The 72,089-nt window shown below is 36.4% G+C and overlaps 1 protein-coding gene across 2 annotated transcripts; it reads right to left on the bottom strand.

Moving 5' to 3' along the window:
* Window positions 1-1,304: 1,304 nt before the first annotated feature.
* On the bottom strand, window positions 1,305-42,517 carry PSPC1 (paraspeckle component 1). 2 transcript variants are annotated; one of them, XM_085309080.1, is made up of 9 exons: window positions 42,009-42,515; window positions 39,833-40,134; window positions 37,159-37,254; window positions 35,939-36,135; window positions 30,808-30,892; window positions 29,678-29,786; window positions 9,159-9,216; window positions 5,137-5,306; window positions 1,305-1,780 (listed from the first exon to the last, which is right to left on the bottom strand). In XM_085309080.1, the coding sequence occupies exons 1-9, from the start codon at window positions 42,378-42,380 to the stop codon at window positions 1,595-1,597; spliced, it is 1,575 nt and encodes a 524-aa protein (XP_085165206.1). In that variant the 5' UTR covers window positions 42,381-42,515; the 3' UTR covers window positions 1,305-1,594. The 2 variants fall into 2 exon arrangements, with proteins under 2 accessions (XP_085165206.1, XP_085165207.1); XM_085309081.1 differs by lacking the exons at window positions 1,305-1,780; window positions 5,137-5,306; window positions 9,159-9,216 and adding an exon at window positions 22,715-22,957 and having other exon boundaries at window positions 42,009-42,517.
* Window positions 42,518-72,089: the final 29,572 nt, after the last annotated feature.

A 72,089-nucleotide genomic window follows, 5' to 3' on the forward strand; every position in this document is an offset into this window, starting at 1 on the left:
AAAGGCAGGTGAGGATCTACACATGCAGTAATTCTACCAAAACAATCTGTCATTACCAAGTCATACAACGCTGACATTTCAAATATTGTACTTCCAAAATGCCAGCTACGCCCCTATTTTTCCTGTTACCCATTATTCACAATTAAATTCAACAAAACCACCACAAATGTATATTAAAAACACATATAATCTCTGCAGTTTGCATCCCATGCTTTAAGCTATATACATATTGTTCTTATATAATTAGGGCACATTGTTGTATTAAATCTGTTCTGAACCAGTTTAGTATCACAACTCATGCTGACAAATTTTAATAATTTGTTTGTAAAAACATGAGTGAACTGACAAGAAACAAAACACTAATATTTTGAAACTATTTCGTGCAGAAAAAAACAATACTAACCAATAACATTCTTACTTTCTTACCAGCAGAGGATTCACACTAATAGGCCTTTTCCATCATCTTCCATCATTAACAAAATTTGAATCATAGTAAGCTTCCTAATAGCTTTACAATTAGTTTTATCACATCATTCAACTAGCAATTCTAGCCTGAGTTACTGTGTTAGAAACGAGTGTTCAAATTTATCATTCTACAAACCATTTATCAAGAACACTTAYGCTCATTTCCTTCTAAATACACATTAATACTCTATTAGAAGCAAACAATTATTTTAACTGGAAAATACACATTTGCCTTTAAACTGAACAGCTGACCACTGATAACAGACTTGTTTCTATACAAACCAAGTATGGGGAAAAATACACTTCTGATAATGCATTATGCAGCAGAAGGTTTTAAAACCAGCTAGCATAAATATTTCCTCCCTTGCGATGGCAAGATCCCTTAACAATCAGTAGAACACACTGATGTCACAACAGATTTTTCTTCTGTAGAAGTATAYTGCATATAATTTACTTAAATTCATTCATTCAGTTATGAATAAAACATACATACAGATTCCTTTTCAAATAATCTGAATACTGGACATACTCTGCTTACAAGCTTCTTGTGACTAAGTTTGCGAAGGGAGATTGAGATACAGGGACACAATACCCCTAAGACAGCACTTTGTATGAAATTTGATGCTCTTCAAAAGTCAAAGAAAATGTAAGAAGCTGCAATGTAAATTGTTCATAATAGGTACTGCAACGTGCAGTTCTAGCTGAACAGATTCACTATTAAGAATGGAATTTTCTTGACACATAGTAGAAGCTACATATTAAGAATGAAAATGACAGCATTTACAATTCAGCATAAAATTATTCTAAGCCCAGTATTAGTAATAACATTTCCAAAATCCTTTCAAGTGATTTTTATATTTTATTGTAATCAGATAACTGCATGTTTTACAGCATAGTCACACATTGTATTTTGCTAGAGTCACAAACACATTGCCTTACATAATGATCTGCATCATTTCTGCTCTATGCTACAAAGCCTATGACTGAATACAAAAAGGTTTTTACAAAAGAAACTGTTTTAAAGACTACAATAACAATAAAACCGTTTCCAGATAACAGCTAAAATTATAAAGGCATACCACCGTATATTTTTACTGGAATTTCTAAACAGTAGGGAATGAAATAAGTTTTAGTATCTGCGACGCTTGTTAGGTCCTTCAAAGTTGCCCCCAGGGTTTCCTCTACCAAAGCCACCAGGTCCACCACTCACGGCACCTACACCACTCATTGGCGGCTGAGGAGTTTCAGAGCCCGTTCTACTAACCAGAGGTGAACCCATCTGTGATGGACCTCCTTGAGGGAATCTCTCATTATGCTAATTAAGTCCATTTGGAACATGCCAAATATAAGTTATAACAAAAAACCACAAGTGATGTTGTCATGAAGTTCAGCAGATAGTCCAGCAGAATCAGGATCACACATAAAGGGAAGAAAGGAGCAATTCAATTAGTTATTAATAAAAAAGAGCRGAAAATTAAAGACTGCTAATGTTATGCTCCAACTTTGCAAAACAAATTAAAAACTTAAGAATTAAACCAACTCTGATGTTGAATGTAACTTCATCCCTTCAAGCACATCTGAACACAAAGCAATACTTATTCTGTACGTAACAGAAGARACAGAAACAATTTTATACCCAAGTCCTCTTCTGCCTTACATCTCTGCTACAATGCTTTGCCATTTACTGAATTAGATAYAGAAAAAATGTCAAGTTAGAAAATAATTAATCTGTACCTGTTGTATTCCTAGAGCCTGCAGAGTTTTTTAATAGTAATACAACTTAAAACTTAAATACCCAAGCTCTGTAGATAAAGCATTTCAGTCCATATTATCTGTAATCAACCTTTCGGACAGCATTTTAGGAATATTTAACTAGACTTTTAAAATCCAGTTCAAATGAATATAAATCAGTGATAAAATAATTGGACTACGCTTAGCTTAAAAAATACCTTGATAAATACCTAAAGCTTAACCTGAAACATCTATATAAGAAGAAAAATTCAGATAATGTTCCACATTTCTGATTTTCCTTAGTTGCCTACATAGATTTCACTATAACGGTTTAAGACTCAAAACAGCAAATACTCAAATGAGTACTTATTGTTCGGTATTTCTGCAAATATTTAAAAACTCACATGATGAAATCTAAAACCTCAACATAACATAAGCTATTAAAGGCACATGTAGAGTGCACACAGGTAATCAAGTATTCCATCATTCAACTGTTCAGAACAGCTGTATTTTCAAAAGGAATTATTTCTGTACAGGGACCTACATTAATTGCCTAGGTATTCAAAGTTCAACCAGAATAGCAAAGACTACCACTTTATTTAAATGCTGGAATCAGAGATTTCTTCTGAAAGTATAATTCCACTCAGAGTAGTAGAGCTCGACAGTTCTAAAGTCTGCTAATACATTTTTTTCTTATAAATGTCAATTTATTTTAAAGCAGCATTTTATTACATCTATATAGATTAAATAAGTATATGCAATTTAGACCATGGGTGTATATATACACACTGTTAAAAAGTTAACAGTGTCTGTGGAAATGTATTGTTTAGTTTTTAAATAGTTCAACAGCAACGTAAAGATCTATCACTCCAAACTACCTTAAAAATTGCAGCACGGTGGATAGTTAAGAACTGTCTGGCTCATACCAGCTTGCTAGCAATGGATATGAACAAATTTCAACAATTAGTTATTTACATACTCCTAATAACGTTTACAGTTTAACTTCTGGACAAAGGACAACTATTTTCACCAAGGATCTCACTTTCCAGCTAAAAGAAAATTGCAGTCAACTATTTACAACAAAGTATTAAAAATACTATTCCTAAAAATTCAAAGATACTCTGTCTTAAGAGATAGTAGTGGGGAAAAATAGAAAAAGATTGCCTCGATTTTTTTTGAAGGCCATAAGCGTGGAGTACTTTTTATAAGAGACATGACCATAATTTAATAGCAAAAATAAAACTAACACTAGTTATATAGGCCTGCTCCCCAAAAAAAAAAAAAAAAGTTAAAGTGAAAAAATTAAAAAAGCATCTATTTTATTCGTCCTTCAGTGACATGCAGGAAGAAAATGAAAATTGAATTATTTGTGGTCTTTTTGGACATTATCATCACTCTATCCAGCCATTTGGAAATGTCAGTAAATTTCCTACATTTCCACATCTGAAATGACTTTTTGTAGAAAAACAACAGTATGAGATTTAAGATTCCATGTTCTCTCCTCACACCTATTCAAAAGAGAATGTTCCAGGGGAGACCAGAGAACAAAAAAATTAAATTCTCCAACCTTCAGTCTTGTAAAATTTCACCAGCCATTTTCCCTACATTTTTTTTTCTAAAAAGAAAAAAAAAAAACTAAYAATAAATACCTTGGAGAGGGCAAATTTAGAATAATGCAGTAACACGTTTCTAGCAGAAAGCATCTCTGACAACAGTACTTCCTTCCTGGCCCCTTTGTGAGAAATGATTCAACTGATAAAATGAGTTCCTTCCTATGACATGAAATCCTCTCTTTTAACTGACAAAGATCAGATTTGGTAAGGATTTTGCTCTCGGTCAAAATCTGTTTCCCACAAGGAACAAAGGATTTCACCAACACTTCATAATATGGGCCAGTCACTGACTGATTCTGTTCTTTTTTTGGTGGAATATACAAAAGAAATTTAATCTATAAAATGCTACAGTGTTCCAGAAAAACTAACTGGATCACTGTTTACTCCACATACTTCTTTATATCACGCTATCACCAGAACATCCCAGATATCTACTTACACAAGAATACTGAAAATATGTAAACATCAGGTATTAAAAATGATATAGTTGTTTCTCTACATAAGACATTACAGCTAGGAAAAATGAATGGCTATGAGAACAGAGTGAAAATAGCTAATGCTTTGACTGCAGACAAATGGCATGACTGCTCTTGATAAGTAAGTTCYGAATGTTAACAGCACATTCCTATCCGTCCTTGGCAACTAGGCAATATTCCTTCTTCATATGTCRATACAGCAATTATCCCTAACAGTTCTTGGTATACTTATTCTCTAGGAGTGTAATTACTGTCATGATCTCTACTGGTGTGTTCAACACACTGTTAGAAAAGAAATACATGAATAGTAAAGTCACTTCAAAAAAAAATCAGTAGTTTACACAAAGATATCTTCACACTACACATAGCTTCTAACATTTAACTGATCACCCAATTAAGGGAGAAAAAAGGCTAGCATACACAATTTAATTTCATAAAAGAAAAAAATACAGCAAATACCTAAATTTAAAGGTTACTTTGGTATACTGTTCTTTCTGCATTTCACAGAAGTGATTTCCTGCCATCAGTAAGAGTTTTGCACGACAAATAACACTTGCAAAATTTTACCAGAAACATTGTACCTTCTATCTTTTTTGAAGAGTCTGGTTACTGACCAAAGAACTCATCTTGTTCTGGAGGGGGCTAGATTTTCACTGTTTTCTTTTAATATCAATTAAAGATTTCCCTTCTTTGTTGCAAATGATTTCATGAACAAACAAATCTTACCAATTACTTTTAACAGACTCAAAATATACAACATGCTCTTACTCAGTGTGAAAATATCTTTGGTAACAAAAATGTGCCATGAGACATGATAGCTATTCAAAGTAATTAAATTTGTGATACATTACCACTGCTCCATTATCTGGCATCATTGGTGTTCCCATATTTGCAGCTCCTTCTGGTCCCATGGAAGGACCAGGACCCATTGCAGGGCCAGGTAAAGTTCCTCTGTTGTTCATATTCATACCCATCATTGGAGGAGGGCCTTGGTTACCAGCAGGTGCTGGGCTAAACGCATCTATGCAAAACAATCTATACTTAGAGCTGTCCTATCTGAATTTTACAAGAATAAACAAACAATTTACAATATTTAAAAAGCCAAATGTACAAGACTTCCAATACTTGAAATATAAAAAACTTTTTTCTTTGAGACTGTACATTTACCTCAATCATCTGCTTTTAAACAGATTTGCATTAATCCCTTTATTTTGTCTTATATAATCTGCCTTCTCTATTCGAAAATCATGAATTTTGCAGCTAAATATAGCCATACTGTTTTTGCACAAGAATTTAAGTATTCATATAATATATATATATATACACACACACACAAACACATATACATGGTACATATCACAAACTAGAAAATGTCAATTGAATTTGCAATAATTCATAGTTACAAGGCAAGCTGGCTCTGTCAAGATTTTATCATCATATTAAGTACCGAATAACTGTTCTACCAGTATCACATTAGGTGTATATTGTGTTACAGGATATTAGTCTAATATCTAAAAGCAACAACAAAAGTGGACTCAACTTTACAATACATGATTTGTAACATGGCAGAAAAATCTAGCATTTAAATCTGATTTATGATRGTAAAAATATCAGAAGTAAAGTTTTATTGTAATTGAAAGAGACATTCAAAAAATATAGCCTCCTCCAAAATTCTGATTCGCAGTAAGAGATAGAAAAACTCAAAATCCTTTGAGGAGCTTGTTAAGCTACAATATTTAGTAGGGTACCTCTTCTGCCAAGAAATATCACTTGGCCAGTGTCCACAAATATACTCAACAGATAAGTAAAACCGCACTTGTAACATTTTATAATGCTGTTTTAAGAAAGAAAAGGTTCAATTACATAAATCATATTARTGTCTGTTATTATGACATGTCATCAACTTAAGACTGGTGGTGATGCACTATTTTTCCACATTGATAATCCATCCTATTCAACCAAGAATATCCATCCAAAATTTCATAATCGAACAAAATGTGCCTTGGGAAACTAGCCCGTGTTACATYACGGCAACACCTGAGCCCAATCAGGAAATAAGACATGTTGCCAGACTAAAACTTATTCATCATTTTCATTCCAAAATCAACCTCTCATCAGAAGCACAACTTTTCCAGTAACGAGYATTAAAAAAGCATCATTGTAAACAGGTCAGTTAGCTCAAATACAGTTCTGTGACTACCCGCATGTATGCAAAACTGCTTCTATAACCTGCACTGAGCACAAGTATCACAGCAGTCAGTGAACCACTGCATTCAAGACACTGCTGCTAAAATTGCTGATTAGCTAAGTTAGTGCCAACTGCAAGTTGTCTGGCAAAAATAATTCATGCAGCACAGTGCCATGCATTAAGTGCTACAACTTTATTAGATGAGACGGAAAAGTTCTATGATTTTCAAAAAGCAAAAATTGTTCAAGTTTTGCCCTGAGATGCTTCTCTAAGACCTCTCCCTACAACACTGAGCCAGGGTCAAGTCATGTGTAGATTAGGTGCTTCTTACATACCCATAAGCATGATTAGTACATGGTGCAGGTTCTGCAATCCAAGAGAAAACTACTGTTGAGTATGTGACAGAACTGGTTTTTACCGTCATCCATTTAAGAACTAAATATGGAAGGAAAGGGAGAGGAGTACAGAAGTGCCATCAAAGAGAAACTTTTGTTTTCAGAGGCTAAAAGTACCCAGCATGACTATTACGATGGCAGTGGTAAGTGTGGGTACTGAAATTAATTAAAGCCAGTCCACGCTCTACTATCTACAGTATGTTTACCAGGATGTTAACTAAACTTGGCACAGCCCAGTTGGCCACATATAATTCATGTCTAATTATCCTTCAACTGTGACAAAGTTACATACACTCTAAATACTCAAGTTGCACATGTGAAGATCTGACAGAGCTGGTAATAAGCCACAGTCAATCCTTAAAAAAGAATTCCCATAAAGTCATTCTTCTCCATATTAGAGAAACTGGATCAGCACTGCAGATCCAGTCAAATGCTATCATGTGGCTCATGTATTCTCTCAGAACTTGTTTGCTGCAGAAGACAACGCATAGGTGAGTGTTCTTGCACAAGTCAGCTCTACACTAATTAAATGCAGCACAAAGGTATCTTGCTTTCCAGTAACCCTATCATGCAGATTTTTCAACTACTGAAGACATTCCAGTTCCCCACTGTCCCAGATAAAACTTGCAAGTAGCACACATAAAAGTCAGCTAAAAATTAATTACAGTCCCACGAGTAATAGCAAGAAAGATATGTTAGGACCAACAATTAAAGGATTAAAAATCTACTACCACATCAGTGCTTTTTATTGGGCTTAAAAAAGAAAACTCTACAGTAAACCAACCTAAAATTCACAAACTGTGGAAAAAGCACTATCTTTACTTATTTGCTATTGTATTTTCCCCTTCTGAAAAAGCATTTAACTGTTACTATAACCTCTTTTGAAATTACACATTTATTTCTAAAAGCAGTTACTTTTAGTAAGTTTAAATCAAAAGTCATAGCCAAAACCTTATAAAACAAAACTATGACGGACCTAAATATTAAGCATTAAAATCTGGTGAGAAAAGTGAAGGGCAGCAAACTGTTATACATACACATGCATCTAGAAAGATTTAGAATCTATATGTAAAAAGTATACGTAACTGATCTGGAAAATTCTCATTAGAAGTGTCCACAATATCAGTATTTTAAGTTTCCTAATTAAGTGAAATTTTCAAGTAGAGCATATGAAAACAATAAGCAAAAATACAGCTACAAAGTAGAAATTTTCAAAGTCTATGCTTCAGAATACTATTTCTAGACTACTTGGTCTTTACAATGTCTTCCTTTAAAATTATTTTTAAAGTTTTCAAAAATATTTTCTTAAAGAAAAAAATAAATTTTGCACAATTGTAAATATGTTGCTGTTGGTGAAAGCAAAGTGAATAAAGTATTTAAAACCTGGACTGAACAAATACATTAACGTATAAATTCACATTAGCAAAGCTAAGTCACAGCATTTAATGAACTTCACGTATACTTTCAAATTCAGAATACACAAGATTGATAGTAACTTCTCTTTAAGTCTACAATTTTGTTTTATAAACATTAGGAAGCTTCCTAATGACATATATTGGTWGTTAACATCGTTTAAAAAGATTAAGAAATATTCCAAGTCCAGTATTGTTTAAAAGCAGATATTCCGGTTAAACAAAAAATTGCTAATTGTATCAGTCTGCATATATGGAGCAAGAGCTAATTATTAAGAATATACTTTTTGAGACTTCAGAGCACCAGTTTATAGCAGTGATAACACTATAAACCACGCAAGTCAAATAAGAATATTTGCAAGTATACACTTGCATAAATTAAGACATCAATCTCATTATTAATCTTTTGTTGAGTATGTCAACAAGAACTGATCTATTTTAAGTTCCAAATTATTTCACTGCATGCAATTAGTCATGAGTTTTCTGATCAGTTAGCCTCCCCAAAGTAACTCCGAACACTTCTTAAACAAGATCTAGCTATCAGATCAGATGATACACAGATATCTGATCTGATATCTGATTTATCTATCAGATAAATTCAAGAGTATCCCCTTTTCTTGCCTTTTTATTTATCTTAATTCATGCATCATTTTTTCTCTCAAACATATTCAAAGTAAAATACAAACAGATACTCACTGAAAAAAAAAAATCAGCTACTTGGAAGCAAAATGAGTGACATCTTGTATTTCCTAATACAAAACTGTTTATTCCTTTTAACCAGTACTTGTCATAAATTAATAGTACCTATGAGTAACATGTACAGTCCCAAAGAAAGGAAATTTTACATTATAGAAGCCTTTTTTCCTTCAGATCCCTACCTCCCATGTTTATTCCTCCACGAGGGCCCATATCACCCATTCTCATTTCCTGTTCTCTCTGAAAGTAAACATAGTTTTCATGGTCAACCTATCATTCTTAGAACTTAAACATTCCCATTTACTCCATGAAAATAAAGATTTGCAAGTTTTGAAAGTTTCCATTGATTACAAAAGTGTACAAGGAAGAAAGTTAAATACATTCTCCTGCTTTTATAAAATGGAATATAGTAATAAGTTCAACAGAACAATGTTGTGCATTTCCGCACAATGCTAAAGGAGGATAATATCACAGGTTTCATTTATCAGATGCAGTCATCTCAAACTTCCAAACAGTAATGCGATCAACTGCACATAAATTCACCTTCACTATTTTCATTAACAAAAAGCAGTATATGTATTAAAGTGAAAATAAAGATGTCTTATTACCATGTTGCCTAATAGTCGTGGTTCAATACAGTCCATCTGGCTTAATGACTCAAAAATGCTTGTTTRTTTGAAACCAAGCTTGGATTGGTTATACTACTGCATATAAAGTCAATCTGCCAGTTCAACTTGTATGTTCAAAGAATTTTGACAATGAACTCAGTGGTGGCACATTTTTTTCATAAATTGCTTATACATTGCTATTGTCATGCTAGATCAGATACTGACCCTCTTCTTGCAGTAAGCATAAAAATGCAGTATCAAAYTATGTAACATACATTTATGATAAATAGAAAAATAAAATGACAGGCCAAATTGATCCTGATTCAACTGATTCTCAACTAGCCACCAGAAAAAAAAATCTGATATTACTGATCATGAACCACGGCCTGCAACAAAATAATACTCAAAACTAAAAGCAGAACCAGAGTGGCAAAAATCATTTAGGGGAGAAAAAAAGTATACCTATCACAGACAATTAAAATTCTAGACAATTTAATATTACTGCTTACATCAAGAGGATGAAATAGAATTTCATAGTTCAAAATGAAAAACAATCAATTTTGTACCAAAAAACAAGTAACATTTTTCACTAAGACTCTCCCACAAGAATGACAAAGTATATTGCACATTTGAGTGAACACACATGCATCTTGACAATAAGCATATGTGAAAAGAAAAAAATTACCTGATTTTCAGAAAACCATTCCACTTACAATTTACGAGTATAAATTCAGACGCCCTTTGAAACAAATTCCATTATCCTGAGCAACCGAATCAGTCTTGCTAAAAGTAACTTTTAAACTGAAATATTAACCACAGCAAAATGCATTCACAGTATTTCTGCAGTTGCACAAAGGTCCTTTTTCATTCAATCATGTTTTGGATGACAAATCTGAGTCTTCTACCTGCACATATTTAAAGCAGCAATCACCAATACTTGACAGAAGAGAGTCAGTAGTTTTGTAAAAACATCCTGGTACAGGAAGTTGTCATAACTTATATGACAAAAGGTTCTCGGGTCAACAGTTTTGTTTCTGGTAAATTGTATTATCCTAGAGTAAGTGTATTTAACATAAGAATTAATGGTTAAACACCATTTTGGATGAAATGCTGTTTAATGAAGAGAAAAAAAGTTAGGGCTCATAACTAAAAGACAGAACCATGTTTTACAGTCCAGCTGTGAAAGTCAATTGATTAGCATCTTAAGAAGGACCTCCTCTTTCCATTGTATAACCCAACCTTAAACCTTTATATCCTACAGAACCATGCAATTTTATCAAATTATTGAGAGCAATGTCTACAAGCATTTAAGTAATATCAGTATCCCTGCAAGTGGCAATCATATTCATAAACTGATACCAGCTAGTTAGTCACAAAAATCAGTATACAACTTGGTTTCAATACAACTGCTATTATACCTCAGCCCTGACATTAGGAAATAGAAGGAAAAAACATAGTATTTCATTGCTAATGCCAGTCCTTAGCCCAGCATGGCAGAGTGACACCATGGCTACCTATTTATATCCATCACGTGGATATGCAAGCATCTGTGTGCGTACAGACAAATTACCTCAGAGAAGCCACAAAGAGACAACAGATTCTTTAGCTGCAACTGAATGTATCAGATTTTGAATTTCTACCCATAATCTAATTTGGGACACTTCCAATTCTTGCAACACAAAACAAGAATTTAAGCATCTCAGATTCTATTGCACAGTAGTATGAAATATGCTACATAGAGCAGCGCTTAGTAGGAAATCTGGTGAAGAATATAGAGCTACAGAACTGTACTAATTACTAGAACTTAACTAGTCTTCTTTCTGAAAAATAGAAGCATTGGTAAGCTTTAATATACCCTTAATTTCTCAGCGCAAGAAATGCTACAAGTCTTAAGTTAACAGTAAGTACAACAAATGTTGAGGTAAAGAGGGGTAAGAAAGGCATGGAGGACTGTAGCAATTTTACTTCTTTTCCCCTCTAGTTTAATCTTTGTAACAATAAACCCAAAGTAAGTATTTGCCCCTTGGCATTTACACCTTTGGTGTTAACTTATTACCACATAAACAACGTTTCAGCTTTAGACTCAAGATCCACTAAAATGACTTATGATCTCTGCTGTCTATTAAACTGTCAACACATCTCTTCCTATTGTTGTATTTTCACAATTTATAGCATTCTACTGAATTTTTGGCATGGAGAAAGTCATCCATAAAATTAACACTGAATTAGCACATAWAAGATAAATCCCCTATCAGAGGAAATACTTAGCTTCAAATATCAACTGATAGCAAACATTATGAACGTAATTAAACACTTTACATAGTAACTCTAAAACTATATTTAGACAAGATCATTTACAAAACCTCATTTTTGAAGGAGCCCAGTGTTGACAAAAACTCAGTCCCACCCCACACAAATAATGACCTAGACAACTTTTTACTATGTGTGTATAAACAAATCACTGCAGTTAAGTCCACCATTCTATGGCATTTGTCTAAAATACAACCCAGAAGGAAATAGCAATAGGCTGCTTTGCTCCTGCTGCCAAGCCACAGCTGGCTGATACTCTGGTCTACCTGAAGGCTCCCTTCTCTGACACTCAAACTCTTTGTGAAACAGAATGATGAGAACTAGACCATTTTCTCGGGGCTTCTTTTGTATATGATTGCCCATTCTTCTTYTGAGTAGTAGCCTGCTTCAGCCCTTTTTCTGAAGCCACCCATAAAGTACTCATAACAGGGAGTTAAAATTGAGCAGTTAGAGAAAGGAGGGTTAAACTGTTACTAGAGAAATAGGTAGGGAGGTGTAAGAACCTCTGAAGTTGCACAGTGTCTCTCAAATTGGAAGAGAACAAGAAAAATGGATAATACACCATTACAAGGGGAAAGTAAATCATGAAGGAGAAAGGGTGTGTAATAAAGTGTAATACAAGCTTTAGGGAAGCAACCCTAGAAACAACAACAGGATCAAAGGAAAGCTGGCACTACTGTCACAGGACAACTCTTCAAACGACTCAAAAGTTATTTCCTAATGGCTTCTCTTTTGCATGATTCTGATAGAATGCTTTAGAATTCACTACCAACAAACCTCAAAAGGGTCTKATTCATCTGAATGATTTGTATTTAGAGAATATGATACAATTGCAACTACAGGGTTGTACTTGCTAGTTATTTTAGATGTACGTATTAAAAATAAGTGAATTTCCTCACATTTTCAATTCCTTTAATGCCAACCACAGAAGCTGTATCTACATGAAAATATAGAGCATTCCTAGTTTTTAAATTACATACACATTGTACATTTTATATCTTGGATTCTGCCTTTTTTACAAGCATTGTAAACGAGATTTGTTGAGCACTCAATATGTATCATGCACAGCAACGTTCTTACACTTCAATCACCGATATCAGTAGTCTAAGCAAACAGAAAACTGCCAGGATGAATCTTCTATTTTTTWAAAAAAAATATTAATACAGTCTTATATCCCACTCTCCATAACATCATGAAATTTACCAGTTTTGAAAAGGAACCTGGATGAGAGGCAGGAGAGCTTTCATCAGATGCCATTCCTCTTTCACATTGAAAATGAAAACATAAGTAGTTACAGAACTGACAACTTTTTTGTTCTTTAATTGACATTACTGTCATTGTTTTGACAAACTGATGTTACTCCCCCCCCCCCCCCGGGAACATGCCTTGTAATTTCAGCACTCCAAAGAAATGTAAAACCTTCTCTCCAAATGACACAGCATTCATCATAACAAAGCTGACAAAAAAGTTATATGAAATGGAATATGTATAACTGAATAACTTAAAACATGAAAAAGATATTAATAGAACTATTAAATATCTGTTCATATCAGAAGTCAGATCACATAGCTCCCTTCAAGTGTCTGGGGCCAAGAAATGCAATTCCTGATTCACGTAAGGCTATCCTTCACGTTTCATCTAAGAAATGGTGACCAAAATAATATGATACAGCATCAAAAAAAGCTTTATTGAACACAGCATTTCCCATATCAACTCAAATGCATGCATTAAAAAACAGTAACTTCATAAATAAGCACACAGTTATCAAAGTCGTGTTCACCACAAAATATGAATTCGCTACTCATTTTCTTACCTGTTTTCATTATGTGCCACCTGAACTTGCTCTCTAGCAAACTTCTTATTTGACAGAATATGTAAGACATTTCTGTACCTCTTACTAAAATGTATAATTTTCTTCTAAGACTAGTTTACTTCATTAAGTCTTTCTAGGTAAGAAAAACTATTTTCAAAGGTCTTTGTAGGAAGCATAACTAATTTTGGTATAGCTTTCTTTAATCCTCTCCATCATGGACTGACAGAACAGAATTAATAACTATCAGTTACTGCTTTACACAAAATCGTAACTTACTGAAAGAGGGCTACATTTTAAAGATACTAATCACTGAAACTGTTAGAATAACTGGTAAGGTAAACATTAAAGTAAAAAAATCCTTTCACCCTCAGCTTTACTCATAGATTAGGACCCGTATATGTATCTCTAAAGCTGCAGTAACCAAAAATAGTTCCCATTTATCCCAGAGGCAGTAACTTTAAAAAGCTGTAAATTAAAAATATTGATGTAATTCCAACATGCAAGATTTCTATGCCTCACCCTGAGCAACCTGACCTAAAGCCAGAGCTAGCCTCTCCAAGTTGAGAGCTGTACTAGTTGATTACCGAAATCCCTTCCAATCTAAGCTACTCTACAATTTGTGAACCAAATGACTGTTTCCATACAGGAGTTTGAAAAATAGTTCTCCTTTATCGTACAAAATTAAGTATCCAAACACATTGAATTAAGGAACTGCTACAATATATGTGAAGCTATACAGTCCTGTTTTCATGTAGGAAGAATACAAGAATTTTCTTTAGGTTTAGTAAGTTGTCAATRGGACTCGGTCTTTGAGAAAAACATTCTAACGAGGCTACAGCAGATAGTTTAAGCCAATTTCCTCCTTGATGATTCRAGTTATGAACAGAATTGATGAAGCTGACTCATTGATTATATTACACTGCTAAAAACACCAAAATTATAAGAACCTAATCAACAAAAATAGTAATATGCATTGTAGTAAATAGATATATATTCCAGTATGTTTTTATATATATCATGTGTGTATACTATAAATTTTATAAATATATATAAATATATACACACTATTTGCATTTATATGTCTACACATACAAAGATGCTTTTAGCATTTATCAGAAAAGCATTCCTAATTATAGTTACAATAGTAATTATAGCTGTTGACTAAAAATAATTTTTCTATAAGAGAAATCATAATTAATTCAGTGCATTTCTTACATAAATAATCCCATCATTTCAATAATATTCTAAAGTAAAGTAATTATTAAAATTGGGCAATTTATTTAAAAAATAGTGCCAATTTAAACACCTAATTCCTGTTTTTGTGTGGGGTTTTTTTTGTTTTTTCATTTTTACATTTTATCCCCTAACTAAGCCTTCATTTATGAAAAATTTCAATGTTGCATGTCTTAGCCAAACAAAAAGCAAAGGACAATCAAACAAGAAAGGTCTTCAACTTTTGTGAAATCTTCCCTCACTTTCCATCTACACCTTTCGTAGAGTCCTCTGTTGCTGAGAGAAGACCTCAACATCTAAATCCCACAGAAAAGACAAAAGGAGTTAACATAGGCCAAAAAACAACTCTTCTTCAAGCTGAAGCTATTCCTTAAAAACATACACAGAATCATTTTACTTAAAACAGACTGTATTGTAAAGCTGTTTATTAGAAAGAGATTGCAAAAGAAAATTAAGTTTGTGTTAGTAACATGTAAGACAACTAATATTGTATCATATTAAAAATGTCAGTCTTAACATGCCTTGTAACATACTAGTAAATTTTATAAAGAATTAACAAAAAACTGAATAGGACACTACTCAATTGTACAACTTCACTAACTAAATAGCTAACACTCAAAGTTAGTCATCTGTAGCAGCTAAAGTCTTATTAATGCAATCTGATTAGAAATACAGAAAATACTCAAGAATGAACAATCCTTATAGAGCTATTACCTCAAAGATACTGCTGTAAGCCATCTTAAAAAAAAAAAAAAAAAAAGACTAGCTTTAATATGACTTGTAGGATTTTAAGTTGTCATAAAAATCTAATCCAATACAGAACAGCTAAGTTTATTAATACAGCATACTTGCTCTTCTTGTGTCTTGGCCAAGAAAAAATAAATACTTTCCAAATATAACTTTTCTGTTTATAAGAGACAGTAGTCCACATGCTCTTTCATCTTCTTTGTAATGTCTAAGAATCCCTAGTTCATCAGATTTTTAATTCACACATCCCTCTTTCTCTTATTTAAATCTTTTTAAATCCAAAATATTCTAGTTCATTGTATCTACAAGAGAGCCAGTTACAGCTGGCAGAACATGAGTACATATTTTTTTTTAATAATCAAAAAGGAAAAATAGATGAGAGATATAATTACTTKACACAAAATGTGGACTAAAATACCAGCGAAAGAGGAAATAATTTGTTTTTCATGACAGTACAGACTCYTAAACACCACTGCTATTCTGGAATCAAATTCCATATTTTGGGAACACTGGGCTTGTTCCAGTCTCGAAGTGTTTTTCAGCTACTGCTTCACAATCAGACCACAGAAAATTAAAGAATCTTATAGAAAAATATGACTCAAGATGACAACTTAAAAGCTAGCTGAAATTCTTTCAATAGTCAACTGAAAATAGCTAATACCTTAAAGTGAAACCTATTTGTAACGAAGAGTTACTGTCAGTGAATTATTAAAGTAACTCTCAACAAATGACCTTTTAGAAATTTTACGTTAAGTACTAAAGAAGGGTTAGAACCTAAATTATGAAAGCAGACCAGAATATCTGTGCTGTTATGCAATGGGAAAATTTTTTCACTGTTGCCTTGTGAAAAGCGAAGTATAGTCACATTTTTGAACCATATGAAATATGGCAAATAAATTAGAAAAGACAAGTAAACTTCAAAATAGAAAAAAGCACATACAGTCATCATTTTTTTTTTTTTTTTTTTTTTTTTTTTTTTTTTTATCTCAGAGCAAGTGAACAGAAAACATAGCCAGAAAGCCAGAAAAACTTTTCTTGTAAAATGTTCATGAATCGGCACTTGGAAAATCTTTATCATAGAGACAACTGAGAATTCAGTCACTGATGAACATGCAGAAATATTCCTTTATCTCCAATATTAAAGAGTTGTCATTGCTACTACAGAAGTTATATACACCTATAACAGACGTTTCTAAATGTCTTTTTCTAGTGACCTCAGAAACAAATCTTGACATCTGAAATCTAACATTAAGAAAACCACCAAAAATTCATTTTTAGTGCAAAAATTCATATGCTTTCTTTAGACATTTTATCAGACATGAARAAAGTAATTCTATACGAAATACATCTATACAGATACAGAGAGATGAAAATTTTTCATGGCTATTGCAGCTTCATTACTCACAAAACTCACACTTTGAGAATGGTTTAAGGAGCTCTTGGCCAAATTCAGACAGAAGAAGAAAGTACACAGAMTGTGGAAGAGGGSACAGGCTACTTGGGAGAATTATAGGAATGCAGTCAGAGTATGCAAGATGCGGCGAGGAAGGCTAAGGCCTGTTTGGAACTGAGTCTGGCAAGGCATGTTAAGAACAACAGGAAGGGCTTCTTCAAGTACATCAGCAGCAAGAGGAAGACTAGGGAAAATGTGGGCCTGCTACTGAATGGAGTGGGGGCCCTGGTGACAAGGGATATAGAGAAGGCAGAATTACTTGAATGCCTTCTTTGCTTCAGTCTTCACTGCTAAGGGCAGCACTCACGAATCCCAGAGCCTGGACGTGAGGGAGAAAGTCTGGAGAAGGGAAGACTTTCCTTTGGTTGAGGAGGAAAGGATTAGAGACCTTCTGGGTAGGCTAGACATCCACAAATGCATGGGCCCAGATAGGATGCAACCACAGGTACTGAGGGAGCTGGCAGATGGTGTTGCCAGGCCGCGCTCTATCATCTTTGAAAGGTCCTGGAGTACTAGAGAGGTGCCTGAGGACTGGAAGAAAGCCAACGTCACTCCAGTCTTCAAGAAGGGCAAGAAGCAGGACCCAGGCAACTGTAGGCCGTCAGTCTCACCTCCATCCCTGGAGAGGTGATGGAACAGCTCATTCTGGATGTCATCTCCAGGCATATGGAGGAAAAGGGATCAGGAGTAGCCAGCATGGATTCACTAAGGGGAAATCCTGCTTAACCAAACTGATAACCTTCTAGGATGGCATGGCTGGCTGGGTAGATGAGAGGAGAGCAGTAGACGTTGTCTCCCTTGACTTCAGCAAGGTTTTTGACACTGTCTCCCATCACATCCTCCTAGATAAGCTCAGCAAGTGTGGGTTAGAGGAGTGGACAGGGAGGTGGATTGAGAACTGGCTGAAAGGCAGAGCTCAGAGRGKCRTCATCAGTGGCATGGAGTCCAGCTGGAGGTCTGTGGCTTGTGGCATCCCTCAGGGCTCAGTMCTGGGTCCCAWCCTGTTCAACTTACTCATCAATGACCTGGATGAGGKGACAGAGTGCCTCCTCWGCAAGTTTGMWGRTGATCCCAAGCTGGGAGGAGAGGCTGACACACACCAGAGGGCTGTGCTGCCATTCAGAGAGACCTGGACAGGCTGGAGAGCTGGGTGGAGAGGAACCTCATGAGGTTCAAGAAGGACAAGTGCAGGGTCCAGCACCTAGGGAAAAATAACCGTAGGCACCAGKACAAGGTGGGGGCTGACCTGCTGGAGAGCAGCTCTGCAGAGAAGGACCTGGGAGTGCTGGTGGATGACAAACTGACCATGAGCCAGCAATRTGCCCTTGTGGCCAAGAAGGTCAATGGTATCTTGGGGTGCATTAGGAAGAGTGTTGCCAGCAGGTGGAGGGAGGTGATCCTGCCCCTCTACTCAGTCATTGTGAAACCTCATCTCAAGTCCTGTGTCCAGTTCTGGGTTCCCCACTACAAGAGAGACATGGAGCTACTGGAGAGAGTCCAGCGTAGGGCTACGAAGATGATCAGAGGGCTGGAGCATCTGCCCTAGAAGGAACAGCTGCGAGAGCTGGGCCTCTTCAGCCTGGGGAAGAGAAGACTGAGAGGGGATCTTATCAATGTGTACCAGTACCTGAAGTGAGGGTGTCAAGGGGACAGGGACACACTCTTTTCAGTTGTCCCGTGTGACAGGACAAGAGGCAATGGGCAGAAATTGAAGCACAGGAAGTTCCGCCTGACCGTGAGGGGGAATTTCTTCCCTGTGAGAGTGACGGAGCACTGGACCAGGTTGCCCAGAGAGGTTGTGGAGTCTCCTTCTCTAGAGATATTCCAATCTTACTGATTCTGTGGGCCAAAAATTAAAATGACAACCTGCAAAATTGCCAAAACATAAAATAGCCTAAGATTAGCAACGATTCATAGGTACAAAATTCTCTGTTGAATATAGAACTTTGTTCTCTATTCATATTTGTCTTTTCTGAAATGTTATTTTTAGTCTTGTAGTTATTTGGCGCTTCTCTACATTTTGAGAAATACTGTTTAAAGTACTGCCTTAAGATATAATTAATTTCTGAGGTTTTCTTGTCATCTCTCATTTCCCCTCGTATAAAGCATCACAGAATAAAACTCAATAAAAAGGTGAATTAACTGTRGTTCTTCATTTTCTTACAACCTGCAGAAAATATTATCCGTGAGCCCAAAAATTATTGCATACCAATGGCAAAATCTGGCCCCAAACAATTGCATATGATCAACAGCAGCTTAGAATAAAATCCAAACATTTTACTTTCATGTTTTAATCATTATCTCATCATTCAGTTAAAAAAAAAAATTGCTAAATCCCTTCATTGTCTACGGCTATGAAGATCAAGGGCTGAGAGTAGGTTTTTTACAAGGACAGAATTTTTTTCAGACCCCACTACTGTTAACTATTTGATAGCAACTAGAGGTACTTAATCTAATCAAAACTTCCACTTGATCTTCTGATCTTCACTTATAAGAAAGATAAAATTTGTTTCTCCAATACAATTTGGAAATACTTAAATTTTAAAACTTTTCAGGGGGCAGAGATGCTTAGAAGAGATTAACAGTTTCACAAATATGCAAATCATAGGGAAAAAAATAAATTTATACAGTAACTCTTGATAGTCACTCACTCACTAAAACATTCTGCCAATGAACCTGGTTTGCCAGGAGTCAAGATCTGCTTAAGATCCATGGATCCAACATGTCTCCTATTCCACATTAGCTTCATTTTATGAATGACAGTAACAAAAAACTAATTAAATGCAGTCCAATAGCTGAACACTATGCAAGTATTTTTTCCATCAATTGAAAAATCAATTTCAAACGCTTAACTCTTTACTTACCTGTAAAACTATTTTCTGAAATCAATGTCCACTGTTATTTCCAAGTTCACAACATAGTCATATTAAATTCACAATATATTCTCGTTTTCAGAAGCACACTAGAGGACTYTATGTTGAAGCTCATCTTAGAGTCATTCTATTTTTACTTTAGCTAAAGGAATGGCATGAGAATATTCAAATATCAAAGCAGAAATGATGCATCTTTGGAAGCACAGAGGATACCATACTTTCAGAAGAACAAGTTCAAATCATTTCATTTAAAATATACACCACAATTCAGTCCTTGGTGGGTAGTAAGTTGAAAGGCTGTGTAACCAGTAACAATAAACGGGCTAACCATACCAGCTATCATGTAGAAATATAGTAAAATACTTAACTAAAAATCTGGCTTTATAAAACAATGCAACATTTTAGATTTTGCATATATAGAWTCTTTTGCACATGAAACAAGTCAAAGCAAATATTCAAACTAACAGAATGAACACAATATGTTTCAAAAAGACAGTTCTCTTCAACTTCAGAATCAAGTCTGAGATGAAACAGACAAGACATGAATGTTTACTTGGAAGCCAAAGAAGAGTACACTTTTATCATAAGGTATGCATTTATGTAAAAGTGCAACTACTTAAATGGAACATTAAGTATAACAATATTGCTAAATGAACTTAAATTACTATAACAGCAGCACTACTTAAAATGACAATAAACTAAATTTAACTATTTTCTGGATTTTTTTTTTTTTGGGGGGGGGGGGGGCTACCAAGAAGATACTATGGATATTAAATTGCAACAACTAAAAAAGATCAAGTCCCATTGTAGTTGCTATTCTGTAACTGACCCGAGTTACCAACTGGTTAGAATATGCAGGTGCTAGCCAAAAGAGAACTGAAAGCCAAACTTTCAAATGAAGATGGAGGTACATTCTCACCACTAAACAAAGATCCCGCAGAAGAAACTTCTAACATAAATATATCCAGTCTTTTATATGCAAGTTACCAATGTTGTTTAAGATCAGAATGGTTCAATGTTTAGGTAGTTCCCTAACATAATTCAGCCAAACCACGTATACAGTACTTAGAAATACAGAATATAGGAAAATGGAGCAYCAATGAAGCTTTCATGCATGAAAATGACATTCCCTCCCACTTCTCCATAGTTTTCCAGTCAGCACTATTATAAAATCTGGAGACAATTTACTATGAAACAACAGAAAGATTAAGTAGTCTTTAAAGGAATAAAGTCACTAATCATTTGAATAAAACAGTTCTGATTCAGAAAAATCAAAGGCAATGTATCAGGCAGATTTTAGTATTTTTAACCAAACCTTTAAGCAGCTGGTCATTTGAACAAATCCAAACGGAATAAGAAAAACATTGGTTTCTACTTAAATCTCATGTTTCAAACCCATATGTAGTAACTCTTCAGCTACAGTATCTGCTTCAATCAGAAGATGTTTAATAAAAAAAAAGAAAAAGAAAAAAAGAAAAAAAACACCATGTTTTATATATAGGTGCCATAAACCCAAAGGTCAGAATCATGTTAGGGACACAACAAGAATCAGAATGCAATAGGAACAAACAAGAGCTGCTGATTCTTACCTAAAAACAAACAAGTTCACATAAAGATAAACAAATGTTAAATAATTCAGAACAACAACAAAGGGGGAGGGAGAGGGGAAATAAAGTAAATCAAATGAACAAACTTTTTATAAAAACTTCAACAGCACATACGAAAGAGAAAAAAGGCTTGAAGAACGTAATTTTGACCTTAGATTGTCCTTGTCAGTAGATCTTTTGTATGAACACATTTAGAAGGGATGCTCAGTGGCTAACAGCCCTAGGATTTCCCATTAACAGAACAATCAACAAAATTGCATTCAGCAACACTATTGTAAAAGCAATGCGATCCAGTCATGGTAATACAAGTAACTCTTTTCATCTCACACAGATTAGTAAATTCTTTGCTATTGTGGGAAATCTTAATAGTTGAAAAAACTTCTAACCTTTAATGAATTTAGTTCACTCCTTTAAAACTTTAAAAATCCGTTTCCATCAGCCAAGCCATCAAGCTCCACATTTAAACAATTACAGAAAAAGCTGTACAGAATCTTGTCCCAAACACTCCCCTCAACCCCTCAACCAAATCACTTAAAAAAAAAAAAAAAGCTAATTAATCTAACAATAACCCCCAAACTTTGAAAAATTAAAATGAAACCTAACAAAATTCTCAGTGGGAGACAAACCTGTCGAAATTAAATTCCCTATGCTCATGGAAGATGTAATAATTCAAAACAGTAGCAGCTCTGGTAATCAGATAAATCTACTCRATGACTACAGCACTATACAAATGAGGCTTCTCAAAGATTTACAAGAAAAACTTCAAATATTTTAATAAAGGAATAGCACTGAGCCTAGTATCAAAAGATACAGTTGCATTAAGACAAGCTCATTTCTAGGTCCCAAAGTTTACCAAATTTCCAGTGTTAAAAATTTCATACTTCAAACTACTGGTGTAAAGCATTACAGCCTGATCCAAACAGTCAAAAGCTTACTGCTCACACCAAGGAAGAAAAATCTACTCAAAAGGTGCTCCATCTCAAAAGAAATGTAAAAATAAGATCTCCTCACACTCAGAAATTCAATCAGATCTACTGACAGAATTCCTCACAGGAAAAAAAAAAGAAATATTGTATCTATGGACTTGGACTCACTTATCACTCTTTGGGTGTTTTATCTTAAGAAAAGGACCCTTTGAAGAACAGTAACCTTTTCTAAGTACAGGAGCTTATCTTGGCTGCAACTCTCAAGGCCACCAAGAAAGATCTCAGGCTTCAGGATAGGCAGACCAGTCCAAAATAAGTACCAAGCAGACAACATCTAGGACTGAAAGTTAATCTCTTCTTAGCCTGGGTAAATACATACACAAATTCCAAGTCAAACTTTAATTCCAGTAGCTGAGGAAAAAAAATGAAAATGATTAGGGCAAATATTCATTTTTAGTTTCTTCAAAAGATACAGAGCATTTATCACAACAGATACTTTAACACTTCTCATTTATTTATAAAAGCCTCATTCTTATTTGTCAGAAGAGAAAAAAAAATGAAAAGCTATCTTTGGAAGTTTGATTAAGTTAGGTGGCTAGTTTTTAGCTTGCCAGCTATAACAATACTCAGAAGTTACTTAAATATATGGAAAGGAACTACAGTCAAATTAAATCTGCTCTTTAACGGGTAACAAAACTTTCATCTGCATCTATAAAACCAGTAAAGCAGGAGAAACTAAGTAAACAAACAGAGCATTCAWTAAACAAGTACACCAAATGCGCCTGAAGTCTTTCAGTAAGTAATTCAACAAAAACGTCATTTCCTATATTTGAGGCCTCATGAAATACACTAAGGCTGACAAGGGCTGATGGTAATTTTGCCATTGTATAGAAATAGCTTCAGTCATATTCTTTTAATTTCTTGAATCATCAGTCTTACTGAAAGAAAATTTATAAACAAAACCAGACCATCTAAAAAACACATGCAAGAATCAATTATTGTGAAACAGAACAAAGCAGAAAATGCTTCATAGTTCTGCAACACCTGAATTCATAGTAGATTTATGTGTATCTCGCAGCACATTGAGGGACACAAAAATTATTTACAAGTGGTCTCTTACTCTGTTTGCAATTTCATATAAAGAAACCATAGTCTGTTCTGAATTAATTCATGCAAACATTAAAATTTGACTGCATCAGAATTAAAAAGTAAAAATTTTACAGTGTTTCCCAAATATCTMTATTATGACTTAAAATAAGGAAAGCTTAGTCACTTTATTCTAAATATTCACAGTTTACTAATACTAAAATATAAAGTTAGAAATGAAGGTAATACTGTAATGACTATTTGTCCCTTTACTGAAAAATTTATATCATCCTTCCTACACATCAAAACAATCTAGGAAGTAAATTATGGACCATCTTAAAATAGTCATAACACAAATGCTGATTATTTCCAGTAAGTTACGATTTCACAAATAGCTTTGATATGCAAAATGTACTCATCACATATAATATTTTATAGAGAGATGGCTAAAGATGATTTTCATCCAATATCTTTTAATACGATAAGCATGTATGACAGCTAAGTTATTTCCAGACTTTCTTACGCTGCTAGGTCTCAAGACTACTTTATTTAGTTCCTGAAAATACAATGGGACTATTTTAAAGCTTTTAAAATTATTATAATTTTTGGCTAAGACACCAACTCAAGTATTGTAAAAGAAATGCAAGATCAAGATTTAAGCATCTGCCTAGCAATATGTGTCACAGAAATCTGCAAAAATAAAAAACAATGATACTGCCAAAATCAAGATGACACATAAAAACACAAAACTGCCCACATATAATCTCCTAACCTATGCTGGTTTTTGAACAGGAAGAATATCACTGAAGTACACACACTGGAGGAAAACAGGAACGTTTTGTGAGTTCTTCTGGTTTTTTTTGTTTGTTTTTTTGTGTTTTTTTGTTTGTTTTTAAACTCTACACTTAATGAATTGCCTTTCTCCAAGCTACTTTTACTTTAAGTAATCTTTTAAGGTCTTTTAAGTCTTTGAAGTCTTTTAGGGTGCCAAACATTAACTACTTATTTTTTCCACAAATATCTACACTAGATTGCAATAACTAGGCAATTCACCTTTCCCAGTCAAAGTCTTCAAAAGAGCTTTTATAAGGCAGCTCGTTCATAGCAGTCTTATGGAACACAGATTATATTCATACAGCCTCAAAGATTACACTGCAATCAGCTTCATTAAGTACACTGGGCTGTCAAGATAAAGAAAATAACTACAATTTATTAGTAGTTGAAAACAGGTCAAATTTAAAAAGATCTTTGGAGATTTTTAATTAATTTATTACTGGAAATTTCCTTAACTGCTTCGAACAAGGTAAGAAAGAATAGGGCATTCAGTGAGAATTTTAAGTTATTTTATAACGGGGGCTTTTAGAGCTTAATGGAATCAAAACTCTAAGACAGTTCTATTCAGTTAAGATTCAGGAAGTGCAAAAATGGATCTCTGGACTACAGAAGTCTAAGGAAATWTAAGCAACCCTCTTTTCAAAAAATATTCACTACTTAATTGATTGTACTTGAATGTACAAGAGATGAGATACGCCTCAAAAGGCTCAAAATAGTAAAGAAAGGGGAAGTTACATTTATAAACTCCTCCTCCAAAGGACAGAAAAATCACAGAACAAAGACTAAGTTTGAGGGGGTTTCTCCCAAATAGCTTCAACAATACTAGAAAATTATGAAGGCTTCACTGTTGTTTTGGGTTTGTCTTGTTTTTCAAACTTCTATGCCCCTATTTGACTTCAGCTTTTCCTTTGAGTCCACTATCATCTCTGTTGTTCAAGCAATCTCCACTGCTTTAGCAGCTGCCACCTTACACTGATGCTTATGCAACATATCTGAATAGTGGAGTTTTATTTAAGAAAATAGAGGTATTTATTTTTTTAAATATTAAGATAAAAGAAATGTGAATGTACTTAAGAGATAGTATAACTTGAATGAACAGAAATCATTCAGAAGTATAAACTCATGAACTCTCGAGAAACATTTCCTCACAGTTTCAAATTATATTTGAAAAAGCGGACAGTATTCTTTTGGTGAACTGGGGTGGGGGTGGGGGTGGAGAAGAGACCAAAAGACTTATTCCTTTTTTAAATCACCAGTAAGATCTGTAAAGGAAATATCATAAAACAACAGTTACAATATTATTTTAATTTACTACAGTACCCACCTATTTTAGTGTTCTCCAGAAATAAAACTGTGCATCATAAAACTCCAAAAACACAATTCCTGTTTATTTTGATTTATTTTGTCGACAAACAAAAACAATTTTAATACCACTAAATCCAAACCATTCACTTTCCATCCTCCTAAACCCTTACAAGAATCAAAAATAATTCCTGTATACTGGAATAATTTAGTAAAAAAAACAGATTCAAAATTAAAACTGTAAACCTGTGTAAGCCAACTGGCTACTGRTCATCGTACAGTTTAAATAGTTCATATATTACTAGCACTTAAGAGTATTGTATTTTTGGTTAAAAAGCTACTTGTGTCACTAAGAAACRTAATATTGCTTGGAATCACTAAGTTTCTCTTTTAGCAAAAAACTGTGTATGCAAAATTATAATTATCAAAACATTACAGGAAAAAAAGTTTCCTTAGTAAGCTAACTTGGAATTGGAATATTGAGCTATACAAGCAGATTTTAACTAATCAACCTTTAGAAAACATGGAAAACTCTGAGCAATATGAAGAAGTTCAACAAGAATGCTCTATCTACTAGAGATCACACAATCAGYAAAATAAATTGTTTGAGTATCACTAGTCTGCCCATTAGATTAGCATCAGTACAATCAAWTTTTTTAAATATGCAGCATCACCATGAACAAGATCTTCAAAAATAGCTTTAGCAAAAGAAATTCCTTACATAGTAAACATTTTTGCCAACTGTGACTACAAGAAAAACTAGTAACTGATTCAAATGTGCCTACTAGGATTTTTCTTTGTAAATTTGAATGAAATTTCTCAAAAGAAGTCATACCAAAATATCAAAGTTTTAACAGGTAAAGAAAAAGATACAGGAAGGAACTTAAACATGGAAGCCTGGGGTTCTAATTTGGGTTGGCACTGCACTTACCATTTATGTCCTCCTTTTACACTGAACAGTAAAAAAGGGATAGGATATAAGTGAAGGAAGCTTAGTTTTCAAAGCTTTTAAGAAACAAAAACAAGTATTAGACAATTATTTTCTTTCTACATATGTGATTTGCAGAAGAGTATAAAACAATTACAGGTATTATCCAAAATTAAGATCATACCAAGTCCTGACATGGTAAAAACTAGCCATTACTATCATAAAGCACAGTTTTAGCAGAGGCAAGGCTTAAACTTTTAAAATAGAGAAATAACTTTTTTCACTGTAATCTGAGACTAGAAAAAACTGACAGATGGAAGCTTTGCAGTAAACAAGTATTAGTAATAATAAATGAAAATTTTTAATTGTGTAAAAAAAGTTGTACTAAACTGAAAATTAGATGCTTCCAGAAATGGTTCACATTTCTAGTCTGCTCTAAAATATAATGATGTTTTCAAACTTCCAATCACATATTACAACTTAAGTACAGTTATCTAAACACATTATAATGAACACTTAAAAAATTATACGCCATGCTTAAGTTTCATAGCTGCCCTTATTAGAAATTGTTCCTAAAAAAGGARATATACCACTTCCATTTTTAATTCTTCCTCTTTTAAAGTGCAGAAGATATTAAAACAGAAGTCAACACATGACTAGTATACTAAAAGTCCTTGAGAAGACTAGAAAGAATAGATCGTTTAAATTGTTGTATATACCATTTCAAATTCACCTAACATTAAAAAAATCCAGTAACAGCTATACTATATATTCTCATATATAACTTTACCAGTTCTGGTATGGTTGTCACTACACATCTGCATCTATATATTCTTGCAGTGTATTGTTAGTTGCAGATGAACACAAAATTCCAATAATGCAATTTGGTAGGAAAGCTATTTAAGCTCTTCCAAATCATTCCAAAATCTTCCACCATCACCTTCCCCCCCCCCAAATTTCATCATATAGAAGTCAAAAATTATGCATAATGATTAAAGTGCTTTCCACTTRGAACTGCTCTTCTTCCCCTCTTACAATACATTTTTGTCATGTCCAGCACAACAGTATAAACACTGTCTACTCACACAGCCTTAGGAATATAACTTCGTAGCTAAGTACCAGGATGGTCAAATTGTGGCAAGCAGTTCAAGCAACCTAAGTAACCTTACATCAGACAGCTGCAAGAAGTAAACCAGTAAAAGGTGCCATGACCAATATTATCTAGTTTTCCAAGCACCTAAGCAGGGTAGCCTGGCAGGATAGGCCATCAATATCTTGTAACAGAGCAATGGAATTTAAGAGAGCTCCTGTCATCTCATTCCTACGGGTTGGCTCCTCAGCTTCCTTTCCTTACAGCTCTCTGAAGTGAGTAGCATGGCTCTCACGGCTCCTAGCCAAAGGATAATTTTCACACACCCTTCACATGGTCAGGAAGTTTGGCCAACTCAAAAGATAGTGTGTTAAGATATTAAAATGAACTGAAGTTTCAAATTTGGTACTAGAGAAGTCACAATCAGCAAACTGTATTTCTAAATTACACCAGACAATTGTTAAGACATTATCTCAGAAAATACTACTTACAATGTATTAATATGCTGGTGTGTACTAACAGGCACTATGAGCTTTTATTTCTTGATCCTCATCACTCCAAAGAAAACACAAGCTCCAAACAGTTTTGTTTTTTCAGAGTGTAAGCCCATAYGGAAGTAAACGATTTGACTTTTGTATTGCAAGCTTCTCAAGTACAACCAGCAATAACAACTGACAGCAGGTGTTAACATCTCAAAAGAAAACTTCTGCCCCCTACTTATCTTTACTACAAACTCTAAGAGACATAGGGCAGTAGAAAATAATTCCTGTCAAGAACAGGAAATCTTTTATTTTCTAACTTTTATTAGGATGTCTCAGAACACACATACTATATTTTTCTCAATCCTACAGAACATGTAATGGTACAGAATGTAAAATAGGTATTTGTTCCACAGAACAATCAGAAAGTAGCTGATAATTAAAGCAAAATCTGTTGGTTTCTTTCATGCATGAAGCTGTACTTCTAAAAYGGAGCAAAATTCCCTACTATAGCTATAGTTATTATAATAGTATTTAAAAGTCTTGTGTGTCTTATTATCCTTTCCTCCTTAAAAAGAGATTTAATAGTAAAATGTAYCCTTTCTACTGAAGCATCTGAAATACACGTTACACCAATTTAATTGCTTTGATTATTAAGGGGGGAAAAAAATCATACCCTTTACACCAAAATAGATCAACATGAAAATTTAGAAGCTGACTCCTCTGATACCACCATTTTGCTAGTTCTTCAGGATGAGTCTTCAGAGGCAGAAGAGACCTAAATACTAATATAAATAGTGTAGAAATTAAACAACAGAGGCCAAATTTTTCTTCTTTGTAAATTATCTTTAGTGATAATCTACAGAGATTTTCCTCATCTTTGCAGCAGGATCAAGGCAGAGAGCAATTAGGCTTCATATGTAGCTGACACTGTCCAATTTGCTTTTGAAGTTCATTATCCTTAAAAAAATAAGTATAAGCCAAATTCGAACAAGTTTTTTCCAGTCTAAATTAGTTTAAAATATATACCTTCAATCAAGGGCATATCCTCATGTGGACATAATCTATTCACATGACCTCCTACATAGAGAAGATTTCTATGATTTTCTTGGACAAAAGCAGCAATTTAATTTCCTGAATAAAAAACACATAGGATTTTCTGAAGATCTTTACTTAGCTTAAATCATACATCATCAGCTTGTGAGGGGGAGGGGAAASTGATGTCATGATACAAGAAAATAACTATACTGCTAACTTTTGTGCTACTCCACTATGAAAATGATGGAATCCTGAAGAGAAACCCTTAAAGAGGAAGTCAGCTCAATAAGCTTCTCCTAGAATAGATACAGAAACACTACCATAGAAAATATTATTTTACAATTTGGACTTTAATCAGATAGAATTCTACTTACATTGTCCATGAARTTCGGCTTAAATCCTCCCTCCTGCTGTCGTCTCAATTCCTCTTGTTCCCTCTGGCGTAGCATTTCTTCTTCACGACGTCGATGTTCTTCTTCATGTCTAGAAGATATTTTAGAAAATACATTCATTTAGACTCAATTTCTTGAGGCTTTTACTGGGTCTCAGGGCATTATATCAAGCATATTAACAAAACTACTTCATGTTTTATAYAGTGTGCGTTATGATATTCACAATACTAGTAATTCTTTACTTGCCATTTTTGGCTACATATCGGTAAGCTTTTTTTTTAATTTATTTATCTTTAAGGGGCAGGGAAGAGAACAATATGGATTAAAATATTTCAACACTGCCAAAAACCACACTGTTAGTCCTGCAAAGCATTTGGGCTTATTTTCTTCTCATACACATTTCTCATAATGTTTAATTTGAATAGCATGTAACATGATAAAAAGTCATCCAAATACACAAGTAAACTAGCAATGTTGTCTATTTTTTTAAATTTTATCAGATGCATGAAAATAACTGTTAATCATATCTTAAAGAAAAAATTGTTTGCAATGTATCAAAAACAAGCTGTCACTGATCACTAAACACACAAGAAAACATTTTAAAAAAGAATCTCATGTTGGACTACAAAATTGCAACGCTACTATTCCATGCACAGATCACTGCCCATAAATGTTAGAAAAATGTTTGTATTTATTACAATGAGGCCTCCTACACAAGTTTAAAATAAATCATCATAGCAAACATGAACATTTTAATTCTAAGACATTTGAATGCTATAAAGAAAGCTCAAATATTCACAACAGGACTAAAAGAAATAAATGAATGAAAAAATACCAGGAATACTTGAAATCTTTATATATATATATATATATATATGTATATATGTATATATATATATATATATATATTAGTGTAAGCAATTTCTGGTCAAGAAACTTGATAGACATTGCATATTCATTATGCTTTTTAAAAAAACTTGAAATAGCATTAATGTTTATAGTTAATACCAAAGGTATCTAGTCCTACGAGCTGGAASATCTGAATTCATGCAAGCCTGCAGCAGTTACATGTTTAAAACAGTCACACCTTTGCACACTACAAGATAAAATACCTCAGTTGTATCTGTTTGCGTTTTTGAAGTTCTTGATTCCGAAGTTCTTCCAAACGCCTCAATTCTTCTTGGCGCCGCATGAGATCTGAAAACATTAAAAATATAATAAAGACAAAAGCTATCAATAATGTTGCAACACAGCAAAAATTGCTCAGACTACAGTTCTGAGATTCAATTTTGAAACTAAAGAAATTTCTYAATGCATTTAACTGATGTTATTTAGCTTTATGGAAAGGAACTACGTAGGAAAGGCATATGACCAAATGCACAAGATGCAAGGTTCACAAACGCATGGAAAGGCATGGGATTGACACTGCTTCCGAAGTACTGTACGGAGTAGAAACTCGAAGCAAATTAATACAAAAGGATAGAAAAGCCTGAATTACTTTTATCATGTCTTAGTTTTCAATCTAGGGTAAAGCATCTATTTTATCATAGTGCTGTGAATAGGTAAAGCCCCAACAGCAAGAAAACTAGTATAAGATACATGATTTATACTCTGCAATATGCAGTGCAGGCCACTGCCTAGAACACTTCAGAAAAAGGTAAAATGAACTTCAGAGAAAAATAAACTTCATGTAATTAAGTCTCTGTAGAGATTTATTACATGGCTGTACTTATAAAGTGACTTCCAACTAATGAATCTTTTATGCTGCAACAAGAACGGTCCTATCACCTTTAAAAGCACTTAAAGATGCTCTTGAAAAGCAGGGCCCAATTAATAGTTATTACTTCTGTTGCATTCATTTCTGACCAGTCACATTACTGATTTCTTCATGGAAATGTATAATTTCTTTGAAGAATATTAATTCTGACTTTTGTTTATAATAAAAGACTTGTTTGCCTTTTTTATCTTCACAGGACTTTGGCAACATGGTGTTATTTATGGACAGCATGAGGAAAGTTCCACCATACCACTCTATCATACATCATTTATGCTTTAGACTACTATACACATTGCTCTATACATTTCCTACCTCCTCTAATTAATGCATCTTTATTGGCTATGCACATTACTTTCTTCAAACTTGTATTAGCATATATTATCACAATTTAACCTTGTACTTTACTATCCAAAAACTACAACGACCAGTACACTCTAACAAAAAATGTCATGCATTTCTTTTATTTTCTAACAAATAAAATTACTATTTTTTTACTGGATAATATTTTTATTATTGACAATATAAAGCTTATTTATATTGTCAAAAATAAAATTTGTTTTCTTAAGCAAATTTTGCAGGCTTGCTTTTCCCATCTCTTCTGCAAAACTAACACACCAAAACTAATGCGTATCAACAGAATAATAATTACATTGAATATTCACTCAAATCACAAAATCTGAGGCTATTTCTTTTCAATAGTGCTTTATTTAGCAGAGTTGGTAACCGCTGTTATCCTTTTACTTGGGTAGCACCAAAAATACACGGGCCAARAGGTTTCCTTTACAGTTCTGTCTTTACTCCCTTTCAACTTTACATACCCCTTTCCTTGTGTTATACGTGAAAAAATTCCTACCTTCTCTCTATACTTATCGCTATGAATTTATAATTCCCTCTTTTTTATTCTAAGGTGTATAGTTGCATTTTTTCAGTTCCTTCCTAATCATCTTGTGGCATAATAATTATCGTCTTTCCTGGAACTGTCAGTACTTCAAAGCTCAAAATGTCAATTTATGGTTCAGTACCATCTGACTATGGCTGAATGCTGGCACAAAGCCTTGCTAGCCAAATAAAAATACAGATGCAGAAGTTCAGGCTGTGCACAGAGCCACKCATATTAATAGATCTGAAAGGCTGGTAATTCTGGACAAGTCCAAAAAGAATTTTTAAATTGTACTAATTGATTTTTCAGGTTCTAAAAATGGGAAAAAAATACCAAGCTTTCACATGTCCCACAAAGAATAAGTTTCTGATTAAATTCGGTCAGGTTTTCCACTATTTCAATGAACTACTTTAACTACCCATTATGAGTAAATATTTACAAAATTCTGAAGCATTCCAGCAATACGTAGAATAGAAATACTATATCAATTTACTTATACCCTGAAATATGTGTTTTGCTTTACAAATTACTTCTGACTCATTCTTTCAAAAATGACAGTTGTGAGTGAAAAATTATACCTATCAAAAGAATGAAGTCTCTACCTTCAGTAATAATATCATAGCAAGAAAACATGAGTACTTAAGCCAACATGATCTAGTCTTTCTAAACCACGGAATGTAATTTCTGTAAAAACTTTTTTTTTTCCTCTTTATCAGCAGGAGTATATGAACTGTAACACTCTTCCTATTTTCTTTTTAGCTCCTGACATTTAGTATACTGCAGTTTTAACGTTTCATATTTCAGGATAACTATTTCAAAACACTTTGAAGTCTTTGACTTATGCATCAGGTATATAAAAACATTCATACTAGGTTCTGTCGCTTAGTTTCATTGATGCTTTCTTAAAAGGCTTCAAGGTGACGGATCTTCTTTGTATGTTCTGAATTACCTAGACCCAGAAACACTATTCAAATGAGCAAGATTTAGAAGCAGCTAATGCCTTAAACTAACTACAAGAGAAATAAACTTACTTTCATATACACCGAAGCCACAGAGTTCRTAAGAGAAAAATCAAACAAAAGAAATATCTGTTGACCGACCCCTAGAGCTTGGCAAGTTGTAAGTCCACAGATGAATAAGCAGAAAACTGAGTATCTGAGCAAAATTCAAGTTATTTAGTACCAAATAGAAGTATTCTAATCAATAATGAAGAGGGAAGGGGGGGGGAACCACCCTTCCTACATTAACAAGAAGCAGGTTTATTCATTCTTAGTATCAGCATCAAAAATGTCCTTATTCTAATAGCTCTTTAACAGAAGAAATAACATTCCACTTCCACATCAAAGCAGAGACTAGCAGATACTTAAAAAGGGATTTTTTTTTCCTGTTGTCCCTAGAAGAAACCCTAATATCYACAGGACATATCTGAGCTGTTCTCCCACGCTTTACCACTAAGAACTTTCTATCTTAATAAAACAGGTCACTGTCTTCTTGTCTCAGTTCCAAACATGATTAAGACATGATAATTTAGGAGAAAGTAATCCCTAATCTTGCCTTCAACTGCTGAAGAAATTCTAAGAATTTAACTGTATCGATTCTGGTACTGAGTCATTTGCACTATCAAATATTAACAACTAGTTAAGTCAATGATAAACATATCCAACTTACATTTTCAGTACTTAATCACACAAATATCGCACACAGTTAAAAATACTTAATTAAATTTATTCAGGCTAGGTAAATGGGAAAGGATTGTGCTATGTATTATATGTACTGTTGCTACATTACAGTAACATTTGTATTCCTCATCTGTAAGATATACAGGGTCCACCTGGCAATGAAGTGCTTTAACACTTTCCTCAGTTAAAAGACAAATTAATTAACCCAACAGTTGACAGTTATTGTGGCACTTAGACTTTCACTTCAGAACTGTTGATTTTTAGTGTTTGCTCTGTATTTCAGTATCTTATATAAACATCACGGTTTGTGATAAAAAGTAAGTATACTCATTTAGGAAAAAATGCAAAGTAAATTTTTTCCACTGACAACTTGCATCTGCAGTCGATTTACATGTTTCATTAAAATATTAAATAAAAAATAAAATAAGCATTGTAAGCTCTTTTTCTGTTAAAAATATTTTAAAACAGACTTTCAAAAAATTAAACTCAAATTATATTCAAGATAAGCGGGCAAAGTAACTCAGACATTTAGGTTCTTTGAGRCTACCAAGCTAATTTCATACTACATTAATCCAACCAATACGAAGATTTTCAACAGGTAAATCAAGTCAAAGAAAAAAATAATCAATATAAACTATTCTAAGAAAAAAGCTTTACTATCAATACATCCTTTCTTAACAGCTAACCATTAAGTAAGGCAAAATAATTGCAACAGAGTTTATATAATAATCATTTGGATTTAAGGCTTGAAATGCATCTGTTCCCTAGAATCTCAATAATTTTACATTTCTTTCAAAATGACCCAGCACTCTTCTTCAGTCTATCACTCCATTACTATATATATGACTATTAGTCTTATAATCTGATAGTTCCATTAAGATTTTAACAAATTATAAAATATTTCAGCATTTCATTTGTGCAAAGAACCTTGAGATCCCTTCTGACAGATCTGCAATATATTTATACAATATCCACTCAAAAAAATCTTGCAATTCTTGAAGTCATATAGGGGTAACTGAAGTAGTAACTCAATGGTTTTCAACTGGGAAGCAGTGTGAAAAGCAATAATTACGTCTCTACAAAGTTCTGGGGAGGAGGCTCCGAAGTACAAAGCGGTAGATACTTGCCCTGCTACTTTCCTCTGTGTCCTAGAAACAAACTCCACCCACCTCCATTCAAAGGTAGGGGCTGAAAGGAATTGCTAGTTGGTTTGCTTTGGCCCAAAAAYGGAAGGGCGGCGGGGGCAGAGAACATGTGCAAACAATTACATAGGATGGATACCAGATTTTACAGTTTCATGAACAAATGAAATTAGTGACAATATGCCTTTTTTTTCTTTTTTTTTTCACTTATAACTACATGCCCACATCACAATTCTCCACTGATGTGAGATTCAAAGAGATTTCAAAGCGAAAAATCACATAAAACTAGCCTACTGGGATACTTAAAAGTTATGTGTGAAAAGTATACAAAACAGCCATAGAAGGTACCAGGTATTTTTTCCCTTTTCCTGGTCAGGGCCCACAAACACTGCTAGTCTAATCTAGTACCATATGCAATGCTTTAATTTGAAAACAAACTTTACCGCTGAATGTGAAGTTACCATTTAATCTTTTCACATGGACTCAAATTAGACATTCTTATGAAGTGAAGAAAATAAACCTACAGAACCTCCCCTTTCCCACAGTTTCTTTCTTAGGTATCTGCTTCTTAATCCATTTCTGCAAATAATCAAGAAGTATGCTTAAGGGGAAATATTACTTCCCTTCTTACTAAAAATACTCTAGCTAAGTATTTTTGCTAAATACTTAACTAAAAATCGCTAAGTTTAACATACAGCTCAATATGTTACACAAAGAAAATGTGCGACAAAACAAATTTCARACTAACAGGTTATCCCATTTTACCTTGCCTCATCAGCATTAGCTGATGCTCATGTCTAGCTGCTTCCATTTCTGCCTCTAGTTTCTCTTTGGCTTCTCTAATGTTCCTGTCAACCTGCTCACGCTGTTGCTTTTCCATTTCATCAAGAGCCTTCCACCGTGAAGCATACTCAAACTCAAATGTTCCAGGCTGAGCAAAACGTGGAGGTTGCTCTCTTTCCCTAATAAAAATTTYGCAGTTAAAACATAGAGAAGCATACATTTGGATCAACAGTTGCAGCAGGCAAAGAATTTCTAAATTCACTTGAAGTGAATCACTTCAAGTATAGTTCTGACTTCAAATCAAACTGTCAGATAAAGTTCTAAACCAGTTGGTCAAAGCATAACATTAGGTACAGCTGTTAAGATAACTGACAAACTGTCCAAACAAAAACCCACTGAATATAAATTAGGACAAAAATTCATTTTTACATTGAAACAAATACTTAAAGCTGTGACACTAGACCTAACTGCATTCAGCCTTCTAAAGTAAGTGATCAGTTCATAAAATGAACTGTTCAAATAAAACTTACTACACTATTCAAAAAATTAGAATCGCTAAAAATATGCGAACATTTTATTTAACATTTCAACACTAATGTTATGAACTAAGAACAATGAGATTTTTAAAGTCTGGTATTCCAACAAGCATATCAATCATTTTAGCTTCAAACAACAAGATTTCTAAACAGCTATCAAATTGCCATATTTAATATTTATTTTCTCAAATCAGATTAGACGACCCCTCTTTCACTTCTTGCTCAAGACTCAGTTTCTCATATCGTACTCAATAAAATTGTATCTGAAGTCTGATAGCTACAGAGACTTAGATATCACTGGCTTTATAAAAAATTAATGGGCTAATCACAGGACTATAATCTGTGGGTATACAAATCTCTGYAGGATTAGACCACACCCTTAATCCACAGAAGGCCATACTTATTTGACATCAAGCTCCAAACGATTTCAGTGGATGTCAGAAATCTAAGTACTTTAGTAAATGTTAAACCAATCATACAAGTTTGAATTTTAGTATTGTTAGGAAATCTTGATAAGGTCCTATTTAGTCYGTTGACATAGGCGAGTATTACATATAAAACACTGTGTTTGCTTCTATTGCAGAAATTCAAAATAAAACTAGCATATATTTACTAAGCCAAACAAGCAAACAATGTTTTTATGAAATAAAGCTAAACAAAACTTACTTATGATACTGTTGTGTTTTCTGCATTAGTTTCTCTGGGAGCCCATCTTCATCATCAAATTGCTCCATTGGTTCTACAACAACAGGTCGAGGTGTTCTGGAAGAAAATTTCAATTGAATAATTGATTCATAAATGAAACATTTACAAAGTTACCATAGTATTTTGAGGAAGTACTCCAGACAAATAACAATATGTGATAGCTACAATTTCTGAGTCTTATTAATCCTTCTTAAATAGTAAAATTCCTATAAACCTGATTTTGAAAATCAGCTTTGAAAGGAGCATTTGTTTTACATTCTAAACAAGCTACTTTGCCTAGAAAACACCATTTTCTTCCATTATATAGTTCTACCTGCTATTACATATAAGGATATTTAAAGAAAACAAAATTCTAAAACCTTCTACAATTACAAAATATTTAGAAAGGAACTATCATCTTTACTTTCACTAGTGAGGTAATGTGGTTTGGGGCTACAATTATACTGGGAAGTACCAAACAAACCCAGAACAGACCAACACCTACCCTTATCCATATTCACATGGAATAGGACAAGTTACTTTTAAAAACTATTCTACAAATAAAAACAGCCTGGTAATTTGGCACTAATATTCCAATGACTAGGAAAATCATTTCTGCCTAAGTTATTTTTAACTCATTTCCTAAACTACCATCCTCTCACATCTTCAAAATACCTTCCTTCAATTTTCTTTTTTAAGTAATCAGAGGCAAGTATTGACCAAAAGCTTAATTATTGAACTCTGCACCTTTGTATCACTTTGCAGATCTTTTCCACAGGAGAAAAAGAAAAAGATGCCATCAATACATTTTAAGAACATCTGGCATCAAAGAAGGTTTAAAAAAATTAAGRCTGGAATCACACAGCACAACTCTGCAGTTACTGCTCCTAAAATGATCTCTATGAGAACTGTTATTAATTCTGGCAACTAAACGTAATTGAACTGGAGAGATAGCATGTTTATAATTAAAATGAACAATTACCTCTCCAAACCTAACGTTTCTAATGCCTGAGATTGACATATTTGGTACATACATTAAAAGACTTTTTCCCATATAGGCAAAGGGCTAAGAATGTAAAATCTTAGATTCCAAAGTAAATTATCAAAGAAAAATAGTGTGATTTTGCTGCCATGTTATTATGTCTACAACTATTCAGGGAACATGTCAGCCTTGTAAGCAAGACTAAGATCAACTGCTTTTTATTCACTGAGGTCATGGTTCACGGTTGGACGGTCGCTTCAATCCAACAAATCTATGCAGCTGGTAAAACAAGAAAACCCCTCTCCCTTACATCCTAACTTTTTTCCCATGTCACATCCCTCATGCCAAGAATAGCATGCATATAACACCGTGGTGTTCACTGAACTAGATCAGTTGCCTGCTTTGGCTCACCGTGCTGCCATTCAAATTCTAATGCCAAGAAAACCCAGTGGATAAAAGCAAATTGCTTATACCTTTTGATAACAGTAGAGACTTATTCAGATTAAATTTACTATGTAGCCACTGATCCACAAAATCAGGATGCAGTTCAGTGACAGATCAGATTTAAGAGCTCATTAGTATCAGTTCCAGATCCTTTCCTGCAATCTCCTCCTGGAAAAAATTCTCCTGGTTTATATTCTCCTAGGCTTGATGTTCATAATGCTTGTGTTAGCAAGCACCTCCACCAAGCTGGAACAACCACAAAATGAAACCAACAGAAAGAGCTGAATAGCTTTCTACTGCTTTAGCAAGCTCAGGTGGTTTAAAGATCTAATGCAGTTCTCAAGGGGGGGAAATATCAACAGCATAGTCACAGCAGAAACAGAAGGAGAACTGAGACTTCCCCAATGGGATAGCAGCAACCATTCAGAGCCATCTTCAATGCTCTTGTGGGACCACAACTTTATTTTCCCAAGTGAGAAAAAAAACACAAAAACATGAAATGTATTTGAAAGTATCTATCATTTCACACAATCTTTAAGAAAGCATTTGAAGATGTCACCAGTGAATATGTGAAAGCACAGCTATTAACACTGATAACTCTCTTTAGCAATTATAGAAATGGGGTATAGGTAAGTGCTGTAATTCACAAGCTTGCTTGCCCTAGAAATACAAAGTTTTCCAAAGGTCTCTGCTACCGACTTCTGCAGAATCTAAGTCTTCATTTTCAAAACACGTTATCTCCCCYGTCAAGCCACAAGGAGAACTTTAAAAACAGAGAAAAATGCAAAAACATTCCTGAATCTACAGCATTATCATCAGTAATTCAGTGCATAGTTTCACCAAGAGGCAGAGAAATATAATTTGTTTGGCCATATTCTTACTAGGATCACCAAAATAGTGCCATCAATGAAACTAGAAAAAGCACTATTATGTAGAGAAAGAAAAGTTAACAGGAAATTAACAAGCAGCATGGTGAGTCAAATGAAAGTTTCACTATCAGACTTCCATACAGTAATTATAAGACTTACAGCTACTCAGTTAAAAAAAAGCTGTTCTTCCTCACCAAAAAGTTAGCAGTACTTTTGGTGTCCATGTAAATCACCTTAATTTCTCATCTCATGGCTTCCACTATTTGTAAATGAAATAAGTAGAGAATGCTCACAAATGCTGCTTTTCTTCAAATAAAAAAAAATACATACAACAAATTCACTCAAAAACCTGTGAACTTACGTTGTAAGCAAGAATGCACCATCACTGCATCTTTCTAGAGCTTTCCGTGCTGGAGGTTTTGCTGCAAATTCTACGAAACCTTTTCCTGTAGCTCTGCCACGATCATCTACTACAACAACAGCTCTTTCCACCGGGCCAAATTGAGAGAATGCTTGTTCCAGCAGCTCATTAGAAACCACAGGTGAAAGATTCTTGACAGTTAAGGCAGCTCCATGTGTGGCAAATCGAATTCGAAGTGGTCTGCTCTTCAAAATTGTACCATCGAGTTCTGCTTTTGCTATTTCAGCCAGTGTCCTAGATTCCTTTTTCAAGATACAAAATATTTTTATATACTCTATTTTCAAAAACAACAGAAATCAGTTTCCTGATCCCCCAAGGGAAAATAAATACACACACACACACATAATACACACATACACACACATACTTTTTAAACCTTGAGCACATTAGTATTAGGGTCATTCAACATTCTTTTTTTCAAAAGTTTCCGTCCACTGATTTTAAAATGTCTTTGGTGTTTCCATATGATTTACTGTAAAAAAAATGCCTCACGCATAAACTTTAAGCGCATATTCAAGAACTTATTTTTGTCAATGTTAACTTGGTATGTGCTGCTTTGTAAAGCACTTTCAGTAGAGTTGAAAACTATGCCCTACATCCTTATGTCTGTATAATACGAAGCAGTGTTTTCAAAGATCACACCAAAGCATCTAATTTTTTTCTTTTCTTTCTCCCCTTTTTTTAAATGAAGGAATGAATGAAGCTATTTTAAATGAAACTATTTTGGGGTTATCACACTCATTGCTTTTGTTGGATGAACTTTTAATGGATATGTAATTCAAATTTCATCAATAAATAATTTGCTCTAATATCCTTCTTTACTCTTGTATTCATTTATGTGCTTTCTGCACCCAGATCCATGAGACAGTCTTCTTTAATGACTGCCCTTGTTTTATTTTAGCAATTTTTACTTAGCTTGATGCCTGCAATCCTTTAAAGAAATGATTCCTTAGATCACAGCCATTTTCTCTGCAGTTCATTTGACTGGATAATCGGCAAAGGAATAGTCTGTTTCCTAAGTGCAACTGCTATTAACAAAAGTTTAGATAAAAGCTATATCTGTTCTGCATTATATATGTATCTGAATACACGTAAACCTGTTTCACTTGCTCCCCAAAAAACTGCTATTTGAGGCTTGGAAAATGTACAGCAACATTACAGAAGTCATCATTAAAATGGCAACTAATCAGAAAAACTAAACAGCAGAATATATTGAAAATCATAATTAGCGACACCCAAAGCACTATAAAGCTATTCTCGTAATGGTATCAATCAGTGCATTCTCGACATGGAAGTCAAGATAAGTAATTCTGCATGTTAAACTGAAAATTTTAAACATTTACCTCAAGTTTTTAGAATGTTTCCTTTTTCACATGCTCAAGATAATATTGATCGAATTGCATAAAAATCTAGTCACTTATTTCTTACCTAGGCAACATTAATCAACCCAAGTTCGCAACTTTGAAATTACATGTCCTTAGTTTTCACGATGTCTGAGCAGCAGTATTTTAAAACAATACTGTACAGACTTAAGTGTTTCTAAAAATCAACGAGTGTATTTTTTCATACACCAAAATCTATATTTATAACGAACCACACGGCTGAAATTTGCTTCAGCACAAAGGAAAACTTCTAGTCCTAACGTACTGTAACAAGCTCCCAAATAAATGTGTTTAACGAAAACCCTCATTACGCGACCGCCTTACGCGAAGGAAATCGCGCGAACACATCTTCCATTTACTATCACTCAACAGTAACAGGCTGCAGGAGTACCCGTGGCAGCAGCGTATAAACGATAATTGGTGGAGAGATCTGAAACCAGCGGAGACGCCGAGCAGCGAAGGGAATGCCTAAAAGCCAAGGGCTGGGAAGGCTGMTGAAAATGCAGGCGCGTTGCGTCGAGGTAAAGAGGGGAGGGGGAGGGAAGAGGAAGCTGAGGAAACTGCACTAGTGGCACTAAAGAGAGGAAGAGAATGCGGAGTGGATATTGTTCCTTTTACACGCTCCCGGCCGGGAAAGGCGGGTGGTGCGTGTTGGGGCGGGGGGGGGCGTCTCCCGCTTACAAAAGCGGGTCCCAGGTTACGGGGCGGCCACACGAGCCTGCGCGAACCCTCACCAGGCGAATGAAGCCAAAGCCACGGTCGCGATTGATGAAGACCTCGCTGGGCTCCCCGTAGCGCTCGAAGAGGCGCTTGAAGTCTTCTTCGGTGATGTCGGTGGGCAGGTTCCCCACGAATAGCCGGCAGCGCTGCGTGTAGCTCTTCTCCCCGGGCTTGAGAAAACTCTTAATGTCGATAGTGAACCCGATCTCCTGCTCTTCGTCGCCAGCTTCTTTGCCCGGCACTACCGCCATGGCGGCCGCTGCCTCGCTCTCTGGTTCTAGGCCCCGCAATCCTTTCAGGCTGCCGCCACCCCCTACCATGCCCAGCGGCGTCGCCGGGGAGCTATTCTCGATTCGCACTTGCTTCAAGTTCCTATTCGCTGCCATATTYAGACCTCGCTCCTTCCTTCTCGCTGCTTTCTCGAGGGGCGCGGAGCCGCGCTGGGCAACCACCTCCTCGGACCCGCAGCCAATTCAAAATGGCGCCGCCGCCACCCTCGACGAGTTGTAACGTCCCTGAGCAGAGCCCCGCCAGCCCCGCTCCTGCGCAGTGGCCTCCCGCCTGGCCGCTTGCGAGGCGAGGGGGGTGGCGTGCGCATGCGCTCGCCTGCGCGGCCGCGCACCGGAGCGGGCGGCGCTGTGGCGGCCGCGACGTCCCGCCCTCCTTCGGGCGGTGCCGCTCGCTGTGGGCTCCCGGCTGGGGCTGCACCCGCCCCACGCCGGGGGAGAAGCGTCGTTGCTTGCGCGGAGGCGGACGTGTAGCCGGGGTGTCACCGTCAGGGAGCGCTAGGGACTTTCCTGCTTCTGCCGTTCCCCGCTCGGTCCCYGCGGCCTCACCCACCCACACGAAGAGCCCTTAGCTTGGGCCCTGCCTGAGGCAGCGTTGGTCCCTCAATCGTTAGGTTCCTGCAGGCCTCGTTACAGTCCGTACGGGGTTGGATGAGCCCCCTGCTTGGGTCTGCCCTGAGGGAAAGGTGGGCAGAGCTGAGCCCTACCAGGGGCACGCGTGCGCGCCCATGGCAAGCCAGCAGCGGCTGGGGGAGCAYGGTTATTGTGGGAGGGGGAGGCCTGGATAACGGGAGAGACAGCTGGGATGCAGCCGGAGACTGCACAGGGGAAGAGGGGTCTGAACGCTGGAGCAGCCTCCACAGGGAAGAGGCCGCGGAGAGGGAGGACCCTGCCTGAAAAGAGTTTGACGAGTTACAGGTGGGAGAGGAGTCTGCGTGGAAATAGACCTCGTTACAGGTGCTGCTGGCAGAGCAATTTCTTACAGGCCACCAGCTTTGTTATTAAGCTGACAACTTTCTTCTGGGAGCTGTGAAGTCATATGTTTGTTTCTTCGTGCATGCTCTCTTATAGCTAGGACTACAGTTYGTCTCCTGCTCGCCTGTCAGACACAGCAGCTTGGCTGGATCCATGCTGCAACAAGTAATTAGGCTGCTGCACAGGATCTCAGACAAAGAGCTCATTAGCCTGCCTGGGGCTGCACAGAAACCCTGATGAACTAGGCAGTTCCTTGGCTCCCACTACTGCAGCCTGTCTGCTCCAGATGCCCACATAGTATGGCATCAAGCAAGGGAACTCCATGGATAACAGAGCAAGGCTTCAGGAGAAAATATTTATTTATTTTATTAATAAAACTATGTAATTGAAAAAGCCTAGAGAGTCTCATATGTCTAACATTTGCCTTAGCTACTTCATGGCATGGACTGTTCTTTGAAAAAGCAATATCACATTCAAGAAGTTAATTCCAAAGCAGGCATCAACCTGTTGCTGTGGGATTTTCCTGCCCCTTGGGGAATATTCTAAGCTCTTATGTCTATTTGTTTTCCATCTGAGGTACAAGGAAGTTCTCAGTCACCTTCCTTTATTTCTCTAAGCATGTACCAGGATCTGGAGAAAACAGGAGTTCCCCAAACAGCATGAGTCACTTTTTTAGATCACCTGTTCCTGAAGCGGAGACTCCTGAGCCTATAGTATTGAAATGAACAAAGATTTAAACCCCTGGAAATCACAAAACACAGACTGGAGAGGAAGGATAGTTACTCCAAGCAAAGGCAGGAAATCAGGCTGTGTTAGAGATATGAGGGAGATACAGAGGAGCGGGAGGGAACCCTTAGAACTTTATCACCTTGACTGTTCGAAATATAGTTTGTAATGTATTTAGGATTCAGCAACAAATGTTATACAAAAAAAGGAGACTAACTTACTGTAAACCAGTACATTTTCTTTTAATTAAGAAAGTAAAAGGRGTGGAAGAAATGTTAGAAATAATGATGGCTGTATAYATTGTAGAAAGTGAAGGCTCAGTAAGTAAAAAAAGGGGAGATGTATTGTAGTTATTGCCACCACTGCTTAATAAAATTGCCAAGATTTTCAGGTATAGCCTTCCAAATCATGTTAGGAAATCATGGTTGTATATTTAAATAGTTGTAACTTTTATTACTATGTACTGTAAGAAATGAACAGAAGGAACAAAGGAGTGTTTATAAATTCCAWAACATTTTTACCTTTCCTTAGGTACAGCAATGTCTCAATAACAAATGATTACTGAGTGCTAGAAGAAACATTTCTCTTGCTTTAAAAAAAATGCTTTAACAATTTGGTTGATAAAAAGCTGAATTAAGAAGACTGAACATTATCTCACACTAGTTTAATAAAATTCYGACGTTCAGAAACAAGAAAATGATAAATAGATATGAAAAAAACAGAAATACTTATTTAACACAGATGCTCATGTATCCTTAACTTGCCTTCATTAGTTAGAGTCACAGTATAACATGCATACCTGCATTCTGTTTTTAAACTTTGCTGAACAGGAACTACTTGCACATGCCCTACAATCAAATGTTYTAGGGTGTCATACTCAAAGAATCTGAATTCTGCTATATTTAATCACTTTGTCTGCTACAGAGAAAGGTTCTACTTGCTGTATGCTAAAGTGTGTTATTGCTAACAAGGCATTTGGATATACTTCCAAAATACACACCATCCAGCATGGTGTCTTATATACTCAGAAGCAACTGTTACTCGCTTTTGACTTCCTATATCCCAGCATTACTCCCCTGCCAAGTATCACCAAGTATCACAGTCCTGCTAAAAATCAGGGAGGTGTCAGACCTCTAAAAGAAAGTTGTAAGAGCATTTTATATTGCAAACTTGTAAATGCTACACACCTTGATCTGCAGGTAAAGATTTCAAACTATATATATTTACCACTGAAACAACTTTAAAGTGATTGCTCAGATAACAGCAGCAATAGTAGCTCTTGGTTCCACTCCAGCAGTGCAGCTTTGTCAGCACCAAAATAAGCAGAGGTAAGTACCATGCATCAGGTGATTAGCAGTGACTTATTGCTCAACACATCTCTCAACTCCCAGATTTATTTCTTTCTGCTTCCTAGAGTCTGCAATGGATTAGGATTGGCACTTTTAACTCAAACTATAGGATCATGATAGAGTAAGCCAGGAAGCATTAAAACTGAGATGAGCTAAATTAGGGMATGGAAAAGGTGTTCCATTTGGGTTTAGATGGGAGGAAAGAGGAAGACAAGCAAGAGCACAGAGCTGGAGTTCTGCACTGAAAAAAAGTGGGGCATGGAATAGGACAGTAGGTGACAGCCTGAAGTTGGGATCCCATTCGAAAGGGATGAGGGTGTGCAGGGCCAGGGAACAGAGGAACATCTCCTYTTTCAGTTGTGCGTGACCTGACAGAGGAGGGAGCTGCTGCTGCTGTTCATCTCTTGCCACCAAAGATGATGTTTGCCTGAAACTACTCACGGCAATGTCTGGACAAATTAAGCCTATTATATGTCTTGGTGTACACTTCTGAATTTTGCCTACAAAGTTAAATTGGCTAAGAACGTTAAAAAAGCACTAGCTAACATGGCTGTGCCAGCGAACCTGATGGTATAAACACAATTGTGTGGAGGAAGGAGTGCTTAATGCCATTTTGAAGAAGTGATGTGTACTCTGTAAATATGCAAGTCTTCCATACTACCTCATCATAATACCGCTCAGGGGCATTAAGAGCGGTTACAAGCTAATATCACTGCAGTGCCATCTGGTGACAGATACTGGAATTATCACTAGTACTTGAATAAATCAAGCGAGAAGAAACAGAAAACCTACAATACCATTATCTATCTCTTTTGGTCCTACATGGGTAGGATGACTTGGATTTTCTATTTTTAAGCTGGGTGGGCAGGCCTCTTTTCTCTGTTCTTCTCAATATTAGCACAATTCACCAAGACACATTTATTTTATTTATATGGAGAAAAATATGCATGAATCACATTTGTAGAATAATCTGTAAAATTTATACAGTTAGTAGACAGCTATAGGCATACTACATTAATAAATTTTTAAATAAATGAAAAGGCGTATTTCTGAGTTATCTGAGTTTTTCTGAATATGAGAAGTCAGCATTATTCTTTAAAACAACCCTGGACTCAGGGATGGAAATGTAATTGCCAGACTGTCATTTAGGCTTGACAAATGTTACCTGTCTTTTCCAAAGCTACTATGCTCATTAACATAATCAATGCATACAACAGAATTAATTTCAAATATTTTTCAGTATATATTCTTTGTCCATTCTCTGAAAAAACAACAATTAACTGCTAACCAAACAGGAAAGTTAAGGCTTTAAGAAAACATCCCCCAAGTACATTCAGCCCTTAATTTGTCTTTAAACAATCATTCGGTTTGTTGTCAGCATATCATAAAGAAGATGTTCCTGACTGAAACGCCCTAGGACCATATTTGGAAGGAGTAGCAGCTTGTGGGGAACAGTTTAAGTGACCAGGACAGACCTAAAATAACTATAAAACCAGGAGCTCCTAGCCCAGAAGGAAAACAATGTCCCACCCACATCTCACTCAGGCCTTTTTCTTCAGAGCTGTTTAACACAAACACAAGCACTTGCAAATTACCAWAAAGCTGTGCAATAACCCCAACCAAAATAGCCTGCAGGCTGCTGAGGCCTTCCCCTTTGCACTTCCTTCTGTGCATATTTGTCTTTCTCCATCCCTAGAAAGAAAGCCTATCTCTTCCTTTGAAGTCCTCCTGAACCATGGGAGGTGCAGACAAACTTTGATCAGTTTCTGACACTTTAACCCTCAAATGAGCTGGTGAAAATTGCACTGCCAAATGACAGGGAACTGCCTGCTATTTCCCGTTCCATATTTTGCATGCCATGCAAAATCCACCAGCCTGTCTGTGGTTATGACCTCTACTGAACMGTTACTGTCTGAATAACACCAAGGTCATGGGAACTATCTTTGTACTGGAATCATTCAAAATTGAGCTATGCTATTGATAAGACACTAGGYACTTAAAAATGCTAAACCCTGCACCCATCAAGTATTTTCTTCTTCCATACTTGTGACAGCATTTATGATGCTGGAAGAATTTGTTGTTGGGATCATATGAGCAGGCAAAAGCAAAAGCACTGGGATGAAGCTCAGGAGTATGCTACCAAACTTAGAGGATGAACCTGGCTCAGTAGAGCAGATTCTGCTGCAGGCAGAGTGCAGGCCTCTCCTCCGCTCCATGATGCTCTCCCTCATTTAGCTGCAGGGAGCAGGAAAGAGTTGATCAGCCACATCTACATCTGGAGCATAGGTTCACAGAGTAGGAGAGGGCTGTGGCACTCTCCTTGCTAAAGAGTGCACTGAGAGAGGATGTGATAGACAGTCTTTGGTCCAAAAGACAATAGCGAGACAATCACCGTCAATGTGTGAAATTTAGCATAACTGGAAATATAGGATGGGCAAGGATGCAAATAATATCTAATGCTCAAAAGCTAGGTAAGCAGAAGACCTGCCAGGCAATTAGACAGTTGACACTGAGATAATATCGTACTAAGCATGAGCTATTTCAGTTTTTTATAGAGATGTTTCTGTCAGCAGTGGATCATTCTTTTCAGTATTTTCTCTATCGTCCTAATGATTTTGAGTTGGAGATTTCACTGTATTAGCAGGCAATGAATTTTCAGTRTATTAGCACTGTATTAGCCAGGGCAACATCATCAGGTGACAAAACAACTCTAAATCTAGACAGCATCCTATAAAAATAATACCATGTAAATAATTATGCTGAACTTTGAATATTTTCTACATATATCATTGTCTTCTACAGAGTTGCATAACTGAGCACTTGTTATAGTTTGGCACCTGAATACATAAAAACTAGAAGTGAAGTGACCTATAAATTTATAAAGTTTTGATAGCCATAAACTTTTCATGCAAGCCTGTGAGTATGACAAAATTCAGGGGAAGTGCATATTTAACCCTTTCTCTAAACCAGATATATTTTAAATATATCTCTCCAAGAGATACATCTCTCCAAGCATGTGGAGGAAAAGAAGGTGATCAGGAGTAGTCAGCATGGATTCAACAAGGGGAAATCCTGCTTAACCAATCTGATAGCCTTCTCTGATGACATGACTGGCTGGATAGGTAAGGGAAAAGCAGGGGATGTTGCTGAAGCCTGACTTCAGTGAGGCTTTTGACACTGTCTCCCATCATATCCTCCTAGATAAGCTCAGCAAGTGTGGGTTAGACGAGTGGACAGGGAGGTGAGTTGAGAACTGGCTGAAAGGCAGAGCTCAGAGGGTCATCATCAGTGGCGTGGAGTCCAGTTGGAAGCCTGTGGCTAGTAGAGTTCCCAGGGCTCAGTACTGGTCCTGTTCAACTTCTTCATCAGTGACCTGGATGAGGGGACAGAGTGCCTCCTCAGCAAATTTGCTGATGATACCAAGCTGGGAGGAGTGGCTGACACACCTGAGGGCTGTGCTGCCCTTCAGAGGGGCCTGGGCAGGCTGGAGAGTTGGGCRGAGAGGAACCTCCTGAGGTTCAACAAGGGCAAGTGCAGAGTTCTGTACCTAGGGAGGAACAACCCCATGCACCAGTACAAGCTGGGGGCTGACCTTCTGGAGAGCAGCTCTGCAGAGAAGGACCTGGGACAACAATGTGATCTTGTGGCCAGGAAGGCCAACGGTATCCTTGGGGTGCACTAGGGAGAGTGTTGCCAGCAGGTGGAGGGAGGTGATCCTGCCCCTCTACTCAGTCATTGTGAAACCTCAAGTCCTGTGTCCAGTTCTGGGTTCCCCACTACAAGAGAGACATGGAGCTACTGGAGAGAGTCCAGCGTAGGGCTACGAAGATGATCAGAGGGCTGGAGCATCTGCCCTATGAGGAACGGCTGCAAGAGCTGGGCCTCTTCAGCCTGGGGAAGAGAAGACTGAGGGGGGATCTTACCAATGTGTACCAGTACCTGAAGGGAGGGTGTCAAGAGGACGGGGACAAACTCTTTTCAGCAGTGCCATATGACAGGACAAGAGGCAATGGGCAGAAATTGAASCACAGGAAGTTCCGCCTGACCGTGAGGGGGAATTTCTTCCCTGTGAGAGTGACAGAGCACTGGAACAGGTTGCCCAGAGAGGTTGTGGAGTCTCCTTCTCTGGAGATATTCAAAAACTTACCTGGATGCAACCCTGTCTAACATGCTCTAGGTGGCCCTGCTTGAGCAGGGTGGTTGGACTAGATGATCTCCAGAGATCCTTTCCAATCAACCATTCTGTGATTCTGTGATTCTGTGATTCTGTGTAAATGTGAAACCCATAAATGAAACAAACAGACTTACTATTATGCTGATCAGACATTCTCTGCTAAACATCTTATTAAAACAAATGTGTGAAATAGTTATTAATTCATAAAATCTGTAGTGAAATGGCATTTCCCAATATAGATACTTATGAAAAATAATTTCTCAGTATTCAGCCATTTTAAAAGAGATGAAATTAAAGAATCTGCCTGTTCCATGAAAGCCTTTCAACATAATAGTTTAAAGTCTAAAGAGCCAATAGCACTACAGAGAGCTATATAGCTTTTAAGGTTTTCATTCAATTGAGGGACAATTTGCTTGATGTCCAATCAAGTGTAGTAAATAGCCAATAATTACATGTTTTTACTCCAAATCTTGTCTCTCACAACTTAAGGGAAGGAATTTAAACTGAAATAGGAATGTGTAAAATCAATTTTTTTGTTATCTAATACTTTTACCTAAACTTCTTTGATTTCACTCATGTCTGTTAATCACTTTTACAGMTGGACAAAAAAAGAGTATTTATAATCTTTGAGCATTTTCAGCAGGTCAAAATATTTTACCATCYTGAAATAGGGGAAAGATTCAAAACCTTTAAAATTTTACCTAATTAAAATTCTGAAATAATGAGCAGATTAGATAAAATGAAACATTGTTTTGATTTTTTWWAAAAAAAWTTTAATTTTATTGTGCTTATTTATTTTTGTGATAGATGCAGTTTGTCTGTAGTGTAGCACACAAGATTTTAGAAACTGCCATAATAGAGAAAGCCCAAAGCTCTTCTAGTTCACTGTACTGTACTGTCTTTGACAGGTAGTTGYCAGATGTTTAAGAGCAAAGTACTGACCTGTCTTGTATGTAGATATAGGATTAGTTTTATTGTAGCAAACTAAAGATCCTCAAAAATGATGCAAGATGTATAATATCAGGGTTAGCAAATTAAAATTGCTGTCAGAAAATTAAATTTCATTTTAAACTGTGTAATGTGGCATTAACAAGCTATTTCCACTGGCTATAGTTATTATTCCATGTTTATTAATGCAAACTTACATCTAAAATCATACCTCACATAGATTATACTTTAAACATTTTATATACTTCTATTCTTTTTGTGAAACTCAGAAAAAAGTCTTKTGACTGTGGCTGGCAGCACAACTTAAGTTGGTTTAAACAGTCTCCTTTCCATTCTTTCCCCAACACCTCTTATTACCCCATCCAGTTTTTTTAACACATTAACTCAGCTGCTTACACAGCCACGTGTAAATTGGACTGAGGAGCTAATCCAGCTAAAAGAATGAAGAGGGGGAAGAGGAGCAAGCAAATGGCTGTTTGAGCAAGCACTACTAGCAAATAAATKCAGTACCACATTTTATGCTACTCTCAAACAGCATTTGGCAAAGAGGCTTCATCTTCCCTGAGGCAAGGGAGGAAGCATTTCCTGAAGTGTTGTTTCCTGCAGTATCAGGCATTCAGTGGTATGCCTCGTGGGAGCATGACAAAGGGTCTGTCCCTATAACAAGSGCACCTGAAGAATTTGAGGCAGCAAACTAGCAGATCTTGCTGCAGCGGTTTAGAACTTCTCACTCATTTCTCTTCCAAGTCTTGCTAACTTTCTGGTACTCTGGGCAGAGAGGAACATATGCCAGAGGACAGAGCTTTGTATTAAACTTAAACTGTTCCTGAAGATGGGCTTGAGCTAGCATAGCAGGCTGAAATGCAGCAAATGAGGCATGGCACATAYCAGCTCTTCTTGAGGTTATGGTAAAGCCACCTTGGCAAGGAACTACCAAGATACCAGGTAGGCAGCTGAGAGATTAACATACTGAATTGCTATAGTAAAACTAATCAAAAATTTTTAACCTAGTGATAAGGTTGAGACCCATTTTTTTCCCTGGTTTTAAGCCATAGAAACTGATCTTATCTCTTTCCAAACCAGCCACAAACTCCTCAGTTAAAGTCTCTCAACCAAGCTTTAATCCCTAAATAAACAAAAGAAAAGGGCAGGTTATTAGCCCATTGAACAAGCAAATGAAAAACMCCCAACTGTCTCCATGCCTTCAGGCCAGGCAGTCTTGTAGTGACAGGCTCATCTCAGGGAAAACCTGTTTCACATAAAGACAATCGTTCTGTAAACCAGACAACTCCTACTCCTATTGGGATCCTATTTAAGCCTACTTACAGGGAATTGTTCCCCTGAGGTGCTTCCTCACCGTAGACTGATCAGTTAYGGAGCAGAATGAGCTGCTCCCACAGGTCCTCCCAGTGCTGCCATGCTGTATGACTGTCTCTGCAAGTTACTGGGTTAAACCAATTCGGAGCACAGTAAGATTGCTTGGTTGCCGAGCAATGAAGAAATCTTAAGAACTGTACTGTCTCTTAAARAAATTTAAGACATAACATCATATTTTGCCAGTTTCTTGAAATAACTGTACATGTGAGCTCAATGTGTGTGTTTCRTTTTTTTTTCCCTGATATGTGAGCAGGTTAAAGACTACGAAGAGAGCTAAAGCAGAGTTTCTCTTTGAACTTCAGATCAAGCAAAGGCAGATACATCCTCCAAACACAGTTAATGCATTACCCCATGACCCTGTGCAGTTTATCTAAGTTGGTATTTTCAAAAGCAGGTGACTAACATTAGAGGCTAAAATCAGTGGAAGCTATAAGTTCTTGATGCCTTCAAAAATAAGGCCATTTTTATACAGATGTCTATGATAGTCTACAAAATCTTAATCTTCTCAGTATTTCAGTTTCTGCACTGGGGAAAATATTTTCTTACTTCACAAGAGTGATACAATGTAGTATTAATTAACTTTTAAGCACGCTAAATCCTCTAATGARAGGAACTGTTTAAGTATATATTCCCATGATTAATAGTGTATTATCACACACAGAATACCAGTTATCCTATGACAGAAGTGTGAGCAGGACTAATCCCTAAAGCAAATAGCATTCAGTAAGTGTTCCAATTCTGAGAAAAATTGGGACAGTGTGGTCTTTTTTTTATATATATATATAGTCAGGCAAAGAATTGAATGTACCACATGTAGGAATAGTATTTGAAATAATAAAAAAAATAATGAGCTGAATACCTCTACTTCAACTCTGCAGATCAGCTCATGTGATCACAGGGTGCCTCACAAAGAGGCATCCTCAATGCAGCCTACATTGCAATGGACAATGTGCAAAGCAGCCTACGTGCAAAGCAACAACCCGTAGCATTTACTCAGTGGGACACACATGGGCCTGGGCCTATGGCAGGGCATGTGCTTCCTGGCTAGGGATGAACACCTCATTTAGAGTATATGTGAAACAGCATGAAATGTGGAAAGGGTATAATGATCCAGAAGCACTTGCAGCCCAGTGATGTTCCAGCGTGATGCTTGAACACGGTTGAACCAGATAGGAACTGTATGGTCACAAAGAGTCACTAATTTGGCTTTTTGCAAATGAAGTTATTTGATGGATACTTAGGGAAGAACTGGGACCAAATACTGAAGGCACTTTTTTAAAACAAGCCCAATCCTGACACGTTATGCTCGATATGACAGATTGCAGAAATAAGTAAGGGGAGCCTCCCCAGCCATGTCATGCACCTTCGAAGACACGTCAGGCTTCAGYGAAGCACTAAAAAAGGACAGGGCAGCTCAGTTGGCTGGGAGGGAGAGCAGACTGGCTGGGGTCCAGGAGTGAAGGAATACTGCTCTCTCTGAGCCTGCATATGGAAAATAGGTTTGGTGAGAGAAGGTTGCTGTATTTGGCTTCCAGTAACTGATTGACACTTGCCTGAGCTCTCTGTGGCAAAAATGTTTTCTTTCTCAATATTTGGCAGGCTCAGAAGAAATTAAGAGATAATCATGTCTTTGTGTTTATTTTTGCTTTTACTTTTTCAGATAACCAGGGAGAATCTTTATGTGACCCAGCCCTGGACTAGGTCACCTCAACCTTGCTGGTTGCTGGGGCCAGAAGGGCCACAAGGAACCACCACATACTGCAGCAGAATTTAAATGATTTTGCACTGAATGGAATTTGAGCACAAGCAAATTTGGCTGTAAGGAGAGCTGCAAGACTGATATCAAAAGCTAAACAGAGAACTGAAACTCTACTAGRCAATTTTGATCCATCAGGACGCATACTTTCAGGAGCTAAAATTTATCCTAATTTGYTAATTGGGAGACTAGAGAACAATTCTCTGCTTTCAATAAGAACAGTAAAGGAAATGTGAATAGTATGTTCTTGGAATTAAGAGAAGATAAGGCAAAGAAGACTTTCTGCTATAGTCAGAGAGACAAGGACCTGATGTGACTATATAGGTTAAGCATATCTGGGTCCAGATATCACTTTGTTACATTAAATAGCGGCAAAAGGCAACTTTCCAAGCTACCCTGGGAGATAAATCATATAGGGTAGATATAAGCTAACGTAGTTTATGCAGGTCGATATAGTTACAGGTCAATAATAAGGATAAAACGGCTGAAGCATAGTGGTAGCCAGTCAGCCTACCAAGATGTATAAGGCCAAGTCTGGAACACAGATGCTAACAGAAACAGCCAGTACGATAATCTGCCCTGACTTCAAAGGAAAAGAGAAGATGGTGCATGAGCAATGCAGGGAACTAACTGATGCCATCCTGCACAGCAAATGCACTGCAAGGCCGAAAGCACCGTATCTGATGGCMTGGAAACACCACCCGCATTTCTTTGTGCTTCTGCCGTTATCCAGAGACTCCAAAGACRGACTGCTTGGAGGAGGACGAGGTAATTCCTCAAAATATCAAAACATATTGATGGCACAACCTATTATCTCCGGTTCTACCCTAGCACATAGCAAATGCTTCCATGAAAGACATAGGGATAAACTGTAAAAGGGAAATCTGCTGCAATTGGCACAAAAATTGGAGGTGGAAGAAGAGAGAGCAGAAAGGAAGAGCTTAGAAGAGGAGGGAGGCTATGCAAACAGCAACGAATCCAGCTGCACTTGCAATAAGGAGCCAGTCTGGTTATCTAAGTGTGAACTGCTTTCATGTCACTACTCACTCTGTGCTACAAAACACAGACATGCACACACGTGCATGTGGCAGTTCTACATCCATATCACCTCCCGGAGGAACGCACACCTCTCATTCTAATCTCTCTCTTACCATCTGTTTTGTAGATGTGGTACTATATAGTGGTTGTCTTTCTTTTTTCTTTAATAATTATTTAGCACTGATGGTCCAATTCCTTTTTCTCTTTTTTTTTATTTTATTTTTTTCCAGAACTGGAGGTTTCTCTGTCAGCAGAGCCTGGTGCTCACAGTCGCCCTAAGGAACCTCATGAATAATGGAKCTCCCTCACATCGCCAGCGCCTCCCATTCCCCTCAACAGGATGGAGATCACTGCCTGATGCTCCTTTTCCCGACGTGGTCGCCCATCCTCGTTGTGCCGCGGGCCGAGGTTGCCGCACACGGCGGGAAACCCCGTGCAGCGCCCACCAGGCCGCCGTTGCTCTCAAAATGGTGGCCTGAAGGCGCGGGCAGCTTCACTCCCGTTGAGAACAATGTAACCRGGCCGCCATTTTTGAAGAGGGCGCCCGGCGTGGCCGTCCTTGAGAGCGGGGGTTTTCAGCCTTTGTTGAGGGCGAAACTTTGAGTTATGGAAGAGAGGGAAATGATGGTTAAAAACCGACTTCGAATTTAACCTTTAATTAAAATAGGCAGGAATTAAGATTCCGGTGATTTTAAACAATGCAGGGATTTGAAATACCCATCTTATTACCACGTTAGGACAAAAATTAGGACAATAAATTTATAGATAGTATTAAAAAAACTACAGATGCAATCTATTTTAACTTATAATCCAAGTAGCTGATTTACGTAATCTTATAACTGATGCTATATTCAAGAAGAAAGCACTGAAATCTTGATAAGCAGATGCTCTACTTTTTTCTTTGTAAAGTCGCTGAGCCCGCGCGGGCGCCTGCGTTCAGGCCTGCACCGTCCCGAGCCCGGCGCCGTGCCGCGGCACGGGATCCTCCTCGCCCTCCGCTCCGGGCACCATCCGGTTCCACGGCGCGCCTGGGACCTGCCAGCGTTCATTTGCTCTTACGAGAGGTGTCCTGAGAAAAGCAGATGCTTCTTCCACGGCCGATCCATTTGGACTGCATGTTTCTTAAAAGTGCTGCTCATCGGAGTAACCAGAAAATTTTAAACGAAAGCATATTATACCGAACTTTAATAAATAAAGGCACTTCAAGCCCACTGCTACAGTTTTTAGGTTGCCACTGACTGGTTTGACCTGGCAGAAGGGTGACTAGTCACTCTTGTATTCACCACCTTCCTTGTTTAAATACTTGCATAAAATCTGCTATGATTTTAAAACCAGAAGGTGATGCAAGCTATCTGAATTTCTAAGGTTTCAGAGAAAATTTAAATTCCAAAGGTTTCAGAGAAAATTTATATTCTGATGCTTTATATGTTTATTATTTAGTTAGTTTTTAGCTAGTGAGTGGAATGGGGATGATGAACTAAGGCATGGATAAGAGTAAATGATATTAGTTATCCTTTTTTTAAGGTTATCTCAAGCTAATTTTGAGATTGAAGAAGAAAAGCAATGAGTGTGTTAGGGAAGGTAAGTGAGCATTTGGGGTAGATATATATATATCCTCAACTAACTGAGTCTTTCTAAAGTCTGAAACTGAGTCAGATATTGTGCGAATATACATGCACTCTTTTATACATTTTCAAGCATTTAATTTCATATAAAACTATAACTGTAATATATTTTACAACAGATATTGATTATCTCTTGGAACTCATTTTAAGCCCAAAGAAATTAGTACATTAAAACTCTATAAAGTTAAACTGAATGTAGTTAAGATGTAAACTCTTTGGAACAGGTATTAATATGTTTATAAACTCATTAGCACAATGGGACTAAGTTATACTCTGAATGATATTGCAGTGTAGTCACAGAATCACAGGAAGTGTAAAGTATTTTATTAAGTTAATCATTGTACCGTTGGGACTTTCTGTTACCTATACAAGTACTGAATATTTCATTATAAGATCTTATAACTTGTTATTAAAAAAATTTATAGTTATAAATGCAGCCGGACACACACTCATTGACACCCCCTTACACCTCTACACACAGTACTGGTTACAAATTGCTACTTTTTAGAAAGACAGCAGTTGCCAGGACGTAGGCTGAAAAATGTTGGGTTTAATTTAAAAATTTATTGCCAGATTTCACACTTTATACTTAGCAAGAACTGTTTTTTGCCAAGCGAACTTTCAGAAGGCCATACGGTGCAAAATGGGTGATACTTTATTTGAAAAATAAGCATAAATCTGTGAACACTGACTACAGTCCATCCAGACAGTGTGAATGTTTAACCTAGAGAAGAGCTGCCTGTGAGAAGCACTGTATTTACTGTTCTAAAATATTCTTTGGGTATTTCAGAATCACTCCAGCATCCTTAGATGCAAGTAATTTTGAAAATATGACAAAAGTTTAAGTTAATGAAGAACTAAAAATATATTCCATACTCTGGTATGAATCTCTTACTTCTCCCATTAGAAATGTTCCAGGATCAGAGGAGAAACAGTAAAAAAACTGAGGACTTTGTAGAAATGTGGAAAAGGCACACATCATACAGAAGATTGCAGTAAGGCAATCAAAGACAACAAATATTCTTTTTCTAAACCTGTGAAAAGAGACAGAACTGCAAAAMCTTTTTTCCAGATAGTTTGCATGAATAGATAACTACATTCACATTAAAGGTGGTGAGATATCAAAGAGCACAGAGAGACCAATATTGAATAAAGTCTCAGTGAAGAAATACCTTCCCAAAGGACATTGGTCTTCTTGATATGCAAAATTTCTTTATGTAGAATGACAGGAATTATAGTGAAAAATGGTTCAGATGTCATCAGTACTGTGTCAGCTGTGAAACAAAGGAAAAGCATCCGTCAGCCCTCTTACCCGYTACTCTTGGAGGTTACAGCTGCGTCCAGCTTCAGTTCTTACAGACATATATGTTCTACCTTGCATTTGTCTGTATTTGTCAGGTTTAGAGACCTGTGTGGACCTGTGTAGGAAGTGATCACAAAACTATCCACCTACAAGAGTCTGATGCATGTGCCTGGTTTTCCAAGTAAAGGGTGTTTCAGACAATGCAGGGTCTCAAGTTAGGTACTTCTTAGTTACAACTACAATGCCATGTCAACCYACCTTCCAGATAAATTTGTCAGAGATTGTCTGGAAATAACTGTGAAAAAGTGGTTGCCTAATTGATTTTTAAGAGACAGAACATTTTTTCTCCCCATTTAGTCATTTGGAACTGTGATGAATATCCCAAGTTCTTGATTACTTTACTAGAATACATTGGTTCCTACTGTTCTTAATCATGCAGCTCAATTAGTTCAATCTTATCTATAGAAACCRTGCCACTACAGTTGTAAAATTGTTGTCAGTGCATTTAAGCCTCTATTTAAATTCTACTTGTAGTCTTTCATAGTTTTATTGAGTAAATTAGCTTGCCCTGAAAAGTTGGACAGATGGATCTGAGTTCTAGATGACAGAGAAAAAAATCCTGCTGTTGCACAGCACTGACGTGTGTAAACTTGCTTCAACTCAAAATATTCAGGTTATTTAGAACGGGAGTTTGATGCCAAATACCTTGTAGGATCTGGATCTTAGGATCCACTATTTCAAAAGCATCTATTTTTGTGTTACCTTGGCTCCCACTTTTAAAACTTCTGGAAAAATAATGACTGGAATGTTTTACATGAACAGAGGTTATAATTAAGTATATCTACTAGCAGTTAGGATGAGGTGTGTTTCACGGACAATAAGCATCCTGGTCACATACTGGAATACTGATTACTTAAAAATATCAGAAGAAACCTGGACATGGTTCCAAGTTTGTATACTGGGTCATCTTATGGTACAAATTTAATCCAGGACAAGCATGGCATTTTTGTCACACCACCAGAGCAGCTGATACAGTGTTTATGCCTCTTTTATGGTGACTATTGTCTTTTATACTCTCTGTAAGTGCACAAAAGATCCCTGATTCTGCATAAGGTAAAAGCAGCTTGGTCAGATAATACTTGGTCCAGTATCAAATCCTCCATGACAAAGTTAATCTTCAATTTTTTTACATTGAAAAACATTTATTTGGAAGTTGCAAAGTGAGTTTGTATGAGCTCAGCACTTTGCATCGTGTAGTTGCAATGTTTCTGATCCAGTACTTTAGACCTCCTAGAAAGAGATTGATTGTCTTGTGAAGCTATGGTCTTATGTTCCTATCAAGTAGAAGAGGACGGTCTTCAGAAGCCGATCACATTTTTTTTTTTAACTGAAGCACCTGACTAATGATTTAAACTGTATATAGACTGTTAAGAAAATGATTCTGAGCTAGTTCACTGTGAAGTTTAAATAGGGACAATTTAAAGTAAATTTCTATTCTCACAATCGAATGTGCCATATGACAAGGCCACTGTTTACTTTCAGGCTGCAGGCAATTTTTTTTTTTGTATGCTAGAAATTGATTGTACAGTTACACTATAGATCTTTACATTGTGACAACTTTATAATGGAGACCTAAAATTAGAGTATTAAGTCCATATTTCATTGTCTAAACACACAGTTTGATTTGGGCAAAATTAATGAACAACTACCACTAAATTAGGAACTATCAGGGAGTATCACTCTTGAAAACAYAGTTGCTTATTTAGTGTCTGTCTTAGTGTCTTATTTTCAGCYTACCAAATAACATGTTAAAAAATCTACCTGATCTGAGAAATACTTTCTGAAGTTCTATTGGAATATTTAGAACTAAATTTATCTAGGGTAGGATTAAAGCACAACTACTATTGGCAAGTTCCTGGGGCCTGTCTCCTGGAACAATATACTTATATAAAAACCTCAGTCTTGTATTTAAAAATTAAAAAGCAAATTTCCAGGCTTGTGACTGTGAAGGAAACATTGAAATCATAAATTAGGTATGACCAATTCAGAGGTGTCTCATCGCCTAGCATAAATGAGAAGTGTGAACAGCAACTACCACTTAGAGAAAGAACTCTGCGAACAGACGAAAGGAATCACAGATGGTTTCTTCCACATATAGAAGCATGCATAGCTTGGCTACAGAGAACTGTCTATGCATGTGCCCTTCTGCTGCTGCTTTTTTTTTGGAGAGAAACAGGGACTCCAGCAGTCAGTTAGTTGTGCCTGAGAGGTGTGCTCCCCCAAAGTATGCCTGGTAGGGGAAAATAGAGTCAGTGCCACTGTTCTTGCAAGGATGATGGGGAAGGAAATCCCTGGCACCACTACTCCAGCCAAGACTAGCCTCAGCAAAGCCAATGGGAAACCCACGAAATTATATACCTGAGTCCATTAGCAACTGTAAGGGCTAGGAGAAGATGCCCAAACAATGGATATAACAACTCAGATTTGTCAGACAGGTCTTTTAAGCTGAGAAGTTGCTGATCCACTGTGTAGAATAAGAAGGGGTAGGGGTTGGGAACCTTCTGGTTCTTTGCAGTGTAGGACCTGATAGGATGACGATGATTTCTTAAATGACTAGAAACACTGATACATTTATAAGCACCTGGCTAGTATGAGCAGTCACAAATCTTCACTCTTCACCTGATGCTTTGAAGATGAGCATCCCTTTCCTCTACCGCTCCATTTAAATACAACCAAGTTTTAAATTACAGTGCTTATTACTTGATATCACAGGACTTTAGCATTAAACAAGATAAAGAATYAGTCTGCCAACACCTTAAATATATACATATGCATATTAAGACTTYGACATCTTAATACATGACCAAAGTTATGATCAAATTGGTATGWCAGATTGTATTATTTTTCAAAGAATTAGAATAGTAATGGGGATTTACCCGTTCTAGCAGGATTGATAAGGAAATATGCAAAGATTGGTTCCTTGGCCTATCAAGGATACGTATCTCTGCTATAAGCTGTAGATGGTAGAGGGACATCTACTGAAGATTTTTGGACAAAGAAAAAAGGCAATATATATGGATGTTACCACTGTGGGAATCTATTACAGATCACCAAACCCAGGTTGTGGACAATTCYGTGTAGGCAAGTAGCCAAGTGATCCAGAGCAACTATTTGACAGTAATTAAGATTTTTAATTGGGACCAGTAAGGTCCCAGCATGTTGTGATGAAAGCTTCTTCATATAGAAGAGGAAAGCACCTAGGGAGGGTTCTAAAAGATACATTTTTAATCGAGAGTGAGGAACTTGTTGAAAATGGAAATTTAGGAGAACACTTGGGAAGTACAGACTAGGAAATACAAATTCAAGAACTTTAGGAAAAGAAAGATAAACAAAAACGAGGGAGAAGCTGCCAGTTCCTGAAAGAAATAATTTAAATGCACAAATGCAAACTATTTCATAATGTAGGAAAGATAGAAAGTGTAGAACAAGACCAGCTTGGCTAAGTCATGATTTCTCCATTCTTCTCAAACAAGAAGAAAGCACTGGGAAAGTACAAAATAGGTCAGATTACCAAGGATGAAATAATAATTAAAAAAATAGCATAAGCATATAGGGACAAAAATTAGAAAATCCAAACCACACACAAAAAAAACCCGAAAAGGATATACTGAACACATACGTACCATTTCTTGATATTCTGAGTTCACTATATCTTTTTCTTTAAAATACATGTGTACTATTTCTTGATATTCTTTTAACTACATTAGTAATAAGAATATCAAGAAAAGCAGTACTTCAGTACAGAAGTAAAGCTATCAACAGATCTAACAATTTAATGCCTTTTCCTGCATCAGCTTTCACCAGCAAGGTCGACTGAGATCAGATGATAGTACAATACCATAGTTAAAAGAGTAAGTACTCAGCCTAGAATAAGAAAGCACAGATTAGAAAATACTTTAAATTGTGTATTTTCAAATTGCCTGAGCCTGATGAATGTCAACATAGGATACTYAAGGAACTGGATGAAGTAGTTAGTAGTGATCTCTGACAATCTGTCAAAGGTAATGAAAGATCAGAACAGGGCAAGCATGGTGCTTTAAAACAGGAAAATGGAAATCAGGGAGTTCTAATACAATCAGCCTAACTTCTTTTCCTGTAAAAATTTTAGAACAGACTACATGTAAGAATCAGAAGCAACCAGTGTAAAGCAAACCATACCTAGCTAATCTAATTGCTTTCTATGTCAGGTTAACAGATCTTGTAGACAAAGAAGCTGATGCTTTGTATGCTGACTTCAATAATGTCTTGATATTCTTATATGTGAAATCCTAATAGCCTGGAGAAACATGACCTAGATGAAAGTACTGTAACGCAAAACTATACTAATAGAGTCRTCATTGACCGTTCTCTGTCCAAGTGGGAGACTGTATTAACTACAGTCCTGTAGGGACCAGGTCCAGTATAGTTCACTATTTCAAAAGGCAACCTGAACAGTTAAATAGAAAATACAACTTTGCAGACAACACAAAAATAGTAGAGATTGTATCTGTGTTTAGTCAGGATTCAAAATAATGCTGTAAATCAGAGAAACAACATGGAAAAAAAAAGATATAATTCATTAAGGATGAGTGCAGGGTGCTACCTTTGGGTAGAAATAATCAAATGTGTCATGGAGAACAACAAARTGCTCATGAGACTGCTCTACAAAGAAGGATGTGAGGCTTCCTGTAGATTAACAAGCCAACATACAATGGTGTTAAAAAAAACTCAGCGTCATACTGGGATGTTTAAATAGAAATATGGGCTACAAGACAGGGAAAGTAGAGACTACAAGACACAGGAAATAATTTATTTGCTACTAGAGACTCTTCAGCTGGAAGACTGTGTCCAATATTGGGCTCCTCTAGAAGCTTATGCATCAATTATCAAGAGGCCAGAGAAAACCAAAAGAACAACTAGAAGTGCAGAAAATATGGTCTAAAAGGAATTGATCATATAATCATATAATCATAATATTATTGAGTAATATTTGGAAAAAAATTCTGTTCTTCATGTCCATTTTTTACAAAGTGAGAAATAAATGGTCTTAATCTTCAGCAAGACAGATTCAAATTGGATGTTAGGGAAAAATTCTGAATAATGAAGATGGTGTTAGAAGTGTTAGAATAAAGTTCATGGGGAGGTTTTAGAGTCTCTGTCTTTGGAAATCTTTAAAAACAAGCTGGCTAAAGTTTTAAAGAGCGGGTCAGGAATGATAAAGGTATTATTAATTTTGCCTCTGGGTTAAGTGATGAACTATGTGACCCTGAGATCTCTTTCAGTCTTAGTGTTCTACAATTCCAAGTCTTCTCCACAGCCTAATTAGAACTATGAGATTTTCAATCTAATGAAGTAGAGGACCAGTCTTTCCCCTAATTACTCTAATTTTCCAAGTTGTCTCAGAAGTCTCTTTCTTTTACAGAAAAACAGCTTGATCAGATGTTTTGAGCTATGGTTAGTCATAATATTTATTTTCTGTATCCTTCTGTAGGTCAAGTATTAGGACAATCTGGTGAGGCCTTAAATTAAGTCCTATAAACAATAGTGCTAGAGTGTATTTCTGTAGACAGAAGACCATCAAGTCGATAACTAGGGAGAGTGTATATCACACTCACATCTGCTTTATATGCTAAAGGTCCTGGGTTCAGGCCCCAGTGGAACTAGCACCAGGGAATCTTTGTGAGGTTGGACTAGATGATTTCCAGAGGTCCCTTCCAACCTTGCTGATTCTGTGATCACAACTAGCTTAACTCTTAATGGAGCACAGATTGCTTTTGTAAATGGCTGAATGAATTCTTTTCACTCATCCATTCATAGCAGGAGGGTAAGAGGCTGATATTTCACTTTGATAGCATTTTCTTGAAAAACAGTTGGAACTTTTCATATGTGAATTCAGCCAGATCTGTACAGAGATTCTTGTTCTTCAGCCTTAGTACTTGCACTATTTCCAGTTAACTATCTGAATTTGCACAGAATACTTAAGACTCTTTTAAACACCTTTTTGTGCCCAAAGACACAGCACAGTAGTTGAAATGGATTTATTCATTCTCCAACAGTATCACAAAAATGCCAGGAGTTTTTCTGATGTTCTAAAAGAGCTGGTATGGTCTCAGGCTGATCCTTTTGGACATTCTGTGTACATAGACTGCCTTAGAGTAACTACCTATTTCCAAAGGCACAATACAGCTTTTTTTGCATGTGTTGTTCTTGTTRTTCTACTTCATTGTGTTTCATAAGATCTCTTTACTTGTGGAACATATTCCAGCATGTCTATGGCAATGATTCTCATTTTTTAACATTCCTAAATGGACTTAATGATGAGTACAATAAGTTTCCCAGGAATAATTGTTCTAGTGCATCATACAATTCATTTGATATACTCTGAGTTGTTCATTTTTAGGGAAAAACGTTTTTCCCTAAATCATTGTTCATTTACATGAGTTCATTTGCTTATTACAATGTCATACACGTTAGTTAACACTAGCACACTTTTGGTTTCATGTTGCATCTTATCATTTCTCTAGGGTTCAATTTGTGCCATACATAACAGATAAGCTGCTTCTAGTTGTGTCTTGATATTCTCCTCTGCCATCACTGATAGCAAATGTGAGAAGTCCACATTGCTCTCAGTAAGTGTCCAGGAACATCACCTGTTTCTCTAATTGCACAGCTGCCATCCCAGACACTTTTTTTTTAATTATGAATCAGTGTAGAAAGTCCAAGTCACTCCCCTTCTATCTTCCCTCACAGCCCCTCATTATCACACCCTGATGAGTTTCTGTCATGTGATGGATAAAAGAGGGTACCTGGATCCAGCTCCCATTCAACATAAAAGCTGTCTCCAGCCCCCCAAACTGAAATTTGTAGATGTCAACTGTAGCTAAAGTAACTTTGTTACCATATAAATACTGGTGATACTTTCAAGTTCCTCAGAACTTCTCTATCAATGCAAACATGATTATGTTCTACAGAGGTAAGAGGTTTAGAAATAAAACATCAAAGCTTTTCAGTATCATTTTTTCAAGATATTTGAAATCACTGCTCATCTTCTATCCAGAGAAGGATGACAAGCTATATGCAAACATGTACTGTGATATGAAAGGACCATTTCAGATTACATAAAACTTAACGACAATTGAAAATTTTGTTTGGTCTGTGGGACTAACTCAAATTTTCTCTACTATGTCATGTTTCACTTGGGTTTGGGTCTTCTGTCCCAGTATAAGGTAAGYAAGCTGCTGCAAGGACAAAAATTCCCAGAAATCAACCTAAATATATCATGTTATATAGTCAAAATTACTAAAGATAGCTTCTAATTTATGGAATTCATCTTTATCTGTGGTATGGCAACAGTGCCCAATGGAACTTCTGTTTTATTTCGTTTTGTTTGAAACCTTTTGTCTTGTCTGCTTTAAAACCATGCTCAGACAGCTGCAAAGTGTATTTTGTAGTAGAGAGAGACATTGTTTCTCACTTGCGCCTCTGAGAAGTAAATGATCCAGGTGGTGCCAATGCTTTAGGGGTTACATCCCATCCAATCCCACAGTCAGATTGCTTGAGGAGCCACACCYTTGGCTAATAACCCTGTAGCTGATTGCAGCAAATCTTTCTTGCAACGAAAGGCCTGAAAAAGCTGACAAGCTAGGAGTYGACCCAGGAGCTTTGCCCCATGTATTCAAAAACCTGCCCCATACATTTCATGTGCCCTGGAATTCTGCTAGTTGTTCTTTGCTGCTTGATTATATCTCARTTATAATTGTACTCCAGACTTTTGCTCTTCAGTTCTTACTAATTTAGATCTTCTGCTTTCTGATCCTGCATTCTTTCTCCTCTCACTGTAGTACTGGCACTTTCTTTTGACCAGATCACTCCAGGCCTCTACATACACTACCACTTTCTTTCATTCTTTGGTCTCATCACTGGACACCTTCTTGACTTGTTGCTTAATTTGGCACATCCTCTGATAGGTCTGCTTTCCAGAGTTCAGCATTAGTTTCTTCACTGATGATGAAATCTTGTGGTTTTTGCTGTGSTCTATTTTGCATGGTCTATTGCTTGTTGAGAAATAATAGGTGTAAATATTACCTACTTATTAGTATAAACATGGCTTTAAGTGTATTAATTCCAAGATGCTACCTATAACTGCCTTCGGTATCCATTGGTTTGGGCTAGACTGATCATGGAATRATGCCTATCAACAAGGCAGATATAGGCAACATTTTAGGAAAAGAGTGTTGATCTGAAGACAGTATTAGATAACTTTGGAGATAAATTGAAAACTTTGTAAGYATTTAATTTTTATATAAAACTTTTCTATATTGCAAAAGCCACTGAATGAGTTTTGCTCTATCTTCAAGCACAATTTTGTCTTCTACTGTTTAAAGGTCCTGTGTTGTGCTGAAAAAAATCATAGTTACCTTGTCTAAAAGGTTAGCTAATTTTGTATTGTTTTTCTCTAGAGTTTTTATATATACATATACATATATATACTGAACATAGTTGACTCTTCCTCAGCCATTTCCTATCAAATAGTATATGAACCCTTCATTTCATGGCACAAAAGTGTAATCATTGTTCCCTGGGCCAATGTCAAATGTATAAAACAACCACTTCCTCAGCTGGTAGGTGCCTGGGAATATTCAACACATCAGCTCGCAAGTGACAACTAGATAATGAGAACACTAAAATATGAGTATGCTGTAGCTCCTCTACATTTTTTTATTTACATATGGTTTGCATTTTTCTCTGAAATTTAAAAGTGATCRATGCCCAAGAAACATCTGCTTTAGAATTTTTATAATAGAGGGAATTGGGAGGGATAGAAATTCTATGAAGCTTTTAAACCCTCCACTGACTCAGTGAAAGAAAAAAAAAATTAGAACTTTTACTCTGTATACTGAGAAATGCTCACACTAGAAGTGCACGTTTTATAATATAGAAATGAAGCTTTTGCTTCTAAYATAATTTGTAGAGGCCACATTCCTGTTTACCTTACTGTTACTTCTTATAGTAAAATAGTTTCATTTTAATTCTGAAAACATATTGGATTTGCATTTCTTGTGATGATGATCTTTTCAGCAGTGACAAACATGCCATTGAACTGCAGGAATTGCTGCCAGCATCCATTAAGCCACACCAAGTGTCTGAATCTGACTATTCTCTATAGCAAAGAAGTAACAAATATATGTTGGTGACAATGTAACTATTAACTTACATATCTATCCAAGTTTGCATATATGTTAAGTGTGAAGAAATGTAAGCCCTTTGCTTTTAGTTGTTGGAAGAAAGTAAGAATGAAAGAATAAAACACAATTCAGGAAAAATAACTGGTCACTTATTATTAACTCTTCTTCATAAATAAAACACAAGTTTTTTCCTATTATGCTTATCTTCTGAGAATTTAATCACCATTGARATGAGATCTCTTACCAAAATGAATAATTTTTACAATTTGGTYAACAAAAAACAGTTGAGTAGAAAATAGAATCATATCTCTGTTTAGCTTCAATGGCTATCCCAAGTTCRAGTCTTGATTTGTTTATTTTGCAAGAAAAAAAAAAAGAGAGAATCAGTTATTTATTTGATGCAATCCCACTTATTTCCAAAGAAATAAAAGAATATATTCTAAAGTATATACAAACAATTTTATTTTTCATTTACTGGGGAACAGTAAGGAAGTAATGGTAACTCCTCTCCAATAGCTGTAAGTTCTTTTCTCTCCAGTCCTTTGGTGTGACATCCACTTTATGTAAAATAATGTCTAAATGAATAATAACATGAAACTCATCAGTCTTCTTTGACAAACTGAATAGAACACATGTGGTTTACATGTCACATGACATTTTTCCATTTTTCTTCCTAATTCTTGATTCTAGTTAAACTACCAGGGCCCTATTAATGACAAATGGATAATTCATGATGGGTTTATTGATTATAAAGCCAGAAAGGGCTGTGTCCTCTATCCTGTTTGATTCTAGCTGGGATGCTTGGCTGTCTAACCAACATAGACCAAAATACTTTCTCAGAATTACTTTCCATTTGAATTCTAACTTTTAGGAAAAAAARATCAGTTAAAACACTTTCATGTTTTAACACGAAGAATACGTAACAAACCTTGAAAAATAGTTGCAAAGCAACCTRTGAGTTATATATTTTTTTTGACTACGTCTAATTTCAGCTGCTACTTGATRAAGAGCAAGCTGTGGTACTATCAAATATAAGTTTCCTTTGTGAGAAAACATAAGAAAAGTTAGGATTTGTATGAAGCTAAAGCCAGCTGAGCTTCTCAGTACAACTGTGTCTTTCACTACAGGTTGGCTTAGCATAGTTTTATTTCTGTTTCATAGTTTTACTTTTTTTTTTTTTAACCAAAATAAGCAAAAATTGAGTCAAACGCTTTATTATTCAATTTGTAAAATGACTTTTCCATTAAATTAGAGGTCTATAAACTGCAGARTTGAAATTTATGGCATTTGGCTCCCTTGTAAGGGATTTTATAGTAAAGTATGTTTTATGTTCAGCTCAAGCTTTCTCCTGCAGGTTATCTGGTCGAAAGCTTCCTTTCTCAAATGTATTACATCAAAAGTCTAGATCTTTCTTCTTGAGAAAYTAACTGGCATCTCACTCCTTTATGAATTGAGAAACCAGCCACATACCTCTGTGGGACATTTATTCTCTGGCAATAGCAGTGACTTTTGACAGGTCGGGGTCATTTTGCCGATATGGTCGATGTCAGGCATCTTGGAACCCTGAATCTTTAAAATGCGACACRTGACTAACTACATTATCCAAAAGCCTAGTAGGAGGGCCCATAGCAATCCATTAATATCTCCAGTTTGTTCCAAAGAACCTTGAAACCTACATATTTAACAACTATGAGCCACGGTAGTTTTTTGCAACCTGTTGTTTCCCATCTCTCTCCTTCTTGATGTCTGTCTATTAACCTAGCAAAAGTTCTAGGCTGGAGGCTGAAMGAATATTGTGGGGAAGTTTCATTCTCTACTTGTCTTCTGCTCTTCTCTGGATATCCACCATGGCCACTGCCAGAAATGGGATCATGGGCTAAACAGACCTTCGGTTTGACTTCTAGAACTGCTTTTATGTTCCTATGTTCTTGTAAGCCTGAAAATTCTTTGTTTGCACAAGATAACTTGCCATTAATAAATTCTCAGCAGATTCTAACCATATTGATAATGCTGCAGTCTGAGGCGCAAACTTTGTAATTGTTCCTGACAGACTGCTATACTGCCAAGAGCGGAGAGCAGGGAAGCTCTGCTGGAGTACAGAAATATGAGGAGCTACGCCTTAGGGGGTTTATGATTACTGAGACATGGAAAGGACAGGAGCTGGAATGAGGATTCAGAGAGATAAGGGCCTAGGATATAAGCCTCAGATACGTCAGAACACACATCCTAGGACTGGGAGGGAGTTAAAACATAGGTGTGCAAAGGGAAGACTCAGAATGAAACACAGGCTACAGGGCAGACAATGACAGAGAAGAAAAGGATTCATTTGAATGCAGATTAAGATTCAGTTAATCCTGAGTTATCTCTTCTGTTAGCAAACAGACGACGTAAAATGTTAGTTTTTCTCTCCATAGTTGTTGGGTTGCACAGAATTCGGAGATGGTAGTTTTCTACTGCTTTCTGTTATTGTTAGTTCACCTTAGGAAATTCTGTTCTATGAACTCCTGAGTTTTGAAGCTTTTGGAGGAGCCCCAGGGATGTCAGTTTGCTTCTACAGGACAGAATTTCTCATGGTTGTTATTCTAGATTGCTTTTCCAGAAATTGCAAACTAAAAGTAATTTGGATAGTGTTAAGATAACAGAAATAGGAACACCCCAAAAAATAAGAGAATACTAGAACTCAAGTAGCATCTGAAAACTTAATTAAAACCCCTGGAATATATGTGCTATGATAAGTCTTTTATTTATGAGATCACATACTATTTTTACCACAGGACCATTCCTTCCTCCAGTACACACGATGCGTAGTGTTCAGGGTACGAAGTCATGAAGCAGCCCATTGTTTGTACAACCCTTTCCTCATCTAGTACAAAAGCTGGACAGTGTAGTGACTAAGGCAGAAGATGTCAAGAAGGAAAAATGGGTCATGTGTTTTGGCCAGTAGAAAGTCTCCTGAAGAACTAGATTCTAATCTTGCTTTTTTTTTTTTTCCTCCCACTGGTTTGGTGCTGCAACTCATTTAATTCATATTTGGGATAGGTGACAAGATTTGGGCATTCCTCATTCCTGAATGCCCAGCTTTACGCTCTGAGACATCTCAGCTGCAAGCAAAGTTGAGAACAGATGTGATTTCAAATAAAGTATAATATATTGTAATGTAAAATGCTATATTCCTGACAAAAGTAGACATCCAAACTAGGCACACAGTTTTAGCACACATTTTTGTCACTATCATGATTTTTCTTTATGTTTAAAGTAGGGATAAATGGATTAATATTTGTGAAGCTCTACTCTGCCACTGTTAAGYGTCACAGGTAAATTATTTAGAGCATGGAACGGTGTTTCTTAAATAAAGCATGAACTATATGCCCTAATGTGAGAATAAAACAAAATGTTGAAGGGCATTCAAGAGTGTCATTCACCTGAAATGCTGAATGACACAGAGGCCATATGGAAAGATGTATCGGTACAATTAGGGAATAAGACTTAACACATGCTTGCAAGTGCATTGCCAACTAATAACTACTTCAAGGGATGAAAAGCATAGGAGTAGGTGGGAGCACAGGGTGAGGATTTCTGAGTCCAACTCAGCATAAGCTGACCAAGTGAGAAGAGGAGTTGTTTGCTTAGCTGAACATAGGCAGTGTGACTCCAGGATACGAGACAGCAGCTCCAGGGAGTGGAGAGTACGGGAGGTGGTTCTCAAAAGCCATTTCAGGGAGTGGAGAGTATTGGAGGTGGTTCTCAAAAGCCATTTCAGGAATTAGCTGTGATTTTAAGAGCTCGTGTTATAGAACCAGACTGAACTTAAATTGCATGAACAAGTAGGGAATGTTGCACTTCTTAGTCTTTAACCATTTGACTTTGCAAACTTACTATTCCTTAATTACTTTTTAATGCATAATATAAATATAAATTTATAACTGAGAAAATAAGAATTGTGTGGAATAAAATGAAAAAATGTTAGTGAAAGAGGATTGTATTTTTAGAGTAAGACAGTGGAGGGAAGGTTCTGTAAGAGGTATTTAAAGTTAAAAGGTAAAGGCGAAGCTTTGGAGAACCACTAAAGTAAAGAATAGACTGCAACAGATTCAGAATTTAGGGGGGCACCAGTAAGCGGACTGAAAGGGGGGATCGGAGACTGATTAATGCAACAAACAARGGAAAAAGAACTTGGCAAATGTGAGAGAGAGGCTGCAATAATAACAATTGATATTTAAAGAGAAGAACAAGAATTTTAGCTTCCTGGATGMAATTGTAATAGTCATTCTAAAGGAAGAAATGGTAAGATGAGTAATGAGTCTTAAGAAGATCTCATCACGCAATCTTGTGTTTGTGCAAAATAAGGGTGGATCTGTCCCGTCTGTAAGGCCCTGTGTGGCACAAGTTTTGAGACTCACAGCWTGTGAGTGAAACTGCTGCTTAGCATATCCTCCCATCCTCCTTTTARCTCAGTGAAGCCCTGGTGGAAAGATCCTGTAGTAAATCTGGCTGTGTCCTGTCCTGGCTGATTTTTCCAAATGGCCCTTTAGCATATAAAGTAGCAGTATTTTAATCTACTCTGAAGGAACTGATGTCCATGGCACACTCCTCATCCAAAAGGAAAGGACAAGCTGCCAAAAAAAGCAACYCTGTTCACTGCTAAAACAGGCTGAGACGCTTTGAATGAAACTGAAGAAAAATGCCCTTGCTTTGATAATGAAAAGGTGTGCAAAAATTGATTTTTCCATTTTTTTCTATGGAATAGACATCAAAATGCTGTCAAAAACATTGTCAAAATTATTTGCAGCACAGAAATATTTTGATGACTCTTAATAATTTGATTTTTAAATTACTTTTTTAAATTACAAGAAATTTCTTCAAAAATTTTTAAAAAGCTGTCCAATTTTAAGCCTCATGAAATAGAATTTGCCTCACAATTTTGTATTTTTGCATTTTTTCCCCCAGCCATCTCTAAACACCATTAATAACCAGTTAGAACCCACACTGTGGATCTCACTAAGATAAAGCAGAAGCCAGATTTTCAGTCAAAAACTGCTAATTGCTTTCCATACACATATACATATATAGCACCACCTTGATTTATGTAGGCTAGTGGTGCAGTTTTCTGCATTGTTCCCCTGTGCTTCCCACTACACGTATCACTCATTTGATTGCACATTCAGCTAGAGGAACTTCTTGATCCAACGGAAAATTGGCCAACTTTTAGCCACATGAATACTCTTGTCAGCATAAGAAAGGTGATAGAAATGCATAGCCAGTTATGCAGGAGACGAAAGGACCACTACTTCTGGCAGCAGCTTTATCACACAG

The sequence above is a fragment of the Rhea americana genome, unplaced genomic scaffold (assembly GCF_003343005.1).
Source record: "Rhea americana isolate MKP2758 unplaced genomic scaffold, rheAme1 scaffold_29, whole genome shotgun sequence".
NCBI classification, from domain to species: Eukaryota; Metazoa; Chordata; class Aves; order Rheiformes; family Rheidae; genus Rhea; species Rhea americana.